Raw genomic sequence first — 72089 nt, forward strand, 5'->3', positions numbered from 1 at the left:
GTTTTCACAGAATAGTGCACTATTTGCTTAACTTAAAAAAGTCTTCTTTTGTGATCAAATTCTCACTTCTGCTATCTGAGTATTCATTGGCTCTGAGAAAATTAATACACTAATATTCAAATATGATCAACTGAGGTTTAAGTAATAGGTGAATAAGAATTATTTACTTTATTGTCTGGGCATTAACCAAGTACTTTTGCTCCTGAGTTTGTATTAGCCTTAGCATATTTATTTGCTAAAGAAAGTCAATCACTCCAAAATAATATTTCATCACCTGAAGAGGAGAAATAGTAGTATCATTCTATATGATATCGATTTTGTTTTATTATCTTGCAAGGGTAAAAGATGAATGAACTGTGAGGAATGAACATGAAGGAAAGATGATTTAGAAGACCAAATTGAGGAATATCATAAACCTTTCAATTTTGACTGTGTTCGTTTTTGTCAACTTCATATCCTTCAGTACATCTGTGATCACTTTTCTCCTGTTAATCTCCTCCCTTTGTAAACATATTAGGAAAATGAAGCTCCACGACAAATCCCAGAAGGCTCAGCAATCATTGTTCTCCCTTCTCTTGTTAATTTTCATGTCTTCTCCATTTTTTATTCATTTCAGTTAGGAGTTCTAATAGGTTGCTGTAGAAACATGATCCTTTCCTTACAAGAATATTGGCTTCCTCTATTCTTTTAAGCCATGAATTTGCCTCAATTTGTGGAAACAAGAAGCTGAAAACAGATTTTCTATTAGATCCATGGCAGGTGAGATTTTGGGTGAAAGAACTAAAAATTTCAAGTCCATATCACTATTAGGGATATTGTTTGACTTCCAACAGAAGTGAAACTAAGAGAGGCATTATAGCTTCCTAGCATTATATGCTTCCTACCACTTGTTCCAGTGTGTATGTGTTTTTGTAATTTCTAAAGACATACCCAGAAATTATTTTATCTCAGCTCATTTATTTTAAGAATATATGAAAAGGTACATTGGATGTATGTTAGAACATAAGATTGACCAACAATGACACACTTTTAATATTTTTGTGCATACCAGAACTTGGGAGGTTAAGATTGAGACCAGCCGAGACCACATAGTGAGTTCAAAGCCAGCCTGAACTACATAGTGAGACCCTGTCTCAAAAAACAAGCAAACAAAAGATTGTACAAATATGTAGCTTTGCAAAATATGGTAAGAAACATTTGAGTTATGAATCCATGTGTCTTTCACTTACTTATTTTATACTATGGCTTACTGAAAAAACTGATGATTTATATTTATCCACTGTATAAATTGTCAGCTTATCCCAAGAAATCCTTGCTATTTTCCACTGTAATTTGTACCAAACATATGTACTCCATTGTGTGTTGGTTTCATTATTTGAAACTCCAGTGTTTTAGATTGTAAGAACTTTGAATTCTAGCTCAGTTTTTGAACTCTTTTGTTTGAGGTCAACTTATTGCACCATGAATTTTCATTTTCTGTTTAAGAGGGAAAAAACTAAATAGTTTTTGTAAAAAACATGCAGACAATAAAACCAAGGCTGAGAAACATCTGAGGAAATACTGTAATATATATATATATATATATATGGCATATATATACTATATTTTCTGCCATATATATAATAATATGTATTTATACATATATTTATATATAATACTGTATGGATTTAAGAATGTTAGATTTAATACAAATAAGTAGAAAGCTTTGCAAAAGATCATCTTTTCAATAGATACGAGGAAGAAAGGACTATGATCATGAACTGATTTTCAATGTTGTTATAAATTTCCATTTATAATGTAAAAGAACATTTTTTTCTATTTCTTTAGTAAAGAGAAATCTTTTTTAGGTTAACATTTGCCTTTAAATACTTCAGCTTTTTTGCCAACTCCCCTGGACCTGTATTTGCCAATCTTTCCCTTCATCTTGCCATTCTTAATATGCCCTGTATAATTAATATGAGAATATAGTACTGTGCTTTCTATCATCAAAAAGTACTCTATTTAAATATTGTATGAAATTATTGTATATAATTCAGTGTCCCTCTCTATGCAAAATAAAAAGCATCTGTGAAATTCATACAATTATAGGAAATTTCTCATTCATCTGGTATTATTTTATGAATGAGGAAATTAGAGAAAATGTGTTGAAATAATCATTGCTTGTAAGTTTATTATAAGAAGGAAATATACAGTCTTGGTCAACGACCAAGTTTCACATGACTATTCTACATGACTATATTAAACCAGAATATTATGAAATTTGACAGTATTATGTAATCCTTTAGATAGGTCATTTCCACATATAATTCATCTATGTTTCTTAATCATTCACTTCCCCCTAGTAAAATACAGTATTAGGAAAGCAGAGATAATCTGTGTTATGTTTATTTTCCAGGACACAAAATCCAGCCTACAGGATAGGTGGTTGAAGTTATGTTTTTGAAGAAATTAATCAATGGTACATAAAATATATTAGGACCGGTAAATCAATAAAATTATCCATCTTGACATTTTCAGGTTGCATGGGTTTCTTGTTTCATATTTTGTTTAGAGGCTTATCAAAATAGAAGCATTTCTAATAGGAAAAAAGACTGGCTCTTCCTCAATTCTAGGGAAAATAGCTCCAATCCCATCCCAAAGACCCCCATTCTGTTATGGTTTCAGTCTAAATGTCCCCACAAAACCTCATGAGGTCATAGGTGGCTGAATCTAGAGTGTGTGATGCTGGGATTAAGGGTGTGTGTATACTAAATCAGTACACTGATTGATTTGGCACTGCCCTAATCCTGGTAGCTCTCTTGCTGCTTTTGCTACCATGTGGGTGCCATGAACTGTTTCTCCTCTGCTGTGCCCCTCTGCCATGTACCACTCTGCCTTGGAGCCAACTGATTATGAACTGAAATCTCTACAAACTGTCAGCTAAATAAACCCTTTCCCCTTTAACTTTGGGTGTCAGGTATTTTATCTCAGGGAGGAGAGAAAAGTAACTAAGACACACACCCTGGTTGTTTGCATTTGTTGGTGTTTTCATTCCAGATTATATCTTTGTCTCTGCCTCTACAGTGAGGGTAAGTTTGTGACTCTATTCTTATGAGTTTTGTCCTTAAAATTTCCTCATAAGGGCATAATTTACCTTCTTACTATGTTGCTCTCCTACATGAAGGGCATTCATGAAACTTTGAAGTTGTATTTCTTTGCTCAGTTTTGTTTCTGAGAAACTTTCTTGGTCATCTCTAAAGTTTCTGATACATGTTTGTGTCCTGTCTTTGGTAGATAGTGCTGTATTTATGTTTTTGTTCCCTTATTTACCCATTAGCTGTTGATAGAGAAAAATTTATTAATATATGCTTCTAATTGTAGTGTATATGTGATTTCTGAAAATTTATAACATATGTCCTTTCAAAACTTGCATATATAATATCAAGCAAGCATAAAATTTGCTAAAAAGTTGGTCCATAGCTTCATTCATGAAAATCTTGCATGTTCTTAGGCAGCACAGTGGAGTATCCTCTTACTACTGCATGCCTTACAGAATAGTCTGTAGTTGATGATAAGGGAAATGCTGTTTGTCGTGTGTTAACATGAAAATAAGGATAGTTTGATTGATTGATTGATGTTATTTTTTCTCTTTTTGCCTTTTATGCATATTTTATTTCAGCAGTAACACTGGAAATTCAGGCAATTCTTTTACACATAATGAGTAGTGTTGTATGGAGCACATTTACCATCATATTTTTCATGGAAATCATTATTGGGTATTTAGGAAATGGATTCATAGCACTGGTGAACTTCATGGACTGGATCAAGAGAAGAAACATCTCTGCAATAGATCAAATACTCAGTGCTTTGGCGATCTCCAGAATTGGTGTGCTCTGCACAGGACTCCTAACTGTACTAATACTTGCAGTTGACTCTGATTTCTTCATGACTGTAAGCAGGTTAAGAGTGATGAACATTGCCTGGATAGTGAACAATCATTTTAACCTTTGGCTATCTACAAGCCTCAGCATCTTTTATTTTTTTAAGATAGCCAATTTTTCTAACTCTCTCTTTCTTTACCTAGAGTGGAGAGTTAAAAAAGTGGTTTCAGGGACTCTGCTAGTGTCTCTGTTCTTCTTGTTTTTAAATGTTGCACTGGCGAGCAAATACATTGATGTCTGGAATGATGCATCTAAAAAAAATATATCTTACGGTTTCAGAATGAGGAACTCTGTACAAATTTTCAAACCTCTTGCGTTCGTGAATTGTTTGTTCACATTTATACCCTTTACTGTGTCCCTGACAAATTTTCTCCTGCTCATCTTCTCCCTGTGGAAACACCTGAAGAAAATGCAGCACACTTTGAAAGGATCCATGGATTTCAGCAGGTCAGCTCACGTAAAAGCTCTGCGAATTGGGTTTGCCTCTCTCCTGCTGTACACTCTTTTCTTTCTGTCTCTTATTATAGAAATTGCAAGCTTAGAATTCCTGAGTGAACATCTTGTCCTTTTGTATGACCAGGCTAGTGGAATTTCTTTCCCTTCTGGGCACTCTTTCGTCCTCATTCTGGGAAACAGTAAGCTGAGACAGGCCTCTGTTTCAGTATTGAGGAGGCTGAGGTGCAGGGCCAAAGATGTGGAGTCCTCAGGTCCATAGATCATTAAGAATATCAGCTTTTGTGTTCCAGCAGAAAATCAGTTGCCCCAAATTATTGTATTTTCTAAATTTGTGCCTTCCAAATATTCTCCTTTTTATGGAAGTTTAGGGAATTAAAAGAAAGTAATTTTGGAATGAACATTATTCACACATATTATATTACAGTCTTTGGACTGCATATTTACTTCTGTGTAATAATATACTTAACAGACAAAAGTATCAATACAGATTCTTTACAAGTAGGAAATATTTATAGGACCAAGTAAAATGAATTTTTGGTCATATATTAGTGTTATGGAGATTTTAGAACGTGAGACCTATGATATACAAGATATATACAGATGTATGTATATATGTAAGATTTAATATTGTCATTGAAAACAGAAGCTTATAATCTTATACACATAAAACAAGTTTTCAGTGCAGAAGATGTGCCTAAAACATCAGATAAAAATGAAATATAAAATACAAATTATTGAAAATCAAACACATGAATTGCATGTATTAAAGTATGACCCAATTTATGAATTTTGAAATATCAGATTCATGAAGCTGCTTTATTCTAATTTTGTATCAATATTATTAATTAAAAATTAAGAATCACTGGAAAATCTTATTATTGGAAATATATAATTCACATTTGGATCGCTTCTCAGCCTTTTGGCTAAGATCAAGTGTAATTCACATTTGGAAGTGTATTGTACTCCCCTGCATATTGTTAAGGTATGGACCACAGTCTATTTTAATTCTAATACACAAGAATCACAGATTATGACTATGACTGCCTTTTAATAGAATACCACAGAGGGAAACTGTTTTTGTAATACTTCCTGCTATCATGACTCGACTTTACAAGACTAGATAACAGGCACAAATTGAGAGTGACCCTGAGTGGTCAACATATGATCGGCATGAAGTTCCATTATGTTATATGTTATTCACATTGATTGTACAGCAGACATGAAAGGCAAATTTAAAAATAAATGAATTTATAAAATAAGTGTAAAATATAAATAAGGTCAAGAAGTGAGATCAGAGAAGGAAACATGGTCATATTAAGTACCACTAAATCTTCCTTATAATGTAATCCTGTATATTTTTAGAATGAAGAATTTCTAAACTTATTTTCACAAATAAATCATTTCAAAACACTGGGTTTATGTTTGGAATAGATTTTGTTGTTCTAATGTAGTTCATTAATTCATTAAATTTGTTTAATATCTTTTCTATTTTTTTTAAGACATTTTAATGAGAAACAATCTCAACAAAAGAATGAGACTAAAAAGAGGAGGTGACAATGTTTAGGTGCAGGTGATATGTGTATCTCATGTGACGAATGCCATGGTCACATCTATACCCACGCCTTTGGCCCTGACAACTTTTGTCCTGCTCATCTTCTTCCTGTGGAAACAGCTGAAGGTGATGCAGCACAGTGTCAGTGGGATCCATGATGCAAGTGAAACCCTTGCAAGCAGGTATCACCTCTCCCCTACTATGTTCTTATTTTCTCTTGTGGCACAAGTTGCAAAATTTAAGTTCCAGGAAAACTATGATCGTTTTGTTTGTTCAGGCTGCTAGCATGGCTTTTGCTTCTGCCCACACACGAGTCCTGATTCTGGGAACCAGTAAACTGGGGTAGGCCAGTTTGTGTGCTAAGGTGGCTGAGATGCAGGTCCAAAGATGTGTGATCTTTGACTCTATAGACCGCTTGGGGGAACATCTTGCATATTCTACAGGAAAATCAGTTCACAAAAAGATCGTTGTATTTATAAATTCATACTTTCCAGGTATTCCTTTTATGTAGCATTGTGAATTTTAGAAAAGTATTTTTGGATTAAGCACTACCCAAATATATTGTATCTTTGGCTGTATTTATGCAATATTATATATCAATATACTTATATGAAAATAAATATTGTATATAAATATATGTATACACTAAATCTATCATTCTACATACAAAGTTCAAATTTAAAAAGTTTTCTTTTTTTGAAAAAGTTTAATTCCTCAGAATTGTGATCTTGCTTTCTTCCAATGTCTTATCTCTCCTATTGGTTTCAATTGTAGGAATTCTTGGAACTTTTTTTGTGTGTGTGCTGGGGATCGAACTCTGGTCCTTGTGCTTGCGAGGCAGGCGGCAGAACCACTGAGCTAAATCCCCAGCCCACTTGGAGCATTTTTATCATGGTTAAGAATGTATAATTCACATTTGGAAATATATTATATTCTCCGATATAATATTTAGCGTGATATCACAGTCAATTTTAATTTTAATGCCTAAGAATAGAAAATCATAGTATTTTAACTTAAATGTCAGTGGAAATTTGTTTTTTTGTGTGTGTCATCATATATCCTTATTTAATCAGGATGGAAAACACCCAGGTTGTCATAGAAACAGAAATTTACATTACTTATGAATGGCCAACACATAATTAAGATGAACTTTTGTCATGTTTTTATGTTGTTAATAGTGATTGAATGGCAGAAATGTAAGGCAAAGAAAAATTTAACAAAATTTATAAAATGGGCAGAAAAAATTAGAATAAATAAAGTTGAAGAGGGGTAATGAAAAACCTGGCTCTTTGCCTTGTGTTCAGTGTTATTATATCTTCCAAATGGTAGAATCAGGTAGATTTTTACAAGTGAGGAATCCATAATTCAGGTTTATTTTCACAAAGAAATCTGTTTAAACTGTTGGGTTTGTGTTTTGTATAGATTTTGTTATTTTCCTAGCATAGTTCAATCATTCATTATATTTGTTGAAAAAATAACATTGTGAACATGTTTTCTCTCTGTATTTTGGAAACATGTTAATGAGAAATAGATGCTATAAAATAGAGGGCATCTATAATAGGTAGCCACTAAAAAGACAATGTTGTAATATTTATATGGTAATATATAATCTTTGTTTTTCATAGCTTTTAAGTGCTCACAGATAGATATGCAATGGTTTTTTTATTTGAAAAAACTGAGGTTCTGAGATGTTAAAAATCATATCCAGCAGTGCATGAAGATGCCAACAGGGCTCTAAAGCAATAATATCCACATGTGGAAGCTCTCCCCAAATTCAGATGAAACATGAACAAGGACAGGTTACTCCCAGCCACATCTAAAAACTGATTTAAAAACATACAAAAGAATATGAAAATTTGTTGCTTAGATTAAATGTTCTCAGTTTTTGTTTTTTGATGATACCCCATACCTGCTTAATGTGCACATGAAAAGTAACAAGTGTTGTATTTCTTTGTTTGCTGAATTAGAAGCCAGCTGCCTTTCTAAACTATCACATCTGATCTGTGTTTTAAGCTCATTGTCTAGTCTGTTGCAGACAGAAAGTCATATCATCTGTACATAAATATTTGTAATGATTATTTCAGAATTATTGGGAATTTTCTTTTTTGGTTTTAGCTATGAAACAAAATGGTCTGAAGATTCAAAATGCTAATTAATTGTGGTGATAACTTGCATCTTTGTAAGTGAAGTGTTTGCTACTATTTTGCCAAAAAGTATAATACTGTCTGTATTTTGCGATAAATACTTTTTATAATCATTTTCTGAGACAATCTTTCTATTGTTATCTTTTCCAGTAAAACTTGTATTAAAAAGTACCAAATATGTTTGCTTATTTGTGGCAACGATTGCATTTTTCCATCTTTTCTTACTAATTCAAATAATGATACATGCTAATAGTGCTACATAAAACAATGGTAGGCTGTCTCGGCCTATGCATTTAATGAAATATCATAATTCTTAAAAATTGTTATATTTTAGGAAATTTGAAACCATCAGAGGCAAAGGCAAGTTCAAAATGTATTCACACTACAATGACAAATAATATCCAAATGAGAAATAACTAAGTAGAGTCATATGAGTTTTTTCTAAAATCATACACTAGAAGAAATCTAGCTCATATTGTCAAAGTCCTGAGGAATGTAACTATAACTCTAAAGTATTGGCTAAAATATGTCCTCCATATTCAATTACTTAATATTATGTCACATAAAGAACTGTGGCTATTTCCTACACACTTCTAACTGTAAATATTACTAATGATTTTACTTCAGAAAACCTGTTATGGATTGAATCGTCTGGCCTGAAAATCCAAATGTTTAAGAAACCCCCAATGTGGCTGTATTTGATGATAGGGGCTTGAAGTACATGATTAAGAGACTATAAGGGTAAGTCCCTAATCTAATAGGACTGATGTACTCATGGGAAGGGCTTTTGTGCACAGTGAAAGGCAGCGTGAGCTCACAGAGGACTGGTCCTGTGAGAAGGTGGCCTTCCTACAAGCCAGCAAGAGGGGCCTCACAGGAAACCAGCCCTACCAGTATTGGGGACTGAGGGATCCCCTGACCCCTGCCTGAGGGTATGGCGAGGATAAGAATAAGACTAGACAATGATGGTGCATAAATAGCGGGCCAGGATTATCCAAACTCTTATCTAGTTAAAACCCCAAGGCCCTGGACCAGTCACTATTTATTGATTACACACCATTGTAGGGAGTGTAAAGGTGGATGCAGGACCAGTGGTACCAAGGCAACGATGTGAACCAGGCTTGTAAAAGGGAGAAACCATGCATTCCTGCCAAAGACAGGTTGAAATTAATGAGTAGCCATTAATTTTCTTTAGCCAACATTTGTTCTGAGAGAATGGCTGCTTTAGAGTCATAAAGTCCCCAGCTGTGGTGTTATTTTGCTTTCAGAGACAGATGTCACAGTATCATCAATCACAGAGACCTCAACTGTGACTGATAGCCTAGGGACCTCTGTTTCTGCATGCCATCGGAAAGCTCATCTTAGCAAGTCACGTAGGCCTAGGACAGACTCACAATTCAATTAATAGCCAAGTTACAAACCATTTAATTATTTTATTGCTTTCTCAATGAGGTTTCAAGCTGGTCCCCAGCATACCAGTCCCTTCATTGTGGACTTGAACTCTCTGGGAAGAGGGGAAGAAAATTTGTTATTAAATCTATTGAAGTTGTGTTATTTTTAAGTGGCAGCCCATGCACAGTAACATGAAGACTGAATTTCAGAGAGAAATAGTGATGTTGAGCAAGTGAAATGTTAAATATGTTGAAAAAATAAGTTGTATTGAGTGTGTACAAGATGTAAAATATTTATAATTTAGTTAGCAGTTCTTAACAGTCACTCAATATAAACTACTATTCCAATTTAGTCAGTTTTATTCTACATACAATTGACTTTTGTAAAGCTTGTTAATAAAACAAAAGTATGTACATAGCACATATTGAAAGGCTTGGCAAGTACGAGGTGATTTTAAAATATGCCAAGGTTTTTGGATTAAAATGTGACAGTGATGTAAATCAGGCATGATTAGAAAGATAAGTGGTATATATTAACATGAATATGTTGAGCAATAAAAACTGTACACAAACTCTTAAAAGAGGCCATAAGGGATTTAACCTGAAGATTTCTGCCTGTCCCTTAGTCTTTGAGATAAATCCACATTGATGCTTTGTGTAACTGAGTACTATTTCATGTTTCATGCACTACAGACTGTTTTTCACTCACCTTTGGAAGGGTATCTTTGGTTGTTTTCTCTGTTTGGAAATTATGAATAGAGTTGCTGTAAACAAAAAGTACTATGAACTTTGCTATATATTAAGATTATCATACATTTCTTTTGTTCTCAAACCAATTAAAATACATGATACATCATAGTGTTAGGTAAAACAATGGCAAGTTTTTTAGGCTACACATACTACATTTATTTAAACATACTACACTTACTGACATGTGTGTATGTAAATAAAAATAGAACTATCAGAGAAATTTAAAATCAGAAAGCATCTATAATGTAATGAAAAGGTATTCTGAAAAGGGGAAAAAGTATCAATTTTAATCACCTGAGAAATCTCAAAAATTTCATACTATAAGACAACTGATTCACGTTTTTGAATGGCCAAGATATATAACATTACCCTGACTTATTGACAAAAAAATATGCTTCAGGAATTGAATTAAGATCACTTTCAAATAAAATACACTAGCGCCACTTGCTATATACTTTCCCTCCTTGAGCAGCAAGCTAATGAATGGATCTAGTTAGGAAACACTGTTATGGACTGAGATGGTGGCATGCTCTCCCCACCAAGTTGAGTCCTTAACCCATAATCTGACTGATTTGATGGAAGTGACTTTAGGAGTTTATTAAGATCACATGAGTTCTAAAGAACTAGGGCTAGAGGTCCCATTTGACCCAGCTATTCCCTTACTGGATATCTTCCCCAAAGAATTACAAGAATCATACCACAGCGATATATGTGCATCCATGTTCATAGCAGCACAGTTTGTAATAGCTAAGGTTTGGAAACAGTCCAAGTGCCCATCAACTGGAAACTGGATAAAGAAGATGTGGGTTTTTTATAAAAGGGAGTACTACTCAGCCACAAAGAATGACAAACTGGAGACATTTATAGCTAAATGGATGCATACTGAGGCCATACTCTTAAGTGAAATAAATAGGACACACATGTGTAAATACTGAATAGCATCTCTAGTGTGAGACAGTGAAAGTATAAATAAGGATGAAAATGATTAAAATGAATAATTGACAATTTGAAATAGGAAAAGGTCCAAAGGTGGAGGGGTGGTGGGAGGGGAAAAGGAAAAGGAAGCAAGGAAAGGAAAAAGTATGAGAAAGAAAAAAAAAAACAGAAACAAAGTCTATGTAAATAGGGAAGGGTGGTGGAGGTGAAAGGCACATAGGTAATGGGGAAAAATATAAGAACTAAGATACATCTTGTACAGGTACAAACACCCAATGATAAATGTAAATGTATTGTATACCTGAAATGTACCAATTAATATATAAATAATAATAAAAAAAAGATCACACAAGTTCATGAGAGCACCGTAAGCCAAGGACACTGATGTCCTTTGAGAAGAAGAGAACAGAGGAAGACCTGTGCTTTCCCAGAGAGCAGCTGCTGTGAGAAGGTGGTCCACCCACAGCCACCAAGGAAGGCTTCACCGATCTTCAGGCTTGCTGTTTAATATAGAAGAGTGGCATTTGCTTTATAAAATTCAGTAGTCACCTTAATTTCTAAAATCTTATTTTAACCTGACATTTAAAAATACATTTTTAAATAAACTTTTTAAAAATTGTAAACCACAAAGAAGTGAACAAATAACAGTCATGCATTCAATGACCAACTTAGCCTAAGGTGTATAAATGTGAGCTGACATCAGGGAGTACAGTGATGACATTTATTTGAGAGGCAAGTCCAATGTGGAAATGGGGCGAACAGGTGGAAATGAGACAGCAGGAGATGGCGAAACATGGTGATACTGTGTGTGACGTTGATGGTGACCACGTCACAGTGAGCTAGCTGAGGGACAGCATGGTGGTCAGCACATGTGAGCACTTGGCCCCAGGATGGTCTCAGGAGGGCCCAAAGGGAGCCAAGTCTAGCATTATTTCATGGGAGCAATAGCATTGTTGCATAGAATGAGCTGAAAGAGTTGAAATTTATCTTCCCAGCTCTCTTTTTTCTTCTCTTTCCCATTTACCCAAGTTAGAGCCAACATCTTTACTTTTATGCCTTTCATTCTCCAGCCCCTGGTGGCAAATTAGAAAAGATTTCTTGCTCACAGCTGGGAGATCTACTCAACCCCAAAATGGAGCAATAGTGCTGACCAAGAAAATAGGAGATAGTTAAGGATCTGAGAACACATACAAATTTTGTCCAATATCACCCACCCTGTGCTCCACCCAGATGTACTTGGGTTTCACGTTATAGTATTTTATGATATTTAAATAATTTGCCATTTCCTGGTAGTAGGTATCAATTAGTAAAATAACAATGATGTACTGAATTAGCAAGATATTTTCCAAAAGTATCAATTATACTGTGAAAATATGGGCTAGTGGTATTGCTCAGTGGTACAGCAAAGGCTTAGCACATGGGAAGCTCCAGGTTCAATCTCCTTCACCACTAAAATAAATCAGTAAATAAAACAAATAAACTGGGAGCAGAAGCAATGATAGTCCTGATATCAAATAGTGAAGCACAATTTATTTATTTATTTATTTATTTATTTATTGTTAAAGTCTTTTATTGGTACATTGTAGGTATACAACACAATTACATTTCTCATTGGAAATTGTACCTTTACATAATGCATCTTGGCTCTTATTGTTTCCCCATTCCTAGCCCTCCCTTCATGCCCTCCACCCTTCCCTATTTACAAAGACTTTATTTCCATTTTTTCCATTTCTCAGCATTTTTCCTTTCCCTTCTTTCCTTTCCTCTGCCCCTCCCACTACCCCTACCCCTTTGGACCTTTTCTTCCTATTTTACATTATTGATTATTCATTCTAATCATTGGTACATTTTAGGTATACAATATAATGACATTCTTCATTGGAAATTTGCACCTTTACATAATCTCTCTTGGTTCTTATTTTTCACCCTTGCCCAGCCCTCCCTTCAGCCCCCTCCAGTCCTCCCTATTTACAAAGATTTCATTCCTATTTTTCCATTTTCTCATATTAATCCCATTCGCTTCTATCCTTTCCCCATCCCTTCCACTTCCTTCCCCATTGCCCCTTTTTTTCCTATTAGTGAAGTAGAGTATTATCCTTAAAACCCAAAGTTAATTGTTTTGATTTTTCCTCATAATGAACATAGAAGTAAAAACATTCAGTAACTCCACAGTCACAGCATGGTGGTGTTTTACTTGTTAAACCTCCTGGACAGCATCTATCAGTACAATGCAAAAATGCAAATGGACTGAGGTCCTGAGTCCCGCAGAAGACACCAAATCACCCCGCTGCAGACAGGGACGTCTGCCCATGCCCTACCAAGGTCCTGAGTAGTACAGAACATGCCGAATCAGCCCGCTGCAGACAGGCAGTCACCTGGTTCCACACTACAAAGACACAGAGGACACCAGACCACCAGACCAAGGTACTGAGTCCCGCTGTTCCTGGCCCAGAGGTAGGAGCTTCTGAGCCATCGTCCCACTGATCCTGGCCCAGAGGAAGGGGCGTCCCGGTCACCATCCTTCCCACTGCTCCCAGCCCAGAGGAAAGGGCTTTTGGGCCACCTTCTGTCCAGCTGCTCCTGCTTCCTGGCCACCATCCCTCCCGCTGCTCCCAGCCCACAGGAAAGGGATTTTGGGTCACCATCCCTACCACTGCTCATGGCCCCTGGCCCACCTCACCCAGCTCAAAGGAGGTAATTCATGCTGGCACTAACAGCCCCCTGCGCCAGTCAAAATGAGAAAACAAGTAAATAAGTCTCAAAACCAGACTTCCAGACCACCTACATCAACCCCAAAGGGAAATGAGATGGAACACTCTGATACTCAAACACCTGGACCCACTGAACTGGCAACAAAAGGGGATCTGGAAAAAATGAAATCAGAAATAATTTCTCAGATAACAGGAGAAATTGTGCCCCTAGTGCAAGACATGATTAATAAGTCTAGAGAGGAGCTCAGGAACATGATGGAATCCCAACATAAGAAACAAATGGAATCCATAAAACAGATGCAAATAGATTTCCAGGACATGAAAAACTCCACTGAAAGTCTACACAGCAGAATGAGCCAATGTGAGGACAGAATTTCAGATATAGAAGATAAGATTGCAATTAGTGACCAGGAAAAGAAAAATTGCTTCAAAATTATAAGGGAACATGAGAAATCAATCCAGCAGCTGCTAGATGATGCAAAGAAGAATAACATAAGACTGATTGGGCTCAATGAAGAAACAAGAGAGAGTGGAGATGACATAAAAAATCTCTTCACAGAAATAATGGCAGAAAACTTCCCTAGCACGGGAAAAGAGCTTGACATACAGATAAGTGAGGCATATAGGACTCCAAATAGCCTTGATCAAAAAAAAATCTACACATAGGCATATAATTGTTAAGATTCCAGATACACAACAGAAGAACAAAGTTCTCCAAGCAGTCAGAGAAAAGAAACAAATCACATACAAAGGAAAGCCCATCAGAATCACAGCAGACTTCTCAACACAAACCATCAAGGCAAGAAGAGCTTGGAGTGACATATTCCAAGCCTTAAAAGAAAACAGCCTCCAACCCAGATTGATGTACCGTGCAAAACTATCTTTCAAAATGGATGGAGAAATAAGATACTTTCATGACAAAGACCACCTTAGGAACTTCGTGAATACCAAGCCAGCACTCCAAAGAGTTTTACACAATATCCTAGGAACAGATATTGAGGATCACAAAGCCAGGAAGCAAAGCAGAATGAACCCATCTGGCATGACAAGAAATTAAATGTAAAGGGGGAGAACCCAATAAAAAGAAAAAGTCATGGCAATGACAAGTCAACACGTTTCAGTTATAACCATCAACGTTAATGGTCTCAATTCACCAATCAAAAGAAATAGACTGGCAGAATGGGTCAAGAAGCAAAATCTAACAATATGCTGCATACAAGAAACACACTTCATTCAAAAGGAAACTCATAGACTGAAAGTTAAAGGGTGGAAAACAATACTCCATGAGACAGGAACCCAAAAAAAAGCAGGAGTAGCAATCCTCTTGGCAGATCAAGTAGAATTCAAACCAACACTGATGAAGAGAGACGAAGAAGGACACTACATCCTTGTAAAGGGAAGAATCCAAGAGGAAGAGATGACAATCAGAAATATCTATGCACCAAACACTAGTGCACCCAACTATATAAAATAAATACTAACGGACATGAAAAGTCATATATGCACTAATACAATTGTAGTGGGGGACCTCAACACCCCATTGTCACAAATAGATAGATCAACTAGACTAAAAATAAGTAATGAAATACTAGAACTCAATCGAACTCCTGAACAAATGAACTTAACAGATGTTTCCAGAGTCTTCCACCCCACAAAATCAGAATACACACTCTTCTCAGCTGCACATGGGTCATTCTCCAAAATAGACCACATACTCACACATAGAACATGTTTAAGTGCAAAGGAATTGAAGTTATCCCCTATACATTATCAGACCATAGTGTGATGAAATTGGAGATCCATAGCAAAAGAAACTCAAAAAATTTCATAAACACGTGGAAATTGAACAACACACTTCTGAATAACCAATGGGTCACAGAGGAAATTAAAGAAGAAATCAGACAGTTCCTTCAATTAAATGACAATGAAATACAACATATCAGAATCTATGGGACACAATGAAAGCTGTCTTATGAGGGAAATTCATAGCAGTGAATATGCATATTAGGAAAACAGAGTAAGTCCAATTAAACAACCTGATGCTGAACCTCAAGCTTCTAGAAAAAGAAGAGCAGGACAACCCCAAAGCTCATACAAGGGAGGAAATTATAAAGATCAGAGGAGAAATCAATGCAATGGAGACTTAGAGAGCGATACAAAAAATCAATGAAGCCAAGAGTTGTTTCTTTGAAAGAATCAACAAAATTGACAAACCTTTAGCCAACCTTGTCAGAAAAAGGAAAGAAAAGGCCCAAATCCATGCAATTAGGAATGGAAAGGGTGAAATTACAACAGACCCAGCAGAAATTCAGAGGATCATCAATACCTACTTCCAGAACCTATACACCAAAAAGATGGAAAACACAGAAGAAATGTACAGATTCCTAGATACATATGAATTACCAAAGTTGAATGAAGAAGACCTAATAATTCTGAACAACCCAATATCAACCAATGAAATTGAAAATGTAATTAAGAACTTATCAACTAAGAAAAGCCCGGGCCCTGATGGCTTCACTGCTAAATTCTACAAGACATTTAGAGAGGAACTGCTGGCACTACTGTTTAAACTCTTCAGTGAAATGGAAAGGGAAGCAATACTCCTAAATTCTTTCCTGGAAGCAAGCATCATCTTGATCCCCAAAGCAGAGAAAGACCCAACTGAAAAAGAGAACTATAGGCCAATCTCATTAATGAACATAGATGCAAAAATCCTTAATAAGATAATGGCAAATAGAATGCAGAAGATCATCAAGAAGATCATACACCCTGATCAAGTGGGATTCATCCCAGGGGTACAGGGATGGTTCAATATATGAAAATCAATCAATGTAATACACTATATCAATAGAGCCAAGGATAAAAACCATATGATTACCTCCATAGACAGAAAAAGCATTTGACAAAATCCAACATGCATTTATGATAAAAACCCTACAAAAAGTTGGAATAGATGGTCTCTACCTCAAACTGGTAGAAGCCATCTATGAAAAACCAACAGCCAATATCATACTAAATGGTCAAAAACTGAAATCCTTCACACTAAAATCAGGAACAAAACAAGGATGTCCACTATCACCACTCTTGTTCAATATAGTTCTGGAAACATTAGCCACGGCAATTAGACAAGAGAAAGAAATAAAAGGAATAAAGATAGGTAATGAAGAAGTCAAATTGTCATTATTTGCAGATGACATGATACTCTATATAGAAGACCCCAAGAACTCCACCAAAAGTCATCTAGACTTAATAACCAAATTCAGTCAAGTAGCTGGTTACAAGGTCAACACACAAAAATCAATAGTGTTCCTCTACGCCAATGACAGACTCACTGAGAGAGAAATAGGGCAAATAATTCCTTTCACAATAGCATCCAAAAAACTGAACTACCTAGGAAACATCCTAACAAAAGAAATCAAAGACCTCTTCTCTGAAAACTATGGCACTCTGAAAAGAGAGATTGAAGATGATATCAGAAAATGGACAGACATCCCCTGCTCCTGGGTAGGAAGGATTAATATAGTGAAAATGACCATACTTCCCAAGCTGCTATATAGATTTAATGCAATTCCAATTGAGATCCCAGCAGCATACTTCATGGACCTCAAGAAAACAATCCAAAAATTCATTTGGAGCAAGAAGAGACCCAGAATAGCAAAAGCAATTCTACGTAACAGAGACATGGCAGGGGATATCACAATCCCCAACCTGCAACTATACTGCAAAGCTACTGTGATAAAAACAGCATGGTACTGGCAAAGAAACAGACCCAAGAACCAGTGGAAAAGATTAGAAGATGCAGAAACAATGCCAGACACACTCAGCCATCTCATCTTCGACAAAGGAGCCAAACACCCTCACTGGAGGAAAGATAGCCTCTTTAATAAATGGTGCTGGAAAAATTGGGCTTCAACTTGCCAAAGATTAAAACTAGACCTATATCTCTCACCAGGCACTAAACTAAAATTGAAATGGAATAAAGGTCTAAATATTAAAATAGAAATGTGGAACCAGTTGGAACAGGGGTTAAGTAGAACTCTTGAAGACATCAGTGTAGGAAAAGATTTTATGAACAAAACCTCAGTTGCCTGTGAACTAGCACAAACAATCAACAAGTGGGATGTCTTCTTATTAAAAAGCTTCTGCATAGCAAGAGAAATCACCAGCAGTGTGAAGAGACAACCCACAATGTGGGAAAAAATCTTCACCTGCTCTTCCTCAGACAAAGGTCTACTATCTCAAATCTATAAAGAACTTAAAAAGATCAGACCTCCCAAATTGAAAGACACAATCCAAAAATGGGCATCTGAAATGAACAGACATTTCTCAGACAAAGAAGTAGAAATAGCAAATAAATACATGAAAAAAATGTTCAACATCACTGGTCATTCGAGAGATGCAAATGAAAACAACACTGAGATTCCACTTCACTCCAGAAAGAATGGCTGCTACCATGAAATCAACCAATAACAAATGCTGGCAGGGCTGTGGGGAAAGAGGAACCCTGCTCCACTGCTGGTGGGAGTGTAGACTGGTGCAAGCACTGTGGAAATCAGTATGGAGATACCTCAAAGAACTAGGACTGGAAGTCCCATTTGACCCCGCTATTCCACTGCTGAGGATCTTCCCCAAAGAATTAAAAGAATCATATCACAGTGATATATGTGCGCCCATGTTCATAGCAGCACAGTTTGTCATAGCTAAAACTTGGAAACAGCCCAAATGCCCATCAACTGGAGACTGGATAAAGAAAATGTGGTTTTTTTATAAAATGGAGTACTACTCAGCCATAAAGAATGAGAAATTAGAGACATTTACAGCTATGTGTATGCACATTGAGGCAGTACTCTTAAGGGAAATAAATAGGACACACAAGTATAAATACCAAATAGTTTCTCTGGTGTGAGAAACTGAAAGTGTAAATAAGGACTAAATGTATAAGAGGTAATGTGAAATAGGAAGAAAAGGGGCAAAGGGGAAGGAAGTGGGAGGACTAGGGGAAAGGATAGAAGGGAATGGGATTAATATGAGAAAATGGAAAAATAGGAACAAAATCTTTGTAAATAGGGAGGACTGGAGGGGTTGAAGGGAGGGCTGGGCAAGGGTGAAAAACAAGAACCAAGAGACACTATGTAAAGGTGCAAATTTCCAGTGATGAATATCATCACATTGTATACCTAAAATGTACCAATGATTAGAATGAATAATCGATAATGCAAAATAGGAAGAAAAGGTCCAAAGGGGTAGGGGTAGTGGGAGGGTCAGGGGAAAGGAAAGAAGGGAAAGGAAAAATGCTGAGAAATGGAAAAAATGGAAATAAAGTCTTTGTAAATAGGGAAGGGTGGAGGGCATGAAGGGAGGGCTAGGAATGGAGAAAAAATAAGAACCAAGATGCATTATGTAAAGGTACAGTTGCCAATGCGAAATGTAATTGTGTTGTATACCTACAATGTACCAATAAAAGAATTTAATACAAAAAATGCAAATTTACTGTAATCTGCATTATTTCTGTACTGTAGCTCATTTTGGTAGGATCCAGATACTAATTTAGTAGAGATATATGAAAGAACACTGTCCTAAGCAACTTCAATATTCTTTGTTGTGACTATAACCTATTGTGTTCCCTCCAGGATGTGGTTATTTGTGTTTATTTTGCCCTGAGAAGGGACTGTCATAGTCTTCTCATTGGTTGTATTTATAATAATGTATCTTGCTCTACAAATTAGGTAGCAATGCATGCTATTGCTTTCAAATTGGTCCGTTTCCATTACCTATGCAGGATTAAGTAAATAACCTACAGACCCAATAGACCTGATTTGGGATGGACATGAGTCACATCTCTAGGGAGCACCTGACACTCAGTAATTCCCTCTCCTTGCTGTAGACCAGAGCATCTCTTTAGATCCCCAATATTAGAGTCAGATAGCTCATTCCTCAAAGTCCTACAGAACGTACACATGTGTCTCTCTTGGGGGAATTATCTGCTAAATAGCTATTAATCTTTTGAAACAACTACAAGAATACATTCTGAATATTTCTGTACTGCATCTCAAGGATCCTTTATCGTGAAGAAGTAGAATTCCCTCTGTCACTAGACTCTGGTCCTCTCAGTTTGCTCAGTACCTCAGACTGGATGATAGGCTATAACTATTCACTTAACAGCATGGGTCAGGAACCAACTTTCCAGCTTTGATTTGCTTGCGATTTATAATATTGATCGTCAGGCACAGAGATGCTTCAGCTACTGTCTGAGACACAGATTTTATGAAGCTGCTGCTCTCATCACTTCTGTGAGTCTCACCTTTGCAAGATCATTAGTGCTTTTAAACTGACAATAACCTATCAGCAACAGGGAGAAAACTTCTGTGCTTTTCAGCACACCCTTCGGTCCTGGTTTCACACCTTGCTCAGTGGGCACCACTTTCCTCTTCCACCTGAGCAAGAAAATATCAGAGAGGCCAGTGGATCAGACTTCAAGCCATTACAAGAAATTCTGACCTTGCTGGTGATCCCATAGTCTCCTTACTGAAAACAGAACTTAAACATTCCACAGAGATGAAGAAAGCTGATTCTTCTCATGTCTCCCTATGTATCTGTGTACTTACTTTTATATGTATGCATGCATGCATCTATCTATGCATCCATTGTCCATCTGACCATCTGTCTGTCCACACATCTATCTACCCATCACTTCTCTCAAATTAGAAAATCTACTTTTTCCCCCTTCAAATATAAAGATTACATTTAGAAGTAGCACTACTGAAAATGAGGGAGAAAAGGGGCCTCCAATAATATTTCAGGTTGAATATCTACCAAATCAGTGGGTAGTGGGGGTTGAAGAAGAGCCCCAGAGGGGACAATGTAGCCCTCACCAAGAATCCAACTTCTGTCCAGCTCCCGTTCCACACAACCCCACCCCAGGTTTGTTTGCATTCCTGTCCTCTTCCCTGAGATCATCTTTTCCGCCCACAGGGAGTCAAACCAGGGGAACGTCCTGCCTTTACACAGATGGTATGCTTCTCTTTTCTTTTTAGTAATTGTCCTTAAATTTTGATCATGCTGTCCAATTTTCTTTTTTAATATATCTCCCTACTAATTGTAGAGCATTTATAAGAATGTTCAGGATATATTGTACTCGTTTTCTTTCTTCAGTATTGGTTTTGGGGACCAAGAGAGTGTCAGATATTCACACTGAAAAACCCCATCTATCTTTCTGACATCACTGGAGTTTAAGATACATGTTTTTCTGATGTCTTTGCTATCATTTCCTGTATTATTTTCTTTGGTTCCTTGCCTGCTCTGCAGTTATTAAGAAGGGGTGGTCGTGTCATGGTGCTTATGCTACATCTTACTTCAGTGCCTGCAGTGAGGGGGTCACAGAACAGATGTTCATGGGAGGAGAAGGGAAGAGTGTAAAATGTGAAGGTCTTTGATGCTGGTGAAGGATGAGCCTCACTGGGAAGAGAGAATCTGAGAACGAGGAGTGTTCTTGCTGTGTGGTTGAATTCATTTTTCTTAGTGGCTGCTTCATGGGAACTCAGATTCATTTTCACCACTTTCTACAGGCACTGAAAAAATATTTCCAGAGTTTACTGAATATTCACAGTTGATACTTTTTAATGTTGTCTGGGAAGCATTTATAAAACTGCATCTTAACAAATATCATGAAACTAAACATGAACTAGATACATAAGTCATTTCAAAACCTGAATTATAGGCGTGGAAAGAGAATGGAAATAGAGTCTAGTAAATACATATGTATATGTAAAAGTAAAATCATAAAAAAATGTTAATCTTATCACCCAGAACTTTAGGAGTACTGACCTCAAAGAGATTGTAAGACAACTCTGATACTGTATAGGGGTCTCATCGATAATTTTGTGATTTGTGTAAGTTCTCAGAGCTTAGCAAGGTACTTATATTTTTTGTCTGCTACATGTATTATAGTTTTTGCAACATTACTTGCTCAGAACTCATGTTGCCAGACTGAAATACGTTGATAAAACAAAAATAACAAAACAGTGCAAATAAATATTTCTTTGTTTGCATGTTAGCACAGGAAACCACAATGTACCTTCCTCAACAAAAAACTCCAGGATATTATATGTATGTTACACAGAGTCTGGATGAAGCTAAGAAAGGGGAAGATTTTCATGAAGAAAGCTATGAGCCAAATCATTACAAAATCTTGATATTTCCTTGCTCGGCATTGTACTCACAACAATATTTTCAAAGGCAGAATATTTTTGAACTTTCAATAATCACATATATATTTAAATGAATGCATTGACAGAGCATCAGCAGTAACATTGAAAATTAGTGCATTTTCTTACAGACAATGAGTATTGCTGTGAAGACCACACTTAAAATAATTGTAAACATGGAGATCATCATTGGATATATAGGAAATGGTTTTATAGCACTGGTGAACTTCATGCTCTGGGTCAAGAGAAGAAAGATCTCTTTGTTTGATCAAGTTCTCACTGCTTTGGCAACCTGCAGAATTCTTTTGCTCTGTTCTTTGGTCATGCCTTTGTTGATACCTGTACAATTCTCAGAGATTTTGCTAGCCATAAAAACTGTAAGAATATCTAACATTATCTGGATAATAACCAATCATTTTAACCTTTGGATATCTACAATCCTCAGCATCTTTTATTTTCTCAAAATAGCTAATTTTTCTCACTCCATTTTTCTTTATCTAAAATGGAGACTTAAAAAGGTACTGTCATGTACACTTTTGATGTCTCTATTCTTTTTGTTTTTAAATATTGTACTGTTAAACATATGCATTGATGTCTGGTATGATGGATCTATAATAAATATATCTTACATTTCAAATCGAAGAAACTTTACACAGCTTTACAAATCTCTTATGTTCACCAACTCTATGTTCATGTTCATACCCTTTACTGTGTCCCTGACATCTTTTCTCCTGCTCATATTCTCCCTGGGGAAGCATCTGAAGAGGATGCAGCACAATGCCAGAGGGTCCAGAGATGTCAGCACCATGGCCCACATAAAGGCCTTGCAAACTGGAGTCACCTTTCTACTGCTGTATATTATTTTTTTATTTTCTGTTTCTGTACAAGTTTTGAGCCTTGAATTGGTTGATGATAATCTGATCACTTTATGGGATAGGGTTATTGCAATTGCTTTTCCTTCAGGCCATTCATGTGTCCTGATTCTGGGAAACAATAAATTGAAACAGGCCTCTGCTTTGGTATGGAGGTGGCTGAGGTGCAAGTTCAAAGATACAGAAACAAAGGATCCCTAACATATTTGGGAATATCTTGCATATTTTAGAGGTCCTCGGGTCTTGTAAAATTCTTGTGTTATAAATTTATGCTTTCCCAATAATTTTATTGTATGAAACTCTGTGAATTTTACAAATATGTATGTTTGCAATCAACACTAATCAACCATATTGCAAACTTTGCAGTATATTTATAAATATATACATATATGTATATATATAAAACCTTATACACAGAAAAGTATCAATATAGACTACTTAAATGTAAGAAACTTTTATCAATTTTGTGTCAGTCATTAACCTTTTAGAGATTATAAAATGTGAAAGCTACAATATGTAAGATAAATGTATGCATGAGACAGTTTTAAAATAAAACTTTACAGTTTTATCCAAATTAATACAAATTTTCAACACAGAAATTGTGCCAAACATTTTAGATTAGAAATAAAGAATGAAATAATACTGCTGAAAATTAGATATTTTAAATTCATGATTCTTAGTTTAAATCTCAATATAACAATTTTTTTCTTTACAATTTCTTCAGAATCATGAGACTGTTTTGTTTCAATTATACTATTAATGCTACTAGTTTAAACTCAAGAATTCTTGAGAAACATTTATCAATTTAGGTATATATCATTTACATTTGGAAATACATCATATTTTTCAAAATAGTATTTATGCATGTACCTTAATCCATTTAAATCTTAACACACAAAAATACCAAATCATGATTACTGATAGACATATAGTTGAATATCACCCTGGGAAATTGCTGTGTTCTTAGACACTTTTTTCATTATTGATTCATATTTTAGTAGAGTGGAAAATAGCCATATTGTCAGAGGAACAAAAACTTTATGTAACATGAGTGGCAACAATATAATTTACATGAACTTTCATTACCTGTTTATGATAGCAATGTAATTTAATTAAAAAGTGAAAAAATTTAAATACATTTGACAACTGGAGCGGCAGAAAAGGAAACATGTTCACGATTCTTGTGTCCAATACTGTAAATACTGCAGGAAGATATTATCCGAAATATTTTTAGAATTAACAATTCTTTGTTCAATGATTACTTTTGCAGAAAAAAAATTTTCTTCAAACTGCAAAATTTGTGATTGGAATACTTTTCTTGTTTAAACGTCATTCATTTGTTCATGTACTCCTTGAAAAAAAAAGACATGTTGAGCATCTTTTGCATGTAATTTTGGGAAAAGTTTTGAAGTGAATATATTCTATGAAATCATACAAGGGCATCTGTAACAGAAGGTCACTAATAGAGTAGGATGTGGTCAATTTGTGGTCTTCATAACTTTCTAATATTCACGTTTTTGTAATATTTTTCACACGGAGAAGAAGCTGAGGTGTTGAGATGTTTGTGTAAAGACGTTGTACGTGAAGATGTTGTGCGTGTTGAGCGGGAAGCTGGCAGCAGGGTGCGTGGGTAAGACTCTCTCTCCAGCAGAGGAGTCTTCCCCCCAGTTTCAAATGAAACATCAACAGGCACAGGCTGCTCACAGCCAAATCAGAAGCCGATGAGGCGCAATCCGTGAAAGAACGAGAAGTTTTGGTGCTCACGCTGAATGTTCTTCATTTTTTATGTTTGCTGCCTGCTTGATATGTACTCAACGTGGTAAACGAATTGTTCTTCATTTGCTAAATTGAAAGTTGAATTTATGAACTATGACATGTTTTGATCTCATTTCTTCCCTTTTGGAAATAGAGAATTACATTATCTACATATAATTGTTTTATAATGATTAGTTTATTTCTTGATTTTAAATGTTTATAATTCTTTTTGTGCTGGTTTATCTAATAAAGTGGTTCAAAAATACACAGTGCTGAATGATTGTGGTAACACTGCATATTTATCTGTATTTAGAGAATTTGCTAATGTTTTACCAAGAGTATCATTGACTTTAGCCTTGAGATAAATAACTTTTTTACATCATCTTAGAGAAAAATCTTCTCTACTTGCTTTTCTCTGCCTTCAAGAAGTATTTTACTTAAGCTGATGTTAAATTACCATATTTTGTGCATTTCTGCAACTTTTAACAAAAGTATAAATTCATATATCGACCACCAGCCTAAAGACAAGAGCAGATCAGTCACCAAACAAATCCCAGTATTTTCCTTTTTTTGAGACAAAACCTAACCCCAACACCAATTCCTGCAAATATTCATCTGTTCTTTCTCCCTACTAATTTGCCTTTTCCAGAAAGTTACATGTCAAGGATTACATAGGAAGTAGATATTTATTCCCCTTCATGTTGCTGAGATTCACCCATAGTGTTGCTTTTCAGGGCTGAATAATATTTCATGGATGGATGGACCACAGTTTGCTTTCCATTCACCAAAAAAAGGATATTTATGTGGTTTGCAATGTTTGGTAATTATGAATAAAATCACAACAAACAAACATTTGAAAAGTGTTAAATCTGTTATTTGCAATTTAAACCACATAAGAAGTCTTATAATATCATAATTCAACTGATTCATATTTTAAAGTATGGAGCAAAGTAAATGTAATCCTGAATTCTTGGCTAAAATTGTGTTCTAGGGATTGAAATAATAATTTAAAAATAAAAGGCTAATGCTATTTCCTATTCATGCCTCCTAGTGGAAAGTGTTACTAATTGAGTGTGCATTAGGAAAACTGGACTGTTTGTTTTCCAAACTCCAAATGTTGAAGCTCTAACCCCTAGTGTGACCTTATTTGGAGATGGGGCCTTCATGAATGTCATCAAGGTTGAGGTAAAATGAGGATGAAGGAGGAATCTTAATCTGATAAAACTGTTTTGATAATCGGTTCTCCTGTTTATGAGAAGCAGAATTTGTACAGAGAGGGGGACATGCAAGTGCACAGGAGCCTGGTCCTATGAGAAGGTGGCTACTTACACACAAGCAAGAGAGGCCTCACCTGAATTCAGTCCTGCAGACAAATGCTCTTGCCCTTACAATCCCAGAACTCTGGGGAACTAAATTTTAGTTGTTTTAGCACTCCGTGTATAGGATTTTGTTTTGGAAGCTGGGCACAGTAATACAGAGTCATGGTGGGGCCGGGGGAGGAAGCGGACAGTGTGAGGGGGAAAGAGAGAAATAACATGGAGCAAATGATAGGGTCAATACTATGAGAGAATCAGCAGTGGAAATGCAGAGGAAACAAGTTGATATTTTGTTATTTAAAACAAACCATTTAAGATTCTGCATAAAATGATCTACACCCTCTAAATAGTTCAACATATTTGCCATAAATTATTCTTTAGTAAAGCAGGTCAAGCAAGCAGAATATATAGAACACGTATTGGAGAGTTTGACTAGCAGAAAGGATTTTGAAACATATTGGGGCCTTCATTTGGAATTAAACAGGACAGTGATGATTTCAGAAATGGTTTGAAAGGTAAGTGTTTTACATAAAAGATATAAAACATGGAAAGTAAACTGCTAAATACAGACCTGTGAAAAAAGGAATAATAGCAATTTCATCAGTCCAAACCAAGTAGACCAGGAGAGAGAAGAAAAAGCACAATTTAGAATCATGAGTGGAGCATTCAAGTGAGTCCAAAGTTCTCACAAATCCATAAATGAATCATGTCAGTCATTAGCTGGCAGAAACCTTCAAATTTTAGATTAGCATATACTTTTTGTATGTTCATATATGTGACATTACCTATACAGTGGTATCTCAGTTCATGAATGCTTTTGTTTGAAAACAATTTGTTGGCACACAGAAACGTTTGAAAAAATTCTGTCTTTGCTTGCAAACTCTTCATCGGGTGATGAACACAACCACAGCCATCTGTCCCACATGAACACAAACGTGGCCATCTTTTTCAGAATCGTAGAATGAATTAAGTTCATGAGCTGAGGTACCATTGCATTCGATGTAACACAGTCCATTTATAAATGTCTCAGATTTAAAATTTATATTTGTATACTGTATAAAATGGTCAAACCTAAATGAAAGAAGTTGAAAAATGTATGAACAAAGATGTAGGGTTGAAAACTGTCAAGGGACAGCTAGGTAATTTCCAATATTCATTCTCTTCTTGATGGGTGACAGAGCCTTAATGTCTTCATGTCTACCTTGGCATCCAAACTATTGAACTTTGGATATTTCTGTTAGATAAGGTACACATAAAGTTCCACATGATGAAGTCACTAAGATTTTATTCATTTATTTAGCTTTGCAATTTGAAGCCGACCTAACTTACAAATTAAACATAAGCTGGTGAAACACTATTAATATCAGATGATGTACTTGTATCAAAGTGAAATGCGTCAATATATAAGTAGAGATATTTAAAATATTAAAGCGAAGAACAATAAACAAAGCACCGTAATTAGAGCCATGAAGGTTTGAAGATATAGTAGCAAAATAAATGTATCAAATTTTTTAAGATGGACAAAATATTGAACTCATATATTGTACAATCTAAAATGTTTTACAAGTTGATAGATCACTCAAAATTAACAAATATAATTAATAAATATGAAAGACAATGTGAGTGACACATCTAAAAACTTTAATCTAATTGGTAAGTACAGACTATTTTGCCAGCAGAGAATTTACAATCATTGAGACATTAACATTTACATAAATGGACCACTAAAGAACCAAAAAATTCTCAATAACAGTAAAAAATTGCTATTACACATAATATATTCCATTATCATACTTAAATACTATTTGAATGAAATAGTGTTAGTAATAGGTTTTAAAATTAAATTATACTATTTCAATCAGAGATGAAATCAAAGAAATATGACACCATATTAGAGCCACTCCTCAGTTAGAAATGAATCATGAAAAGTCTTCCTAATATGATGTTGAAAAATTTCAACCCAGCATGCAAAATTCATATTTATAAATGTATTTAATAAAAAAAGTTTAAGAAAAGAATAGATAGAATAGTTAAGGAGACAAATCCGTGACAAATTAATCTTACAAAAAGTAGAAAAATAAAAAGAAAAAATATTTACTTATTTTATAGTAAAGAGACAACTGCAATCAGTGTCATACATATCATCACATTTAATCCTGAAAGCAACAATGCCACTTTCAGTACATGAGGAAACATGGTAAAAGAAAATAAGAAGAAAGCCTAAATCCTCAGAGGAGAAAATGGAAAACATTAAAATGTTAGCACAAGCAATATGATTCCCAAGCCTGCATTCATAATCACTTTATAACCTGCATATATAATCATACTCTGATCTGTGGGGATTGGTTCCATTCTTTCCCTAGATACCAACATTTGTGGATGCCTAATTGGCTTGTCATTGTGTTTGCAAATAGATGGTACATATGCTCCTGCCATTTTTAAATTATCTCTCAAAATATGTAATACCTAATATAATATAAAATAAATGATACAGCAGTAATTGTTTGATTGTATTGTTTTGGGAACTGTGATAAGAAAAGAGTGTAACTTCTAGGCAGGAAAAAAATAGTTACTTTTGAGGAGTTTTGATTTTCAGTTTCTTCAGTCTGCAGATACAGAACCTGTGGAAAAAGAGGAAATTTGTAATAAAAAGGAAGGAATAAGTACATAGAAACTAAATTGTAGGAAAGGGTAGAATCAAAAATCCTATACATTAATCAATAAACAGAAAAAGGAAGTGTAAATAGTACTGAAAACGCTATAATTATCTTTAGTAAGACAAAAAACGAAAAGATATAAGTAGTCATTCAATGAAAAGTGTAAAGCTGGATAGACTGGACACCCAAATTTTGGATAGATCTGCAGCATGGCCAGTTGGTCAAAACCAGATTCCTGAGGTTCATGGTGGGAGACACGGCCACAGGCAGCAACTTTCCCCAGAGCTCATTACAGTTTTACACAGAGCACTTCTGTTAAGACGTCTGTCTGCGAACAGCTTTACACATAGCCGGGATGTGAACTTAAGGCTAGATCTAGGAAGTGGATATTCAGCAATTTCTAATGGCTTAGCTTGATGCATTATAGCTGCTATCATCAGTGAGGTCTTGTTCTTAGTCTCAGATTGGTTGGGGATGGGTACTGGTGGGTACCTCATCTTAGCCTTAGAAATAATGGTTCTTCTGATTTATGCTTTTCCTTTATTCTGTAGTGTATCTTTACTACCTTCTAATCAATTCCTCATTATTTGAACTCCTCTTAAAGCCCGTAATTCTTCTTGGTAAATATTTTCTGGTCTAATTGCTGTGTGGTTTGTCTCCAGACTGAACTCTGACCATTGTTAGATACTGAAATATCATATGATCACAGTTTTCTAAAGAAACGTATGTGGCAGGAAATGATAATAGTCCAAAAGAAAGTGCACACTAAATAAATATATGAACATTATGTTTATGGTGAAGTGTGGAATATCTTATGCTAGTGCTAGCATTAAGAAGCCATTTGGATTAGAATTATGAAATAAGAGAGAAAAAACTTACAAAACTGAACAAATGGGAAAAAACAGATTTATTTTTCTTGGAGATAGTGTTTTTACTTGTGAACTATCCAATGTAATCCACAAATGAACAAGCAGAATGATGACCAAAGAGCAGTATGTGTAGCAAAATAGCCCCATATATTATTAACGTATAACCATTCACCATCAGTGACTATTTAAAATAGGACATTTGGAAGTAGACTTTTTCATAGTAGCAACAAAAACTAGGCAGATCTTGGAAATAAATTTCATCCATCATATTTTATTGAGACACTCATTAAAAAGTCTTAAAGGACATAAAATAAATTGAATAAATGTACATACAGATCTTGTTCTTGAGTAGATAAGATATATTTCCTAAGGTCGCAAACATTTCCAAATCCTTATGTCTAATGCAATTCTAATGAAAATCACAATGGAAATCAGGAAAATCTGTAAAATTTTTGAATCTTTTCATTAAACAATGGACAATTAAATATTAAGTATAGGAAAGATACAAGCCTTTGTAAAAGACCTAAACAGCAGAGACATGTTGGATAAGGATTGTGATTTGAGGAGCCTGAGGGTGAAAAAACAAGATTTAAATCTCAGTAAGTTCTCCGAGGGTCATACTTCATTTTGGAAGTTACAAGATAATAGTTCCCATTTTCTAGAGCCTTATAAATTTTTCAGAAACCAATAGACATGTGTAAGTGGTGGCAGTGTTAGTATGTGTGTCTAGGTTTTTGACTTGTAAAAAATAAAGTTGTATCAAGTATTAGGTAGACTAGAATTACGGACTAATTTCTATAAACTTTTCTATATAGATTTGATGTTTTTGCTAAAATAAACCCTCAGGGTAAGGAACCAGACAAGTCATTTCCAAGTAACTGAGTTCAATCTATTAATTTTAACTTTTCCTGTATGGGTCAGAGCTAAAGATTTCAGATTTTAGCAGCTGACAGCTAAATCTGGTGATCCAAATGAGGTATAGATTACAGAAGGCAAAACTATGGAAAGAAAATATGACTTCCTTTGCATAGCAGCAAATGAAAATACAGCTTTCAATCGAACACCTGCCAGGAAAGTGTGGAGCTTGTGGGAAGCTCATGAATAAATATTTTGTAGTTTGAGGGAATAACAATGTTGTCCATTATAATCTCTTTGTATTCAATCACTATCATACTATGGTGCTTTTTCTACTTGTCATTGATAATAGAATTTAGAAGAAAATAAAATAGGAACATTAGCGCAATACAGAAAATATGCTAGTAGCTTAAGTAAGCAGATGAGTAAAACAATCAGAGATATTAGGGTGGCCATTTTTTTCCAGACATGTGACTGTACTGCTAAGCGTCATTTTTATTCTTGTAATGGGATCATTTTTCTTGGAAATTTTTCGCAAGTTTTCATAGCACTAATTAAATGCACTGAAAGAGACAAGAGAAAAGTTGCCTTGCCTGATGGAAGTGTGTCTGTTCATTAGGTCCTCAGAGTTGGTTTGCTTTGAGAAAATTAATGCAATGATACTTGATTGTGCTTCTTCCAGGTTCACATCATGGACAAGGAAGAATTATTGTACCTAATGCCTAGGAGGTAATCAATCATTTTCCCAGTTGACCTTCTACTACACTGGGCATATTTTATTTGTTCAAAGTAGCCGGTTTCTCCAAGTTTATTTTCCTTCACTCAGAGAGGAGAGATCAGAGTGTCATTGCAGTGATGTTGTTGGGGATTTTTTTGTTATTCTCATCATGTAGTAAAGCAGATGTGAGGCCATGCAGATTTAAAAATATGAAGGAAACTGGACTTGAAAGATCAAATGAAGGGAAGCTGGAAGGTTTCCTTATATGGCTATTGATTCTAGAACATTTCATACCTTTTATTATATCCCAGATATGTTTGGTCTTTTTAATCTCTTCCCTATGTAAACCTCTCAGGAAGATTCTGTTCCTCAGCAAAGGATAACAAGGTCTCAACATCAAGGGAAATCTGAGGGCCACAAAAATTGTGGTTTACTTTCTTTTGTTGTTTGCCTTGCAGTTTATTAGGTAATCACATCAGAGCAGAGTTATAATAGGACACTAAAAGCACCGTGTCTCTTACTTTGCCAGGTTACTGGCCTGATCTAGCTTTAAATCATTCATGTGTTTGATCTGGAGAAACAAGCACCTGAAATAGAACTTTCTGGTGCTTTTGAAGTGCTAGCTGAACAAACAGAAAACTTCAAGTCCATAGATCCATAACACAGATTCACTGTGACTTCAATAATTCTTCATGCTAAATGTTTTCTGATCAAATTGCTGTGTGATTTCACTCCTGATTGAACTTTGAAAGTTAACAGATATTTAAATATCATTTAGTAACATTTATCATTGAAGTAATGTATGTGGAAGAAAATAGTAGTAATCCAATAAAAGGTGTATGGTAAAAAAAAAATACAGAAACAGTATGCTGAATGGTGAAATGTAGAATATTTTATGCTAATGCTAAGACTAAGAAGAGCTTTGTAATACAGTTATGAATGAGGAGACATTTAAAAACTTATGAAACTTTGAATAAAAATAACAAAACAGTGTTTTTGGAGATAGTGTTTTTGCCTATGAATAATCCAATATAATCCACAAAGGAATAATTACTACAATTGTCAAATAAGTATGTTTACAAAAATAGCCAAATATAACATTAAGATATAACTACTCATACTAAGGACTATTTTAAAATGTGATATTTAAAAATAGACTTTTCATAGTGGTGCCAAAAATAAGTGAGGCCTGAAGAAAAGTCTTATACCGCAAAGTAAGAGATAGATCATAGGAAGTAGAGAGACCTTTTTCAAATGGAAAGAGGAAAAGGAGATAAAGAACAGGGGAAGGGGAAGAGGGAAAGGGAATTAAGGGAGGGGATTAGGAAAAAGAGTTGAAAGGAAAAATGAAAACAGAGCTTTGCAAACGGGAGTGAAACGAAGCGCTGGAAGGAGCAGGGACGCAGAGGAGGGCTAAGGAGTGGAAAAAGGATTAAGAGGATTACGTGCGTGTATCAGCGCCACATGGCGCTACCACACTGTTGGTCCCATCGCCCTTTGCCTCTTTCCTGAGCTCATTCTTGCTGCTTGGAAGAAATCAAGTCAGGGACCTGCCAGCCTCTGCACTGATGATACATTTACACTTCATTGTTAGGAGAATTTTCTTAAAGCTTCCTCATGCTGGCCCAATACACTAACTTAAGATGTCTCTTTCTTAAATGTGGAGCACTTGTGAGTTTTTCAAGTCGTGCTGGTTTCATTTTTTTGCTCAGTGTTGTTACAGGGGACTGAGGCAGGACTCAGCCCTACACAATGGAGGAATCTCATGTAAAACACTGAGGTTTGTGATACATATTCTTTTGCTGTCTTTCAGAGCTGCTGCTGCATTTCTTGCAGTGGTTCCTTGACTGTCTTTTAGAGGATGAAGAATGATTTGTCTTGCTGACTATACCACATCTCGTTCAGGCTATGCACCATTCTGTACTTTGTCCGTGGTGATGTTCAGAGAGTGGGTGTCAGAGGGTAGTGGATAAAATATGTGCCTTGGGTGGTGATTCATGAACGTACACTAGTTTTCTAAGGAGAAACAAAACATGAGGAGGATTCTTGCTGTGTCTATGGACTCATCTATCTCAGTGACTGCTTCAGGCCACTATGAAGAGATTTCTACCTATTCTCAAATGCACAAAAAAATTAGTTCAAGTTTTTAAGTATCTAAATGTAATAGTATACAATTTTAACTGGGGAGCACTTTTAAACAATTATTACACTATAATCGTAACTACATGGATAAGAAATGCTGAGTTAGTGAAAAATCTGAATTATTGGATTGAAATGAGAAGGGGGATCTGGATTTTTTAAAATGTGCTAGTAATTGTGTGGATTGTTGTTGTTTTTTTCTGTGAGTGTGCACGTGTACATTTGTAAAAAAGGAAAATGACAAGCAACTCCTATCCTCTACACCAAGAATTCTAGGATTAATGTTTGGTTATAAATGAAATCTTACCTGGACATGCTCAAAAACCCAGCACCTTGGGAGGCTGAGGTAGGAAAACCACAAGATGGAGTACAGGGTGGACAATTCAGCAACTTAGCAAGACCCTGACACAAAAGTTTTTAAAAAGAGAGGAACGAGAATGTAGCTCAGGGTAAAGGCTCTGACTTCAATCCTAGTAACTAACACACACGTGCGCGCGCACACACACACACACACACACACAAAACGACTCTTAAACTTTGTATGAAGGTTTATGGAAAACACACATAATTTCTTAAATACACAGAAGTTTGAAGTGTTTAAAAAAACTTCAGTGGTTAGGACATTGCATATATCACTGTAGATTCTTCTTGTTCTAATGTATGTGGAAGAATTTTTGCAGTTAACTTTCCAGAATACAAGTAACCAAAGTACAGTATGCAGATAAGGCAAAAACAGTAAAATAACGTAAATTATATGCTTCACATAGTTATTTCTATAATCCATGGAAAATACTTCAGTGAAACTTTTCCTTCTCTCCCCTTGCTACACTTTGCTGTCGTTTCTTTTCAAGTCAAACTTCTGAAAAAGAGCTTCCTGGTTTTTTGTCCTGGTATCTATTGGGCTTTACTCATGGAAGTAGGAAAACACTCCTCTTTGGCCTGTCTTTTGAATGTTTCCTCTTCTGAGAACACAATAAGAATATGCAATTCAAAATCAGAACTCCATTATCCATCCTCCAGCAATTTTTATCATGTGGCAAACTTTAGGGCAACACTGACCTCTCGGTTGACCTCTGTGCATATTCTGGGTGTTTGCAAGTTGTGAACCCTTTTGCTGTAGATAGAGAGATAGGAAGACTATCTCATTTGTTCCTAAAATGAGAAGGCATAAATGATTTTTTTCACGCTTGTGTCAAGAGTGCACATGGAAACCCCTATATCACATAACTGAATATGTAAAAGTCATACATGTATAAGGCTAAGAAACTGGCTGTAGGAAACCTATTCTATCTCAACTAATATACCAATGAAATCATGGAATAAAGAACATCTGTATAATTATTTTAAGTTACAAGTTGTATTTACAAATCACCAAAAATGAAAGAATTAAATTCCTTTGTGAATCTGAGTGTTGTGCAGATCACCTAGCAAAGTTTCTATGAATAATAAAACATGGGTTTTAATATTCATAAACCATATCTTTATGAAATAAAATTGCTTTGGTCTGTATTCAGTAAAATAACAACTTATTATATTGTAATCTACTAGAAATAGGATTCAGTGGTTTGAATGTGACTTAGGTCTTCTTTATGAGTCAGCATTTTCAGATTTTTACCGATTCACTTTGTTAACCCAGGGATGTTTGAAAGAGCCACACAGGATGAAGAAACGTGACGCATCACAATGAATACTTCCTTCTTTACTTAGCTGTCAGCCTTGAAACAAGACACCATGTAATTCTGTTTCTTTGGTAGCATTTCCTGAGTTTTACAATTTTTGTTCTACATATTTATGCTTGGAAAAGAAATGCCAGTGCAACAGTGGGTAAAATCTGAAGGCATCTGGTGCCCAGGGGCAGAGTGGGGAGCTTTGCACAGTGGTGAAGAAGCAGGGGGAGGAATTCTGGTTCTGTGTGGACGAGTTTCTCTTCATTCCAATGTGGAGCAGAGGGAGCCTCAGTCCCCAACAAAGCAGGGCTCCCTTCACATGAGTCAGGCCTGCCTTTGCATGTTTTATAAATCCTACATGGCAACGCTGTTAGACAAAACAGCTTCGTTTAGCTAAATATTTCATGAATCCTATTTTTTAAATTGTCGTATCACAGAACTCAATCAGAATCTGTTAGAAACAAAATTTCTACAGCTGAGACAAGGTGAAATTACAAAACAGTGGAAGAGAATCTACTCTTATTTGCATGTTAACAAATGTGAATTTAGTTAGGCTTCATAATCATATTTGAGTCACTTCAACCAGTAGAGTGATTAAAATCACTTAGGGTTTGGCAGAGAAGTTGGAAAAGGTAAAAATTTCACCAGAATAACTACATTTATATTAATTGGCCAACCTTGGAGATTTTTGACTTGACATTAGATCAATGGTTAAAGAGGGCACAGCAGGAAGAAAAGGAGGAAGAGCTTGGCTGTACATTAAAGATGTTCATGAAATTGTAGATCAGCGAGTACCCATCAGTGATACTTGACTTCGAATTCTCAGTTTGGACATGGAAAGTGGCCAGCAAAACTTCTTCATCCTCATAATGGTTGTGCAGTTCATAATTGGAAATTTGAGTAATGGATTTATAGTACTGTTAAATTTTATTGACTGGGTCAATAAAAGAAAGCTCTCCTCAGTTGATCAAATTCTCGTCATGTTGGCCATTTCTAGAATTGGACTCATCTGGGAAATATTAGTAAGTTGGTTTCAACTTATGGATTCTTTACTTTCAGTAGTAGATGTAAAACTAATAATTACTATTTTTATCTGGATATTGTCCCATCATTTCACTGTCTGGCTTGCTACAGTCCTCAGTATCTTTTATTTGCTCAAAATAGCCAGTTTCTCCAGGCCTATTTTTCTCTTTCTGAAGTGGAGAGTAAAAAAAGTGACTCTGATGATACTGCTAGGAAGCTTGGTCTTCTTGTTTTTAAATCTGATACAGATAAAAGCACATATTGAAGACTGGAACAATTGGTATGAAGGAATCACAACTTGGAATTCCACAGTGAGTGATTCTGCAACATTATCACAGCTGATCATATTCAACATAACTATGTTCTCCCTCACACCATTTATTCTGGCCTTGATCTCTTTTCTGCTGCTTATCTTCTCCTTGTGGAAACATCTCCAGAAGATGCAGCTCAATTCCAAAGGACACAGAGATCCTAGAACCAAAGCTCACACAAATGCCTTGAAAACAATGATCTCTTTCCTCCTATTCTACACTAGTTACTTTCTGTCCCTTTTCATGTCATGGATTTCTCAGATATATAAGATTGAACTGGTCCATATACTTGCCCTGAATATTGGACTCCTCTATCCTTCAAGCCACTCACTTATCCTGATTCTGGGAAACTCCAAGTTAAGGCAGGCCTCTCTTTTGGTGCTGAGGCAGCTGAAGTGTGGGACAAAGGATGAGAAGCTCACAATTCCATAAGCCATTGGAACCATGTACTATTGGATGTTCTAGATAAAATAGCAGGTACCTACTTCAAAGATATTTATTCCTTCACATCATTCCTTCCATTGTGAATGTCACTGTGAGTTTTTCAATTGAACATCTATCATAATATCTTACCTAAGAACATTACAATATTATGAAGTGCATTCCTACATTATTGACAGTTTGAAACTTCTTAGAAAGTATCATTGGTGGATTCCCTTACCATTGAAAAATATCTCTCATAGAAAACTTAGACTTTAATTATGAGCCTCCAACATTTTGCTGCTAATAGCTCTTCAATTTAAAATCTCTCATTGGAGATGGGAAGTTGAGGAAATCATTTTATTATCCTGTTAATTGGAGAATTAAGGACAATCAGAATAATTATTTTGAACAGAAATAGGTAAATCTTGGATTTCTGATTTTTGCTAGTACCTACAGGATAGGCACATTGAGAGTATAATAAGTTCAATATGGATAATTTCTACATGAAACAATGATGTTAACTTTTGGTAATTATGTATACATTCATAGATATTTTGTTCTATGCTGTTTTTAGTAAATATTATTGACATATACAAAAAGATTCTCTCTTACAAAGAAGAAACAAACTGATGACATAAAAACTTTTTAATGAACAAAGAGAAAGTAGTATGTAAATGAAATGAATTAGCACATATACTAAAGTATTTTTGAGACAGCAGAAAAGGTAATTTAGAGAAGATAACAATACATAATGTATTACTGTTATTCTCTTATTTTATTGCAAAATGTTTTAGTTTGCATAAAATAAAAATACATTATAAATAAAAATATTATCGAGATGTAATTTGTAAGTACATATTATAAAATGCAGAATTTTTACTGTATATTTCCATTAGAGTTTTGATGTTGTGTATCATTATGTGATCACAAAAGCCATGATTTTGCAGTCCTTTCTTCCTTCCACCATTCTTTGCATGCAGGCAACTACTCACCTATTTCTGTTAACCATGAATATTACTTTGATTTCTAGCATTTTATATGTATATGAAATATATATATATGTATAGGTGTAGATTGTGAACTGTTAGATGCAAGGCTTCTTAAAGTCAGCATTGTTTTTGAATTTTCTTTCTTTTATTTTCTGGAGTAGTAGTTTCTTTCTGAATGGTATTCCTGAGTAGTATTCCTGAATACTATTGGATATACAACACTTTTATAAAATCTTTTTACCTATTTATGAACATTTGAATATTTCCAAATTATTGACCATTATGAATAAAACTGATTATCACTATTCATATATGTTTCTCTTTCCACTTTTATGATTTTATTGCTATTGGCTAAATAAAATGTCAAATAATATAAGTACATGGTTAGCTTAACTAAAAGTTAACAAAGAATTCTCCAAAAGGTTGTATCACTTTGTATTCCAATCAGGAATGTATGAGTTTCAGATGCTCCATGTCCTCTTCAACTGTTGGTACTTTTATAATTTTTTTAAGCCATTGTAGTCAGTGGATAATGGCATCTCCTTGTGGTTTAATTCACATTTTTCTGTCAAATATCAGTGACATTAAGCACTTTTTCATGTTGTTTGGCTTTTATGTAACTTTTTATGAATGTGTCCATAATTTACTTTGGTTCACTGTATTTTCTTTTATTATTCAATTATAATTGTACTTTATAATTTAAATATTTTTCCTTTATCAAACATGTTTTATAAATGTTTTCACCCAGCCAATGACTTGCTATCTCATTTTTTTTGCAATGTCTTCCAAAGACAAGATTACCTTTTACAGTTTATTTTAGAAGTATTATAATAAGTTGCAGATATTATGTTTAAGAACACAACTCATTTCAAACAAAGTTCTATTTGAAATATGAAAGGAGGTCAGGACCGTTTTTAAAGTTCAAATATCCATTTATTTTTCAGCACTACAATTTCTCTACTCTACTTCCTGGATTCCATGAACTAGGCAGCTTTGGTCTACCACATCCTTCCTCTGTGATGACCTACCTTGGAACTGGCCAACCATGGACTGAATCCTCTGAAGCAATCAATGAGTCAAATAAACTTCTTCTTTTTTTTTTTTTTTTTGGTACCGGGGATCAAACTGAGGACCTTGTGCTTGCAAGGCAGGTGCAGTGCCACTGAGCTGCATCCCCAGACCCTAAACTTCTTTTCTTTAAGTTGTGGTTGTCAGATATTTTATCTAAGCAATGGGAAAACTGACTAATATGGACTCAAGTGTTCCAGAGGAGCTCTGGCAAGGGTAAGGAGGCCATTGACTAGACCGTACACAAATCAATTCCAGACAAATTCTATTTGGTTACCTGAAAAATATATTTTCTTCACACTTCTGTGTCAAAGGAGTCCTCAACTTTAGTTATACAATTTTTGTATTTATACTTTTGTTCCTTTTACTCTAATGTAATTTAAAATGACATTTTAGGACTAAGAGACCTAGCAGATCTTTAGAAAATGTTTAATTTCTATGGAAACTGACACTTCAGCTTTTAAACTTATCATGTCTTTAGGGCCACTATTGGACAATAGTAGAGCTACATACTGCTATGGTTTATATCTAGATATCTCCTCAAAGTCTCCTGCACTTGTAGATGGGGCTCTGGGCAGGTGATTGGACTGTGAGGCCAAAATATTCATCAGTGGGTTTGCCCACTGATGAGTTTGTAACTAAATGTGATGTTGGGAGATGAAAGCTGGTTGGAGGAGATGAGGCACCAGGAGCTTGGCCTGGAAAGATGCATACCATTCTCTCTCCCTTCATCTCTCTACTTCCTGACTGGCATGCCATGAGCAAGTTCCCCTGTCATGCCCCTCTGCTGTGCCCCTCTGCCTTGGAATCAGCCATTCAGGGACTGAAACATGCACAAATGTGAGATGAAAACAAACCTTTCCTTCTTGGAGTTGTTGTTGTCAAGTATTGTGGCCCAGAGATGAGAAAGTCACTAAGACACATGGAAACATTTTTTGGAAGCAAAACTTTAATTTTATACAGTGTATGCTATGGAGAGGTAAGAAAGTTTAAAGACTACTTTTTTTTTGGTTTTCATTTAAAATTTTAACGAAGCCAGATTCAGTCAGCTGAAGAGTCTTGATATTATGGACTTGTCTAACAATTTTTTGCAAATTAGAATACAATCTATTTGTGATCAAGATCATAAGATACATTAATTTATGAAGTTAGATTTTATTTTTGAATTGTTGTATCTAGGTAATTATACACTCAGCAGCTTTTTTCAACTTTGCTTTACATTGTTTTGTTCTTGGCTGAAGCAATGCCAAGAATGACCTATAGAGAATTACCGCAACCTATGGAGAATTACTTTAACTACCAGGATAAACTTCACAAGTATGATATTTCCCAACAAAATGTATAAATTTTATTTTCACTGAAGTGTGTGAATTTCATAAATGTTCTTTCTTATGCCACTTTTTAAAAATTTTTGAATTATATTCTTTAAAATGGAACTTAGCTGAATAAAAAAAATTGGTGAAAACTTTCAAAATTAGAGTTACTGAATTTTCCACAATGGTGAAGAGGAAAAAGTATAAGACAAAATCTAAATAAATATAAGAGAATTACAAAGGATTCTGGAAGAAGAATCTATAAAAGTTAAATATATGTGTAGTTCAGGTGCCTTGAATGGGTTTACTTATGACTTATTTTTTAAATAGAGACTCAATATCAAAGGGACATTTCATGAAAGAAAATAGAAACTAACTAGAATTCTTTTAAAATGACATTGATCTAAAAATAAAAAGGACTTAAGAATTTAATATTTATGACACTGGTCCAGAAAATTAAGATTTATGTTTCATCAAAATACATTCTTAGACTTCATGTTGTCTTTTATCAAATTCTTGATTATATAAGAAAAGTGTGTTTTCTCAATATTAAAATATCTCAGTGCTCATCTTAAAGTATATGACCTTTTTACTGGCTTTATAATATGTTGAGTCTTGATATTGTTTCACACTGAGCAATATTTATTGAAGTATTTTCAACATTTTCATAATTTTGTCAACTTCCCAAAATAAAATTTTTAATTGAGCTTATTTTTGTCTTCCAACTAACATGGGAAGTGTCCATGGAGCTCTTAAAACATGACAAAAGCATTTTTTCTTTCTTAAAATAAGAGATATTAATCTAATAAAGATCATCTGATGTGTCCAATTTGCATGGGAAGTAAGAGAAAATGTTTCACCGCCTTTGAATTATACAGACATGTGTGATTAATATGTTTCTCAGAAATAATATGAAATTCCTAACATGTCTTTGAATAATATTATCATTCATAATTCTATCTATTATATATATTTATTGAGAGTCTACAGATGCAAGGAAAAAATAGACTAAAATATTGTCTCCAAAACTCCGAATTTTTTCTTCTTAAAATCCACCATCCTATGTCTTATACCAAATTCACTAAGATTTGGATAAAGAATGGTGGTGGATCTCTTGAGGGGAAAATTGAGCAAAGATAAAGGAGAAGGAGAGAGTGAGTTTGAGGGTGAAGCATCCATAGTGAGGGAAACCAGGATTAGTTACCTTTGCAACTTCCTTACCTCTGTTCTACATGTCAAGTCTGTGCAGAAATATCTATTGCAAGACAAGTGAAGCAGCATTTTGGGGGCTGAAATAGAGACTTCAGTCTGCCCTGAGGGAGACAAGGGCAGCATCTTTAAAGCCTGGGGTAGGGGGCCGAGCTTGTGCCAGGGAATAGAATGAAAGTTCAGTGGCTTTAAACCTAGAAGTTAGGCTGCTGGGGGTGCAGGGATTAAAGCTAACACTACAGGTCTTGTTTACTTAAAATTATGACAACAACATTCAAAGGAATAAAAATAATTCTTAAAATTGCATTTGTCTTATAGAAATGTTTCTATGGTGATGGAGTTCCAGACGGGGTCCTAGGTTCATGTGTCAGATAAACAGAGAATTTGACATGGTATGGAATGGTAAGGAAAAAGTAGTAAAATTTAATGGTTTAATTAGGTGATGGTATTCCCAGAGTGAGCAGGCTAGCAGTGATGTAAAGGAATATGGCAAGAGGGCTAAATGCATTGGGTTTAAGAGTTGAAAATGTGCTGTATCTAAGGCACCTCCCATCTGGTCTTCCAGAGCATAATCGACAACATGATTGACAGGGTGTTCAATCCAGTCAGCTGTGACTCCTGCGCATGTCCTTTCCCATAATTCATTCTGTTATAATTGAATGAATGGAAAGCAGTTTATACGTATGAACTGTTAATGGCTTTCAAGTGAAGAAAGGTTACTATAGGTCATAGCAGAGGACCTGGCACACATATGTCCTGGTTTGGGACTTTGGAACTTTCCAAGGGTCTTTGTTTTTCTTACCTCTGCCTCTGGGTGATAGGACTTAAGACAAAGGTGCAAGGGTGGGCTTTGAGTGGTCCCATACTATCTGTATTTGAATATAGGCAAGTGTGGGAGAAACGGAAGCCTCCCACCTGGGAGCTGGCTTGTGGGCCGGTGAGGAGGGAAGCTCAATGGAAGCATCTGCAAGAAGGGCTCTTGATCTTCTTAGTTTGTGTCCATGGCCCCCAAATACCATACTCCTCCACATCTAGAAAGAGAAGCATCAATAAGGAATTGCATGCTGGGTATTTATTGATATAAAGGAGCTACACTTATGAGTGCATTACTTCAGTGGCATAACTTTCTGAAGAACATCATCTTCTCATTCACTATCTGAGACAAAAAACACAACACAACACAAAACAAAACAAGGCAGGTTGGGGCCGGGGATTTAGCTCATTGGTGTCGTCGCCTGCCTCGCAAGCACAAGGTCCTGAGTTCGATCCCCAGTACCAAAAAAACCCCCAAAAATCCAGAAACAAAACAAGGCAGGTTACAAAGTAGATGAAACATGGCAAGAGGTTTCTTTTTTTTTTATTATATTCTTTTATTGGTACATTGTAGGTATACAACACAATTACATTTCTCATTGGGAATTGTACCTTTACATAATGCATCTTGGTTCTTATTTTTTCCCCATTCCTAGCCCTCCTTTCACACCCTCCACCCTTCCCTATTTACAAAGACTTTATTTCCATTTTTTCCATTTCTCATCATTTTTCCTTTCCCTTCTTTCCTTTCCCCTGACCCTCCCACTACCCCTACCCCTTTGGACCTTTTCTTCCTATTTTGCATTATCGATTATTCATTCTAATCATTGGTACATTTTAGGTATACAATGTGATGATATTCATCACTGGAAATTTGCACCTTTACATAGTGTCTCTTGGTTCTTGTTTTTCACCCTTGCCCAGCCCTCCCTTCAACCCCTCCAGTCCTCCCTATTTACAAAGATTTTGTTCTTATTTTTCCATTTTCTCATATTAATCCCATTCCCTTCTATCCTTTCCCCTAGTCCTCCCACTTCCTTCCCCTTTGCCCCTTTTCTTCCTATTTCACATTACCTCTTATACATTTAGTCCTTATTTACACTTTCAGTTTCTCACACCAGAGAAACTATTTGGTATTTATACTTGTGTGTCCTATTTATTTCCCTTAAGAGTACTGCCTCAATGTGCATACACATAGCTGTAAATGTCTCTAATTTCTCATTCTTTATGGCTGAGTAGTACTCCATTTTATAAAAAAACCACATTTTCTTTATCCAGTCTCCAGTTGATGGGCATTTGGGCTGTTTCCAAGTTTTAGCTATGACAAACTGTGCTGCTATGAACATGGGCGCACATATATCACTGTGATATGATTCTTTTAATTCTTTGGGGAAGATCCTCAGCAGTGGAATAGCGGGGTCAAATGGGACTTCCAGTCCTAGTTCTTTGAGGTATCTCCATACTGATTTCCACAGTGCTTGCACCAGTCTACACTCCCACCAGCAGTGGAGCAGGGTTCCTCTTTCCCCACAGCCCTGCCAGCATTTGTTATTGGTTGATTTCATGGTAGCAGCCATTCTTTCTGGAGTGAAGTGGAATCTCAGCGTTGTTTTCATTTGCATCTCTCGAATGACCAGTGATGTTGAACATTTTTTTCATGTATTTATTTGCTATTTCTACTTCTTTGTCTGAGAAATGTCTGTTCATTTCAGATGCCCATTTTTGGATTGTGTCTTTCAATTTGGGAGGTCTGATCTTTTTAAGTTCTTTATAGATTTGAGATAGTAGACCTTTGTCTGAGGAAGAGCAGGTGAAGATTTTTTCCCACATTGTGGGTTGTCTCTTCACACTGCTGGTGATTTCTCTTGCTGTGCAGAAGCTTTTTAATAAGAAGACATCCCACTTGTTGATTGTTTGTGCTAGTTCACAGGCAACTGAGGTTTTGTTCATAAAATCTTTTCCTACACTGATGTCTTCAAGAGTTCTACTTAACCCCTGTTCCAACTGGTTCCACATTTCTATTTTAATATTTAGACCTTTATTCCATTTCAATTTTAGTTTAGTGCCTGGTGAGAGATATAGGTCTAGTTTTAATCTTTGGCAAGTTGAAGCCCAATTTTTCCAGCACCATTTATTAAAGAGGCTATCTTTCCTCCAGTGAGGGAGTGTGGCTCCTTTGTCGAAGATGAGATGGCTGAGTGTGTCTGGCATTGTTTCTGCATCTTCTAATCTGTTCCACTGGTCCTCGGGTCTGTTTCTTTGCCAGTTCCATGCTGTTTTTATCACAGTAGCTTTGCAGTATAGTTGCAGGTTGGGGATTGTGATACCCTCTGCCATGTCTCTGTTACGTAGAATTGCTTTTGCTATTCTGGGTCTCTTCTTGCTCCAAATGAATTTTTGGATTGTTTTCTTGAGGTCCATGAAGTATGCTGCTGGGATCTCAATTGGAATTGCATTAAATCTATATAGCAGTTTGGGAAGTATGGTCATTTTCACTATATTAATCCTTCCTACCCAGGAGCAGGGGATGTCTGTCCATTTTCTGATATCATCTTCAATCTCTCTTTTCAGAGTGCCATAGTTTTCAGAGAAGAGGTCTTTGATTTCTTTTGTTAGGATGTTTCCTAGGTAGTTCAGTTTTTTGGATGCTATTGTGAAAGGAATTATTTGCCCTATTTCTCTCTCAGTGAGTCTGTCATTGGCGTAGAGGAACACTATTGATTTTTGTGTGTTGACCTTGTAACCAGCTACTTGACTGAATTTGGTTATTAAGTCTAGACGACTTTTGGTGGAGTTCTTGGGGTCTTCTATATAGAGTATCATGTCATCTGCAAATAATGACAATTTGACTTCTTCATTACCTATCTTTATTCCTTTTATTTCTTTCTCTTGTCTAATTGCCATGGCTAATGTTTCCAGAACTATATTGAACAAGAGTGGTGATAGTGGACATCCTTGTCTTGTTCCTGATTTTAGTGTGAAGGATTTCAGTTTTTGACCATTTAGTATGATATTGGCTGTTGGTTTTTCATAGATGGCTTCTATCAGTTTGAGGTAGAGACCATCTATTCCAACTTTTTGTAGGGTTTTTATCATAAATGCATGTTGGATTTTGTCAAATGCTTTTTCTGTATCTATGGAGATAATCATATGGTTTTTGTCCTTGGCTCTATTGATATAGTGTATTACATTGATTGATTTTTGTATATTGAACCATCCCTGTACCCCTGGGATGAATCCCACTTGATCAGGGTGTATGATCTTCTTGATGATCTTCTGCATTCTATTTGCCATTATCTTATTAAGGATTTTTGCATCTATGTTCATTATTGAGATTGGCCTATAGTTCTCTTTTTCAGTTGGGTCTTTCTCTGCTTTGGGGATCAAGGTGATGCTTGTTTCCGGGAATGAATTTGGGAGTATTGCTTCCCTTTCAATTTCATTGAAGAGTTTAAACAGTAGTGGCAGCAGTTCCTCTCTAAATGTCTTATAGAATTCAGCAGTGAAGCCATCAGGGCCTGGGCTTTTCTTAGTTGATAAGTTCTTAATTACATTTTCAATTTCATTGGTTGATATTGGGTTGTTCAGAATTTTTAGGTCTTCTTCGTTCAACTTTGTTAATTCATATGTATCTAGGAATCTGTCCATTTCTTCTGTGTTTTCCATCTTTTTGGTGTATAGGTTCTGGAAGTAGGTATTGATGATCCTCTGGATTTCTGCTGGGTCTGTTGTAATTTCACCCTTTTCATTCTTAATTGCATGGATTTGGGCCTTTTCTTTCCTTTTTCTGACAAGGCTGGCTAAGGTTTTGTCAATTTTGTTGATTCTTTTGAAGAACCAAGTCTTGGCTTCATTGATTTTTTGTATCATTCTCTTAGTCTCCATTGCATTGATTTCTCCTCTGATCTTTATAATTTCCTCCCTTGTATGAGCTTTGGGGTTGTCTTGCTCTTCTTTTTCTAGAAGCTTGAGGTTCAGCATGAGGTTGTTTAATTGGGCTCATTCTGTTTTCCTAATATGCGTATTCACTGCTATAAATTTCCCTCATAAGACTGCTTTCATTGTGTCCCATAGATTCCGATATGTTGTATTGTCATTGTCATTTAATTGAAGGAACTGTCTGATTTCTTCTTTAATTTTCTCTGTGACCCATTGGTTATTCAAAAGTGTGTTGTTCAATTTCCACATGTTTATGACATTTTTTGTTTCTTTTGCTATGGATCTCCAATTTCATCGCACTATGGTCTGATACTATACAAGGGATAACTTCAATTCCTTTGCACTTACTTAAACATGTTCTATGTGTGAGTATGTGGTCCATTTTTTAGAATGACCCATGTGCAGCTGAGAAGAATGTGTATTCTGATTTTGTGGGGTAGAAGACTCTGGAAACATCTTTTAAGTTCATTTGTTCAAGAGTTCGATTGAGTTCTAGTATTTCATTACTTATTTTTAGTCTAGTTTATCTATCTATTTGTGACAGTGGGGTGTTGAGGTCCCCCACTACAGTTGTATTAGTGCATATATGACTTTTCATGTCCATTAGTATTTGTTTTATATAGTTGGGTGCACTAGTGTTTGGTGCATAGATATTTCTGATTGTCATCTCTTCCTCTTGGATTCTTCCCTTTACAAGGATGTAGTGTCCTTCTTTGTCTGTCTTAATCAGTGTTGGTTTGAAATCTACTTGATCTGCAAAGAGGATAGCTACTCCTGCTTTTTTTCGGGTTCCTGTCTCATGGAGTATTGTTTTCCACCCTTTAACTTTCTGTCTATGAGTTTCCTTTTGAATTAAGTGTGTTTCTTGTGTGCAGCATATTGTTGGAATTTGCTTCTTGACCCATTCTGCCAGTCTATTTCTTTTGATTGGCGAATTGAGACCATTAACATTGATGGTTATAACTGAAATGTGTTGACTTGTCATTGCCATGACTTTTTCTTTTTGTTGGGTTCTCCCCCTTTATATTTAATTTCTTGTCATGCCAGATGGGTTCATTCTCCTTTGCTTCCTGAGGTTGTGATCCTCAATGTCTGTTCCTAGGCTATTGTGTTAAATTCTTTGGAGTGCTGGTTTGGTCTTCATGAAGTTCCTGAGGTGCTCTTTGTCATGAAAGTATCTTATTTCTCCATCCATTTTGAAAGATAGTTTTGCAGGGTACATCAATCTGGGTTGGAGGCTCTTTTCTTTTAGGGCTTGGAATATGTCACTCCAAGCTCTTCTTGCATGGCAAGAGGTTTCCAACCCTGTGCTTGTGTCACTGAAATGAGGTAATGATAGTTCACTTCTTCCCTCCACCTTCTCCTTCCCCTACCTTCCTTTCCTTATTAATTTCTTTTTGTTCACTTTTGTTAGGCACTTAGCTTATAAATATGCTGTAAATTGTAAGAGAAAACAGTATTATTCTCCATATAATTATTAAGTAATCACTGCAACACATAATAATGAAAATTGAAACCAACCTAAACATCAATACAAGTTTTGATTGGAAAATTTATTGCATAGTTACACAATCTGACAGAATAAAACTGAAAAAATGAAGACAAAGAGGAACAGCAGCAAGAAGAAATAAATGAAAGAAAGAAAAAAAAATGAGAAAGAAAGAAAGAAACAACTGGGAAACTAGCATATATCTATGAACTAATCCAGAAGTTTTGGAGGATATATGTTATTTAAAATGAGTGGAGCAGGGTATGGTGGCACACTTCTATAATCCCAGCACTTGGGAGGTTGAGGCAGGAGTATCTCTGCAAGTTCATGGCCTGCCTGAGCCACACAGTGAGTTCAAAGCCAGCCTGAACTACATAGTGAGACCTTGTCTCAAAAATCTAAAAACAGAGCTGGGGATTTAGCTCAGTGGTTCTGCCTCCTTCCTCGCAAGTGCAAGGTCCCAAGTTCATTCCCCAGTACCAAAAAAAAAATCTAAAAACAATAAAAAATAAAATAAGCAACATATAGATCTACATATAAATGATTGTATCACACTTATGATAAAAGTGATGACATGCTTATATACAAATCAATGTTTCCAAGACCATGTCTGAAAGAACTGATGACCCACTATTCATGAAGGATGTAGGAAGGTAGGATGAGCCCTAATTTCCAGGTCTATCTTTATCCATTTCTGTTCAGGTGAATCAATTATTACTTCAAGCATGGATTAATTTGAAATGAAGCACTTAAAATCTAGATTATAATTAACACCATCAACAATAGTACCATTTAGCAGGAATACTGGAGCTGAGAGCTGTGATTGAGACAGTACTGAGCAAGGAGTGATTAGACAGAAACATGAGATGGGGAATTGTTGAGTCTGAGCAAGGAGGAGGAGAACAAAAGGGAGAAAACACTGCTCTCATTTCATAAACCAGCACAACTCAACACAGATGATAGCTGGGAAAAGAAAGTTTGGGGTCAATTGTCCTCAAAATCAGAATTACTTTGGAAAGTTTCTTAAAAATAAAATGTCTTTCAGGCCAGGGATTTAGCTCAGTGGTTTGGCCACCTGCTGCGCAAGTGCAAGGACCCAACTTCGATCCCCGGTACCAAATAAAATAAAATAAAATAAAATGTCTTTCTACACTGTCCTAGACAATCTGAACACATACATTTAGAAATGGGGTCCATGACCTGTACCTTCAAGATGTCTTAGGGCACTGAATTTTGAGCAACATAGGACTTGGGCACTTGGCTGAAGCATGAACTTGAACCTCATGTCACTAAAGACTAGATTACTAGGGTGAAGATCTTGGGGAGGTCTTTATGCTGTATTTTCTCAGGAAGGCAATGGTGTTCCTACTTGACCTTCCCGGACAAGTAGGATGAGGATGCTGCTGATTACCTTCTGGTTGGGGTGGTCCCTGTTGGTTTTCAGGATGTGCAGGGCAATTTTGTTCCTGCTGACCTCCTGACTGGAATGACCCCTGCTGGTTTCCAAGGTGAGGAGTGTGGGGATGCTGCTGCTGGCCTCCTTGTGGCAGTGGTTCCTCCTGTGAACCACTGTCTTTGTCCTCATCACTATTAGAGTAGCTTGACGAGGAACCACCATGAGGTGGTGTCTGAGGCTCCTGGTCAGAACTCCAGCTTGGGTCTCGAAGCTCTATCTGAGTACAGCACAACAAAAGATGAGCTTGGTGATAGAAGAGTCTCCTTTCTTTTACATCTCTGACTGTGTAACATTATCACTTCATCCTGGAATCTGCCTCTCAGCCACAAGATTTCTTCCTACCAGTTGACTCCTCATGAGGATCTCCTAACACATACACTGATGATATGGAATGGCTCATACATTGACTATTGGAACAATATTTGCTCTTAAATATGGCAAAAAATGAGGTTCTGGATAACACAGAATTTTGTGAGGGGTGGCCACAGACAAAGAAGAAAGGAAATAAGATTATAGACGTCAATTATGTTGCCAGTTGCATTTCAGGACTCAGTAATAACTGTTGCCTATAAGTCCATGTCTGGACACCTAAGCCCTAGGTTGAAACTAGAGGTAGTTTCTTAGGGCCCTAAGCACATAGAGAAATACTGAGAGAAATTATAAAAGAGTAGTCAGAGTAGTCACCCACACAGGGTTCACTAAATTCATATGAAAATTTTTATCAACTATAGGAAAACAAATGAAAGAAGAAACAGACAAAAGGAAAAAGGAAACAAAGAGAAAAGGACACTGACATATATTTCTGTGTATTTCACCCTGTGGGGAAAAAAAATTCTACAGAGAAACACTGGGAAGGAAGAGGTGGTTCTCTGATGGTCAGGACAATGTAGGACTCAGAGCTGGGAGAGGGCACTCATGTGCCACCTCTCAGGAGTCATTTTGGGACAGGCCAACTACTGCCACTATCATCAAGCATCAATGCCAGGGCTCCTGGCCTCATGGTCCCCAGAATCAGGATCAAGCAAGGTTTGTCTATGTGATATTAATTCTTGAAATGAATATCAAGGAAACTGATATTCCTGAAATTAAAATGATAATATTTTAGAGAATTAAAAAAAATTCCTGAGGAAAAAAGGTAAGAGAAAACTGACTGAGGATGATTTGGTCTTTACCTGATGCTAGTAAGGGAAAGTCTTCATAGATGACCTCTATGAAATGAAATGCAGGCTATAGTGAAAAATTGAGTTACCTGTTTTCACAGATCACAGATCATCCCCAGGGAATGTGACTTCCAGCTGCAATGTGCACATCCCCTCAATGAACTCATCAGCCAGCCACTCTCTGCAAGGCTGTTCCATGTGGAGGAAGTACAAGGAAATGGAGGGTTTGCTGCTAGGCTAAATGTGAGCCATGAGCTCAAAATTTGGAAAATAAAAATAAAAATAAAAACTTTTATCCTACCTAAAATCCCTCAAACCTTACTGTTCATTTCCACCTTGAATAAGCATGCTGGATTTTTCAATGTTACATTTTAGTATTCATTTACCCTTCTGCCTCCTTAAATATTTTGCTTATGATTATGTGTGTTTTCAAGAGAAAAGGCCAAGAGTAAACATTTGGGTACACTGTTCCAATAGCACTTATAGCTCATGGAAATAGAAAAATTAGGAAAATGGGGGCATATTTCTATCTCACTCTTAGGAACATACAAATTGATTATCTGATTCTCTCTAACATAATTCTACTGTGTATCTATCTATCTTCTTCATTTGTACTACATTATCTAAACAGCAGGCTACCACTATCCACTGTTTACTTTGACTGCAATAATATCTTTATACCTGTGATTCCTTGTATTATCAGTCTGCCCATCTTGCTTTGCATCCATTGCAACATAGAGAAGTCTTCCCACAAATGCAATTTTTACCTTGTCATTCCTTTCTTTGAAGTTTCATATGAGGTTGCTATTGGATATAAATTTCAAGGCCTTCATGTGGAAGGAGGAGGATATAACCACTTTAACCCTTTCTGTAAGAATTCTGTAACCCCATCACCTTGTTTATCTTCTTCCCTCAAGTGCCTTTCCTCTTTTCAGTGTGTTCTCTGAAGACCGAAGCACACACAACACCTCCTCCTATCTTTTCTGTACCTTCGTATGAGCTCTGAGCTGAGCTCAGGGCGAGCAGGGATGCTGTCAGCAGAACTACCAGCATCTTGCAGGAGGCCCTGGAGCTGCTCCTGAGTCTGTGCTGGGGAAACGGGGAAGCTCCCTTTCAAGGAGGAGCAGCACAATGGCACCTTTGAGCTCTGTGCTGGGTGGACACTCCAGGATGCTTGGCATCCTGGTCTTCTTTTGGACTTTGCCCAGCAGGAAGGGGTGGAGTAGAGGTTGTCAGTGCCTCAGATTTAAAAAGTTCAAAATGTGACTTGGGTAAGAGTGCTGAGGAGCACCGTGCAAATAGTAACCACAGATGCACAGATATTCAAATTAAAGTTCCAACATTATTTGAATTTCATACTGTTGAGAAGAGTATGTGTTCTGAATGGGGGAACAGTGGTTTGGGTACACATGCTTATGTGTCTCAGTAGTGACTCTATAGCCAAAAATGAAAGTGTTCAGTATCACTGCCCATTACCATACCCCCAACTCTACCAATTATCATTTGCATATCCCTACGTGGAGGATTTTAGCTGGATGAAGCAGTGTTAATTTCTGCTCAACACTGAAACGGATTAGGATATCACACTGGAACCCACAGTAACAAAATGTTGACCTATGAAGACAGAAGGATTTTCCAATATTTCTAGATCTGACTAATCAGAGAAGCCTTGGTATTGTAGAAGACAAGTAACCTTGTATTAAGAATATTCTGTTTCTAAGAATATCCTTGGAAACTACTGAAGAAAAAGTGGTCCTGGATAACTCATGGGATTTCCAGAGCAGAGCAGCCTGAACACACACTTCATAGATGAACCTAGGTGGATGGTGTCCCTATTTCTTCTTCTACATGCCTCCCCCTTTCCAAAATATAACATAATCTTATATAAGACTGTGTTTGTCTTATTTCTAGGGGACACATTTATAAAATTCCATTGATAATTAAATGGCCATAATTATGAACTACAATAAAGTGGTCTATATTTGAATCTTATTTTTCTAAGGGATACTTTTATAAAATGCCACATAAAACTGAACAGCCACAAGTATGAACAGAATGAGACAGTCTGATACTCCCCCTGCAAAGTCCCAATTGCCCTACATTTATGGTCAGTTTTACAATCACATTGTAAGCTGTTTTCTCACATTGGTCTTCAACACACAGAATTTTCTCTGCAGCCTGCTGATATTCATTCCTCTCCACTCTCCTTCTGAGTATGGCTTGATATTTTATGATCTAAACCAATCCTCCCTGTATTTATCTACCATTTCATATCTGGTTTCTTTCCTTGCATTTAGGGAGAATTCCATTTTTTAATCTCTGAATTATGGTTTGTTTTATTTCTCATTAACGCTCTCTGAATATTGATTTAAAAATTTGATAACAAAATATTGTGTTTCCATAGGGTCTCTTTTAATTAACTTCATTTCTTGCTCTCTGTTCAAATGTTTATTCCATTCTATCTTGAAGATACCTATCTGCCCTTTCATAAAAGATTTGCATTGCCTCATATAACTGGCCACATCTTATCACTTCAGGCTTGGTATCAGTCTTGTGTGATGGTTCATTTTAGTGCAGGGTTGTTGGCAATTTGAGAATACTTTTATGGCAAGGAGGATCTATAACTGGAAATGCTAAAGATAGGAACCTTGTCTGGTGTGCACAACTGGGTCCTCGGCTGCATATGCAAGAGTCTCTCCTGGCCCTTTCTTCAGGGGTCCAAATAATACTGCAATAAGGATCCTACACTATGGTGTTTGCTACAGATAGCATGAGACTTGCAGTGTGACAAGTTCAATAGTTTTTCCCCCAGGATAAAAAACGATGTATTCTGAAGGTGAGTGCAAATACAGTTGGCAGTTGTTCCTTGGTTATGTGACAAGCAAGACAGTTTTAGCTGAGTTTGTGAGTTTTATAGATGACAGAGAGCAGGTGCTTGCATCTATTAGTTTCTTCAATTTATTGTCATGATTGTGTCAGGTTTCTGAAGACATTGTGTGAGAAGGGAACCTGGATATGAGTGATTCTGACCAGGGAACAAGTGGTTGACCTTCAGGTAGAAAGGGAAGGTCAGAGAGGTTTAGAGGGGAGTTCCAGGCAAACTTGCTCTCATTGTGTGAGTGGCAGCAGAAGTTGAAATACTGGAAAAGTCAGATTTCTCTTTGATTTGATGAATGTCATAATGAAGCACAAGATTCTGACAAATGTCCCTCAGCTGAAGCCCTTTCCTTGGATTTCTCCAATATCAAGAATGAATGGAGATGCCGCAGATTCGCCATAACCTCTCCCGGTCCTTTCTTAAAAAAATAAAAATAAAAAGCGAAGCCTTAGGGGGCTGCCCCGCCTTCTCGGCTGGCTGGGCAGGGGGCCCGGAAGCGCCGGAAGCTTTTTTTCCTCCTGGTGTGGGTGTTGCCTTGGAGACGCGGGCTGGCAGAAAACAGCCATTTTCATGTGTAAATGGCCAAACCAGTAAGAACTGCTCTCCCACGTCTCTGAGAAGCACAGGGATGGAGGAGTTAATGTGGATGACATCATCATACCCCTGAGGCCTCTGAGTACTCCTGAACCCCCAACCCCAGCAGGACCAGAGATGAGTTTTCGGTCATGAAAAGGAAGAGAGGCAGACCTAAGGGGTCCACAAAAAAGCCAAGTGCAGAAGAGGACCTGGCAGAAAACACTGTTAGTCCAAACGAGGATGGCCAACTGGTCCCGGAGGAAGGGAGTGGCCTGACCCCCAGCAGCCTGGAGTGCAGCAAGTGCTGTCAGAAGTTCTCCAACACACGCCAGCTGCGGAAGCACATCTGCATCATCGTGCTGAATTTGGATGAGGAGGAAGGAGAAGCAGGTAATGAGCCAGACCTTGAAGTACAAAAGAAGTATAAGGAAGATGATCGAGAAAAGGCTCCCAAAAAACCTCGGTCCCAGAAAACAGAGAAAGTCCAGAAGGTCTCCTCAGGAAAGGAGGCACGGCAGCTCTCTGGAGTAAAGAAACCCATCACCAGCGTGGTTTTAACTGCTCAGGAAGCCATTCCAGGTGCTACCAAGATTATTCCAGTGGAGGCTGGGCCCCCGGAAACAGGAGCAGCAAATCCTGAGCCCACTGCAGCTGACCTGGTGCCGAGGAGAGGGTACCAGGAGTATGCCATCCAACAGACCCCTTATGAGCAGCCAATGAAGTCAAGTAGGCTAGGTCCTACCCAACTGAAAATCTTCACTTGTGAATACTGCAACAAGGTCTTCAAGTTCAAGCACTCACTGCAGGCCCACCTGCGGATCCACACCAATGAGAAGCCATACAATTGCTCCCAGTGCAGCTACACCAGCGCCATCAAGGCCAACCTCAGTGTGCACCTACGCAAGCACACTGGTGAGAAGTTCGCCTGTAACTACTGCTCTTAGACCTGCCTCAGCAAAGGCCACCTCAAGGTGCACATTGAGCGGGTGCACAAGAAGATCAAGCACCACTGCCGGTTTTGCAAGAAAAAGTACTCTGACATCAAGAACCTCATCAAGCACATCCGGGACACGCATGACCCACAGGACAAGAAGGTCAAGGAGGCCCTAGACCAACTCCGCCTAATGATGAGGGAGGGCAAGCAGCAGCTGCTCTATGACTGCCACATCTGCAAGGGCAAGTTTAAGAATGAGCTGGACCGGGACCGCCACATGCTGGTTCATGGCGACAAGTGGCCCTATGCTTGTGAACTCTGTGGCCTCGGGGCCACTAAGTACCAGGCCCTGGAGTTGCATGTCAGGAAGCACCCCTTTGTGTATGTCTGTGCCATTTGCCTCAAGAAGTTTGTCAGCTCCATCAAGCTGCACTCCCACATCAGAGAGGTGCACGGGGCAGCCCAGGAGGCCCTGGTCTTCACCAGTTCCATCAACCAGAGCTTCTGCCTCCTGGAGCCAGGAGGGGACATCCAGCAAGAAGCCCTGGGGGACCAGCTGCATCTAGTGGAAGAGGAGTTTGTGTGCCAGAGGGTAGATGTGCTAAAAGAGGAGACTGGTCCCGAGGGTGCTCAGTGTGAGGAGGAGCAGAAGGAGCTAGAAGTCCCTGTGGAAATACCTGGCCCAGAAACGCCCTTGGCCAGCCCTCAGGCTGAAAGTGATGCCCTGCCACCCTGTGAGCTGGAAACCACTGTGGTCTCAGCAGATCTGCATTCTCTTGCAGTGGTTTCCGATGATTTTTTATTGAAAAATGATACCTCCTCTACTGAGGCTCATGCTGCTGCCGAGAAGACCTTGGACACCCAGCATGGAGGCTCAGCCTAGACTCAAGGTGAAGAAATCATTCTACTCCTGTCCAAGACCAAAAGTACTGGGCCCAGCCCAGAGGCCCAGAGTGCCAAGAGCCCTCTAGGTGAGGGCCAGGAAATGACTGCCCTCCCAGCCAGTGAGCCTGATCCCAGCACATGTCTCAGGCCGAACCTAACCGAGGCCTCGGACCTCCTTCCTCCAGTGGCCAGTGAGGGGGATGCTGATGTGCTCCAGTCTGACTCTTGTAAACCTGCCTCTAAGCACCAGCCTGGCAGCACTGCTTTCATGAAGGTCCTGGACAGTTTGCAGAAGAAGCAAATGAACACTGGCCTTTGCCAGAGGATCCGCAAGGTTTACAGAGGCCTGGAGTGTCAATACTGTGGCAAACTTTTTTGGTACCAAGTGCATTTTGACATGCATGTCTGCACCCACACCCGAGAACATCTGTATTATTGCTCCCAGTGTCATTATTCTTCCATCACCAAAAACTGCCTTAAACGCTATGTAATTCAGAAACACAGTAATATCTTGCTGAAGTGTCCCACTGACGGCTGTAACTACTCGACTCCAGATAAATATAAGCTACAGGCACATCTTAAAGTTCATACAGAGCTGGACAAAAGGAGCTATTCTTGTCCTGTGTGTGAAAAGTCTTTTTCAGAAGATCGATTGATAAAGTCACATATCAAGACCAACCATCCTGAGGTCTCCATGAGCACCATTTCTGGGGTGCTTGGGAGGTGGGTGCAGCTGAAAGGGCTAATTGGAAAGAGAGCCATGGAGTGCCCGTACTGTGATTTCTATTTCATGAAGAATGGCTCAGACCTTCAGCGGCACATCTGGGCTCATGAGGGTGTGAAGCCCTTCAAGTGTTTGTGTGAGTATGCAACTCGTAGCAAGAGTAACCTCAAGGCACATATGAATCTTCACAGCACTGAGAAGATGCGCCTGTGTGACATGTGTGGCAAGAAATTCAAATCAAAGGGGACGTTGAAGAGTCACAAGCTCCTTCACACAGCTGACGGAAAGCAGTTCAAGTGCATGGTGTGTGACTACACAGTGGCCCAGAAGCCACAGTTGCTGTGGCACATGGAACAGCAGGCCTCCTTCAAGCCTTTCCGCTGCGCTCACTGCCATTACTCCTGCAACATCTCAGGCTCCCTGAAGAGGCACTACAACCGGAAACAACCCAGTGAGGAGTATGCCAATGTGGGCAGTGTGGAGCTGGCAGCTGAAGCGCTCATCCAGCAAGGTGGTTTGAAGTGTCCTGTCTGCAGCTTTGTTTATGGCACCAAATGGGAGTTCAACAGACACTTGAAGAACAAACATGCCTTGAAGGTGGTGGAAATTGATGGAGACCCCAAGTGGGAGCCAGCAGCAGAAATGCCTGAGGAGCCCTCCACTCAGTATCTGCACATCACAGAGGCTGAAGAAGACGTTCAGGGGACGCAGGCAGCTGTGGCCACTCTCCAGGACCTGAGATACACCTCTGAGAGCAGCGACCGCCTTGACCCCACGGCTGTGAACATACTACAGCAGATCATTGAGCTGGGCACTGAGACTCACGATACCACTGCTCTAGCCTCAGTAGTTGCCATGGTGCCTGGGATGGTGACTGTGGTAAAGCAGGTCACTGAAGAGGAGCCCAGCTCCAACCACATGGTCATGATCCAAGAGACCCTCCAGCAAGCCTCCATGGAGCTATCTGAGCAGCATCACCTGGTGGTGTCCTCTGATGACATGGAGGGCATCGAGACCGTGACTGTGTACATGCAGGGTGGGGAGGCCTCGGAGTTCATTGTTTACATGCAGGAGGCCATGCAGCCCCTGGAGGAGCAGGCAGGGGAGCAGCCAGCTCAGGAGCTCTAGAGGACCTCAGCCTCTCAAATGCACAGGACAGGTTCCTGGGCACCCAGGGCAGAGACCACCCAGCCACCTGGCCTGCATGGTAGCACTGTCCCCTGCACTCCCAGCCCAGAGGCCCAGGTGGGCTCTCTTCACCACTGTTTGGGTGTTCAAGGCAACGGCATCACCAGCAATACAGGACCTTGGTCCCCAGCACAGACTCAACCCCCTCACCCTGTATCATCTGCTTCGGAAGGACCTTTGCATCAGCCATTCTACCCCATGTCACCCCTTGCTTCCAGATCCAAACTGAAACTCTGTCCCATCAGCATCTTCCCTGAATCATATCCCCAGCCTTGGCCCCACCTATTGCCCATTCCTGTCTGGGCCCACTGTGCTGTCTGGTGAAAGAGAGACAGCCATCACACAGCAAGTGACCTTATGGCTTATAAGTGGCGCTTGGTAGGGTAGGTAGGATTGTCCCAGCTCTTTCCCCAGGGCACCATCCTCCTCAAGTACAGGGCTGCTTGGGATCAAGTGAGGTAACTACCTTTCCCCCATCACAAGGTCCCAGCTTGCCATTTTAGAATGCTTTGGTTTTTAAGAAAAATGCACTTTTACCCTTTGGGCCCTGTTCTGAGAGTGAGGTGGGTGGAATAAAAAAAAGTGTTTCCCGCCAAAAAAAAAAATAAAGAATGAATGAAAGAAATTAATGCATCATGAAAGAAAAATATCAGCTATGAACAAAATAGACACAGGAAAAGAGAGGTTAGTGAGGAGCTGTAGAGAGACTTTTAGTGAGGAAGCACATGATTGATAAATGAGACAGCAGGCAGCTTGGGAACCTTTAGGTGCGTTGAGACTTGTAGAGAGACCCTGGCCAATGGAATGTTTGAAGTGAATGTGAAAAAGGAAGGGAATTTCTGGACAACAGTTCAGGATTCCTGGAATGCACAGTTAGAATTTAGATCAGAATCTGCAGGACAACAGTTAGCAGAATTAAAAATAGTAAGTTATTTTCAGAAATATTTGCTTTGGCCATTGTATCCTCTCAGCCCCAATGAGATTACTTAAATTGGGTTGACATGTGCCATGTAACAAGCCATCCCATTCCAGCCTATCCCCTAACTAACACTCCTATATAATATATTGCAAGTGCTTTTTTTCTATGTCTTTGTTCTCATGTCCTTGAGTTATAAATAAATAACTACAAAGGTTTCAACATTCTGCTGTTTCCCTGAAGCTCTTTGCTTCCTAAGGAGCAACCCTTCTGGGTTCTGGGTGATTGAACTAAGTCTCATCTCTGAGTAATTTTTCATCATTTGTGCGTCCATGGTCACACACTGTGACAGAGACTCTCAAGTAGTTAGCATGTCTGGAATATATATTTAACACTGAGAATGATCTTCACATCCTAAAACCTGCTATCCCATATATTAGTTTTTATGGCTGCTTACCAAATACACTGTGTATAATTAAGAACAGAAATTTATTTTCATGCTGGTTTGGAGGCTACAGGTCCATGATTAAGGTAGCAACAGGTCATGTTCATTAAAGGCCTCTCTCCTTGCTTTCCAGGGGTTCTCTGTGTTCACACATGAAATTTCCTCATGCACACAGATTCCTGATGTCTTTTTATGCTTAAATGTTCTCTGCTAAAAAGTACTAGACAGATTGGAATATGGTGTATCCTGATACCCTCCTTTAAATACCATTTCGTAGGCCCTATCTCTAAATACAGGCATATTCCAAAGTACTGGGTACTAAAACTAAACACAGAGAGGAGGATACAATACAGCTCATTACACCTCTTAATCTTTTCTCAGTTAATGACAGTTGTTTCACTCAACTATTCAAAAGTATAGGATATATTTTTTTAATCCTTCATTACCCCAAATACTGCCCTTTAGCAAATCCAGGGGGGTCTACCTCCAAAATATTTCCCAAATATGACCACTTGCATAAGTTGAATCTAAGAACCCTGCTCAGACAATGATTCTCTCCCTTCTGGCCTATTAACATTCTACTGACCCAAACTACCCAAAGTGGAGTACATAGGAAGCATTTATTCAACATTTATTTTATGCCATTTAACCTTCATAGATATCTCGCTAGGTAGATCTGATTTATCACAATCATCTCACTTTTGCAGATGAGATGACTGAGGCGACTCTAAATGCTGTCAATGTCCAAGAGGCTTTAAAGCCCAGGCCCCACATTACTGCCACTGTGCCCCACTGGTTTCCTGCATTAATTTGGTTAGGTGAGAAGGAATGAGGACCAGAGAGAAAACCAAAGTACATCTTTCAGGATATAGCTTAGCCAAATCATTACTGAAGTGTTAACAGGTGAATTGAGAAAAAAAATGTCTTCTTGGTTAATTAGTTGTTTAAAATCAAAAGCCTGTTTTCAGACATCTGATATCCTATTTCTCCTCCTCTTCATTTAAGGCTATCCTACAGATTCATTCTTTCTCTTAAAAAAAAAATTTCTGTAAAGCTAACAAAGCTTAAGCTTTGGGATCTTTCATGTGCCTAGCCTCCTTCCAAGAAAATATGTGAGCTGAAAGAAAAAAATAGCTTTAAAAGACCCATGAATGACCAGTGGTCCTATCTCTGCCCTTCCTCTCTCAAGCCTCCTTTTAAAAATTTTTCTTTCTGTCATTTACCTATGGTACCATAATATTTTAGTGTTTTCTGGTCCATGAACAAACTTCTGTAGTCTGTGGGATTTCTGAGATTTTGCTCAATGGAGCATTCTTTTTACTTACAAAAGCATATTCTTGGATAATCTGATTCTTAATCTGTCAATAATAGCAAAATGTATTTCAGTGCTGTTCTAGGGGACTGTGTTAGGGGACTACATTGTAGTTGGAGAGATCTCAAAATTGTATTTTAGTGGAGATTGAGGACCTTATTAAAATGAACTCATGGCTTTAAATTCATGTTAGTCCAGTGCAGAATATATCTCCCTTGAAAATGTTTCTATATCACCATTTTTAGTGTACCAACTATGGTAGATGTAGAGAATGAATAACGTTGGCTATTCTTCTCTCCTTTAGAACTTGTAGGCTGTCAAGATTCTCATGAAAGACTGCAAGATAAAGAAGTAGCCTAATGGCCCAGATGTGCCACATGTTTTTGCCATTGTATTTAACCCCACTGTTACTACAACTACCTGTTCAGACCTGATTTCACATTGTGGCAATTACTAATAAACAGAAGTCTGGTATTTAATGGGAAGGCTAATTTCTATGGAAGCGTTTTCTTATAAGTTAGGAAACTTACTCCTTTATTGGTTGTAGAGTCACTGGATTTAATTCTGATGAGCCCAAGATGACAAAAACAAGCAAGGCAAAAGACCTTTGTGTTTGCACATTTTTTGTAGCTTTTTGAATGATTTTTATTCCCAGGAATTCCAAGACAGAATCAATTGTTCCCTTTTAGTACTCTTCTCACCAAGGTACCAAATTTGCTTAGAGAAATCCATTCTTGAGCAGAATGGAGAATACCTGGTACTAGCACAGGAAGATATGTCCGGTTTATGTGCTACTCTTAGGATTTGTGGAATGTGAGTGGGGACTAAACTTTTCACCAAATCCTTCTCATGGAGGGCATTTGGGCTCCATACCCACTGGTAGAATTTCCGCTCTTGGTCTGTACCTCGGCCATTAAGAGAAACATGAGTGCTACAACAGAGTTAGTGGAAGCCTACATTATGAACACTGCTTGAGTGTGTTAAACAGAATTCCAGATGCTTTGTAAGGGAAACTTTGCATAAGTTAATAAAACATTTCTTTATTTAATTTCAGAAGAGACCTCCACAGAAAGCAATGAGTCCATCTCAGTACATCTTTACAGGTTTCTTCTCTCTGGCCCTGATGTCCTACTGGATAACTTGGTTCTATTTATGATGATGGTTATATAATTGATAAAGGATTCTAAACAGAACATCGCCCAGTTTTAGATCAGCTATAAATTCTAGCAAAGTTTAAAGACAACCTGTTTCCTCTTTGAGGTTTATCTTCTAGGATCAAATGCCTGGAATTTCAGTAACTACATAGGCACTGGATAAAGAAAGCATCTCCTTTGCATTTTCCAATATTTCTTCCCTCTTTCTTTCCTTTTCATCTCTCTATGACAGGGGATCCCAACCCTGGAGCCATGGATTAGTACCATTTCATGGCCTGCCAGGAACTGGGCTGCACAGCAAGAGATGAGCAGTGAGCTAGAGTGGGAAGCTTTATATTTATTCACAGCTGCTCTCTGTCACCTGCATTCCCACTTGAGCCCTGCCTCCTCTCAGATCAGCGGCAGCATTAGATTTTAATCAGAGTGTAACCTCTACCGTGAAATGTGCATGCCATCTAGGCTATGTGCTCTGTATGTGAATCTAATGCCTTATGATCTGAGGTGATGATGCCAATGCTGGGAAGCAGCTGCACATATAGATTAACATGAGCAGAGAGGCCTGACTACATAGATACCATAATAAATTAACTGCTTGTAGCCTCAGATGAAAACCTATTGGTGAGTGTACAATCAATGAGATGTACTTGAATCATCCTCAAAACATCCCTCCTTTCCCAGGTCCATGGAAAAATTTTCTTCCATGAAACCAGTCCCAGGTTCCAAAATAGGTGGGGACCACCACTCTAGGATATGGATTTTAGTTTATTCCATAGAATCTGAGCTATAGGAGGGGCTGAAGAAAAGCCATCAAGTTTTCTTACACATAGTACCCACACTTCAGTTTAAAACTCTAAACCAAGGCACCCTGAAATGGGAGGTCTCGTTTTAAAATTTTTTTATAATAGCAGATGAATTTTAATTCTGGCACCTGAAGCTATCCAAGAAATCACTTTATGAAACTTCATGGGACTTTTGTACACATTCAGTAAAGTGGCTATTGTGTAATAGCACTTAGTGTCTCCTAATCAGGACCATACTTTTGAACTGTTTGAGTACAATCCACAGAATTAAAAACAAAGTCAGAAGCCATCTACCATTACTCTAAATTCCCAATTAAAAGTTTTACACTCAATACTTGATATACCAGTCCACATCTAGCAGGCCCACTAAAACTGATGTCAGAGTCTCAGCCTGGTGTGCTCTATGTAGAAGTTTGCTTGAGTATGAAGTGACTGGCCAAAGATGGATACAACCAGGACCAGACTAGCAAGTAAAATTTCTACCGCAGTTTCTGTAGTTTCCACATTTGTCTTTGTCATTTAAAAGTGAACATTGAGAATTAAATACTATTTATCTTTACATATACACAAGGTATGTTGTGAAAGCATATTTGCTTTTAGACATATAAAAATACCTATTAACTCGAAGACCCTGACCAGGTGCAAGTGAGTTTGCTTTACATGCAATATGCTAGGATGTTAATAATGCTGGAGATCAGAGGGAGAATAAGCACGATCATTTTGCAGAAGACATGAGAAAAATGTTTTCAGCTTCAAGAGAGAAAAAGCAATAAAACCTCTTTGGCATCTGTGCAAAACTGTTTGCTTGACCCTGGACTTGATAAAAATAATTTATGAAGCTCTACATTTTTAGCAAGAGAAAATGACTTCAGCTTGTGGCAATCTGATATAGTTAGCAAAGCCTCTCTCTACTACTTTTATGGATTTCCTTGAGCTACATATTCTGTGACCTGTATTTCAAATTTATTGGCAGATACATAAGCCACGTTAAGTAATATAAAATGCAGTGAATGCATCAAACAACTCTGCAGGGACCAACTGACAGCAGGCGAGAGGCTGCCTCTTCGAAGAAATCACTCTGAATCGGATACCTGTTTATGGACTTGTCTAACCAGCCTCTGCATTTCTGTTTTAAATAAAGACATTAGTTCAAAACAAAAGAGTTTCCAGCTGAACACGTTGCATCCTGGGTGTCAGGGACAGGAGAGTGGACGGCCAACTTTAAAATCCAATCAAACCCTCAGGATCTTTAGTATAAACATGTTTTGCTTCCAGTTTGGGGAGCAGCATGGCTCCTCAGTAGGAGAAAAGGGGCCCTCAGCATATTGCATTTGATTCCACGCAAGACAAAACAGTAGCATTTTGATGACGGAGATGCAGACTGACTGTCTTTTAGTAAATACTTACTACCCTAATAAAGAGAATAGTACTATGGAGCAAATGAGTATTGAACACTGCCATACACTAATCACTTGATACAGAGCTGGAAGAATTTTTTTTTTACAACCTCTGTCCCCATTTCTTATACCTTGAAAGGCAGGGGTACACTCAGGCAAAGCAAAGAGGACCAAGGTAGCAATCAGGAGATTATGTCTATCTAGGCCAGCTGTGTCACCTTGAGGAACTCATACCCTCTCTTTGGAGTTCACAATGTGAATGCTGACATCCCTTCCAGGGCAGGAATCCCTTGGTTCTTGAAACAATGAGAGTCAAATGATTGATGTAAAGAAATGAAATCACAGGGTTCTGGGGACACCTCAATCAACAGTGAATAAGTCCAGAAGATTCAGGCCCTGGCACAAGCCCAAACAGAAAAATGATGGACATGTGCTTTCATGGGGAACCTCCAATTCACCTTCTTGTGACTGTTACATTTTACTATTAACTATGCCCTTTTAAAGTCAGCCTTGGGAGGCTCAAATAAAGGTACATTCCCCAAGACACCTTCTGGGTGATTTCCACCTACAGTGGCCTCTCCATTCTCTGAAAATTGGCAGCTCTTTGCTCCACTGAACATGAACACTTAAGCACAGTGATTAAGGGAGCAGATTCTAAGAGTCAGGTGACCCAGTTTTAAGTCCTGATTCTGGTGTTATTAGCTATGGGACCTTGGTCAAGTCTCCTAATCTCTCTGAATCTCACTTTTCTTCTGTAAAGCCAGGATGACAATAATCACATTTGTTTTCTTGTGTTATCATGATGATGAAATAAAGTGCAAATTATAAAGCATTTAACACAAACTATGTCATGGAGTAAAACTCTCAATTTATATACTTAGGTACCATTATTATTATTATTATTATTATTATTATTACTCTGTTTCACACATACCCATTTTGGTTTTTTGTCACAAGTGCAATTCATTAAATGCAGTTATGGCAAAAAAAAATCTATTAACTATTTGATAAGAAAATAACATAAAAATATATAGCAAAAACACTAATCATCTCTGACCCTAGAAAGGTTAATTCCATACTTTATACCATGTCAAACAAGAAAGTTTAGTTTCTTTGAATCCCTTAACCAGAAATCCTTGAAAAGGAAGACAGACAGAAATTTTTCATCTTAAAAAAATTATTCATCTTTACTATTAGCACCACTGTGAAAAAGGGTTAAATTGAGAAGCTAAATACCTAATTCCAGAATGGATCCAAATATTTGGCCACAGAGAATATAACTCATCTTAAAGAGGAGTAAAAATAACACAGGCTCGATAAGCAGTTTTTAATCTCTAAATACAACAGCTACTTTGGTATTTTTTGGCCACTAGAAAACAAAAGCTGTAGCATCCAGAAAGGTGGGAGATGTCTCCCTTTTGCAGATTCCATTCAGTGTCTTGAAGGTTAGCTAGAGCTCAAATCACAAGATTTAAAGGTAGGCAAAAATTCAGTTTTTAAAAACTTTATGTTTCTGTTTAGAGCAACAGTGGGTAACAACTTTTTCACAACCTAAGAGTTCAGCTAGCCAAGCAGCTTGAGTCCTAAAATTGATTCACCCCTAAGAAAATGTAAGCCCATAAAAAAGAATGTGTCTGGGAATATAGACTATATTTTATTTATTTATTTATTTATTTATTTATTTATTTTATTGGTACATTTTAGGTGAACAATATAATGACATTCATCATTGGAAATCTGCACCTTTACATAATCTCTCTTGGTTCTTATTTTTCCCCCTTCCCCTGCCCTCCCTTCACCCCCTCCATCCCTCCCTATTTACAAAGACTTTGTTTCCATTTTTTCATTTTCTCATATTAATTCCATTCCCTTCTTTCCTTTCCCCTCGCCCTCCCACTTCCCCTTCCCTTTTGCCCCTTTTCTTCCCATTTCACATTATCTATTATACCTTTTAGTCCTTATTTACACTTTCAGTTTCTCACACTACTATTCGGTATTTACACATGTGTGTTCTGTTTATTTCACTTAAGAGTATCGCCTTGGGCTGAGGATTTAGCTCAGTCGATAGGCTGCGTACCTTGAAAGCAAATGGTCCTGAGTTTGATCCCCGGAACCAAAAAACAAAAAAAGAATATTGCCTAAATGTGCAACCATTTAGCTATAAATGTCTCTAGTTTCTCATTTTTTATGATGGAGTAGTACTCCATTTTATTAAAAAACCACATTTTCTTTATCCAGTCTCCAGGTGATGGGCATTTGGGCTGCTTCCAAGTTTTAGCTATTACAAATTGTGCTGCTATGAACATGGGTACACATATATCACTGTGATATGATTCTTTTAATTCTTTGGGGAAGATCCCCAGCAGTGGAATAGCGGGGTCAAATGGGACTTCCAGTCCTCGTTCTTTGAGGTATCTCCATACTGATTTCCACAGTGCTTGCACCAGTCTACACTCCCACCTCCAGTGGAGCAGTGTTCCTCTTTCCCCACAGCCCTGCCAGCATTTGTTATTGCTTGATTTCATGATAGCAGCCATTCTTTCTGGAGTGAAGTGAAATCTCAGCGTTTTTTTCATTTGCATCTCTCGAATGACCAGTGATGTTGAACATTTTTTCATGTATTTATTTGCTATTTCTACTTCTTTGTCTGAGAAATGTCTGTTCATTTCAGATGCCCATTTTTGGATTGGGTCTTTAAATTTGGGAGATCTGATCTTTTTAAGTTCTTTATAGATTTGAGATAGTAGACCTTTGTCTGAGGAAGATTTTTTCCCACATTGTGGGTTGTCTCTTCACACTGCTGGTGGTTTCTCTTGCTGTGTAGAAACCTTTTAATAAGAAGAGATCCCACTTGTTGTTTGTGCTAGTCCACTGGCAAGTGAAGTTTTGTTCATAAAATCTTTTGCTACACTGATGTCTACAAGAGTTCTACATAACCTCTGTTCAAGCCAATTCAGCCTTTCTATTTTAATATTTAGATCTTTCATCCATTTTGATTTTAGTTTAGTGCCTGGTGAGAGATATAGGTCTAGTTTTAATCTTTGGCAAGTTGAAACCCAATTTTTCCAGCACCATTTATTAAAGAGGCTATCTTTCCTCCAGTGAGGATGTTTGGCTCCTTTATCGAAGTTGAGATGGCTGAGTGTGTCTGGAGTTGTTTCTGCATCTTCTAATCTGTTCCACTGGTCCTCAAATCTGTTACTTTGTCAGTACCATGCTGTTTTATCACAGTAGCTTCATAGTACAGTTTCAAGTTGGATATTGTGGTACTCCTGCCATGTCTCTGTTGCCTAGAATTGCTTTTGCTATTCTGGGTCTCTTCTTGTTCCAAATGAATTTTTGGATTGTTCTCTTGAGGTCGGTGAAGTATGCTGCTGGGATTTCATTTGGGATGGTATTGAATCTATATAGCAGTTTTGGAAGTATGGCCATTTTTACTATATTAATCCTTTCTACCCAGGAGCAGGGGATGTCTGTCCATTTTCTGATATCCTCTTCAATCTCTCTTTTCAGAATGCTATAGTTTTCAGAGAAGAGGTCTTTGATTTCTTTCATTAGGTTGATTCCTAGGTATTTCAGTTTTTTGGATGCTGTTGTGAAAGGAATTGTTTGCCCTATTTCTCTCTCAGTGAGTCTGTTGTTCGTGTAGAGGAAAGCTATTGATTTTTGTATGTTGACCTTGTATCCGACTACTTTACTGAATGTGGTTATTAAGTCTAGAAGACTTTTGTTGGAGTTTGTGGGGTCTTTGATATAGAGTATCATGTCATCTGCTAATAATAACAATTTGACTTCTTCATTTCCTATCTTTATTCCTTTGATTTCTTTCTCTTGTCTAATTGCTGTGGCTAATGTTTCCAAAACTATATTGAATAGGAGTGATGATAGTGGACATCCTTGTCTTGTTCCTGATTTTAGTGTGAAGGATTTCAGTTTTTGACCATTTAGTATGATTATTGCCCTGTGGTTTTTCATAGATGGCTTTTATCAGATTGAGGTAGAGATCATCTATTCCAATTTTTTTTAGGTTTTTATCATGAATGTGTGTTGGATTTTGTCAAATGCTTTTTCTGCACCTATTGAGATGATAATATGGTTTTTATCTTTGGCTCTGTTGATATAGTGTATTACACTAATTGATTTGTGTATGTTGAAGCATCCTAGCATCCCTGGGATGAATCTCTCTTGCTTAGGGTGTATGATCTTCTTGATAATATCTACATTTTATTTGCCAGTATCTTATTAAGGATTTTTGCATCTATGTTCTCTTTTTTGGTTGGGTCTTTCTCTGCTTTGGGGATCAAAGTGATTCTGGCTTCCAGGAATGAAGTTGGGAGTATTGCTTCAGTTTCAATTTCATTGAAGAGTTTAAACATGAGTGGCAGTAGTTCCTCTACAAATGTCTTGTAGAATTCAGCTGTGAAGCCATCAGGGCCCGGGCTTTTCTTAGTTGGTAAGTTTTTAATTATGTTCTCAATTTCATTGATTGACATTGAGTTGTTTAGAATTTCTAGGTCTTCTTCGTTCAACTTTGGTAATTCATATGTATCTAGGAATCTGTCCATTTTTTCTGTGTTTTCCATTTTATTGGCATTTAGCTTCTCATTGTAGGCATTGATGATCCTCTGGATTTCTGCTGGGTCCGTTGTAATTTCACCCTTTTCATTCCCAATTGCATGGATTTGGGTCTTTTCTTTCCTTTTTCTGATAAAGTTAGCTAAAGCGTTTGTCAATTTTGTTTATTCTTTTGAAGAACCAACTCTTGGCTTCATCGATTTTTTGTATCATTCTCTTAGTCTTCATTGAATTGATTTCTCCTCTGATCTTTATAATTTCCTCCCTTGTATGAGCTTTGGGTTTGTCCTCCTCTTCTTTTTCTAGAAGCTTGAGATTCAGCATCAGGTTGTTTAATTGGGCTCACTCTGTTTTCCTAATATGTGTATTCGTCATAACACTGCTTTCATTGTGTCCCACAGATTCTGATATGTTGTATTGGCATTGTGATTTAATTGAAAGAACTGTCTGATTTCTTCTTTAATTTTCTCTGTGACCCATTGATTATTCAGAAGTGTGTTGTTCAATTTCCATGTGTTTATGTAATTTTTGTGGTTTCTTTTGCTATTGATCTCCGATTTCATCGCATTATGGTCTGATAATATACAGGGGATAACTTCAATTCCTTTGCACTTACTTAAACATGTTCTATGTGTGAGTATGTGGTCTATTTTGGAGAATGACCCATGTGCAGCTGAGAAGAATGTGTATTCTGATTTTGTGGGGTAGAAGACTCTGCAAACATCTGTTAAGTTCATTTGTTCAAGAGTTTAATTGAGTTCCAGTATTTCATTACTTATTTTCTGTCTAGTTGATCTATCTATTTGCGACAGTGAGGTATTGAGGTCCCCCACTACTATTGTATTCGTGCGTATATGACTTTTCATGTCTGTTAGTATTAGTTTTATATAGTTGGGTGCACTAGTGTTTGGTGGATAGATATTTATGATTGTCATCTCTTCCTTTTGGATTATTCCCTATACAAGGATGTAGTATCCTCCTTCATCTCTCTTAATCAGTGTTGGTTTGAAATCCACTTGGTCTGCAAAGAGGATAACTACTCCTGCTTTTTTTCGGGTTCCTGTCACATGAAGTATTGTTTTCCATCCTTTCACTTTCAATTTATGAGTTTCTTTTTGAATTAAGTGTGTTTCTTATATGCAGCATATTGCTGGATTTTGCTTCTTGACCCATTCTGCCAGTCTATTTCTTTTGATTGGTAAATTGAGACTATTAACGTTGATGGCTATAACTGATATGTATTGACTTATCATTGTCATGACTTTTTCTTTTTGTTGGGTTCTCCCCCTTTACATTTAATTTCTTGTCATACCCAATGGATTCATTCTGCTGTGCCTCCTGGGTTTGTAATCCTCATTGTCTGTACATAGGATATTATCTAAAAATTTTTAGAGTGCTTGTTTGGTATTCATGAAGTTCCTAAGGTGCTCTTTGTCATGAAAGTATCTTATTTCTCCATCCATTTTGAAAGATACTTTTTCAGGGTACATCAATCTGAGTTGGAGGTTGTTTTCCTTTAGGGCTTGAAAAACATCACTCCAAGCTCTTTTTGCCTTGAGGGTTTGTGTTGAGAAGTCTGCTGTGATTCTGATGGGCTTTCCTTTGTATGTGATTTGTTTCTTTTCTCTAACTGCTTATAGAACTTTTGATCAAGGCTATTTGGAGTCCTATATGGCTCACTTATCTGTATGTCAAGTTCTTTTCCCCTGCTTGGGAAGTTTTCTGCCATCACTTCTGTGAAGAGATTTTGATGTCATCTGCACTCTCTCCTCTTTCTTTGTTGTCTTCAATCAGTCTTATGTTATTCTTCTTTGCATTGTCTAGCAGCTGCTGGATTGATTTCTCATGTTCCCTTACAATTTTGAAGCAATTTTTCTTTTCCTGGTCACTAATTGCAATCTTTTCTTCTATATCTGAAATTCTCTCCTCACATTGGCTCTTTCTGTTGTGTAGACTTTCAATCGAGTTTTTAATCTCCTGGAAATCTGTTTGTATCTGTTTTATGGATTCCATTTGTTTCCTATGTTGGGATTCGATCATGTTCCTCAGCTTGATTATTTTTTTTATCTGTGTCCTCTCTAGATTTATTAATCATGTTTTGCACTATGGGCACAATCTCTGCTGTTATCTGAGAAATTATTTCTGATTTCATTTTTCCCAGATCCTCTTTTGTTGCCAATTCAGGGAGTTCAAGTGGTTGAGTATCAGAGTGTTCCATCTCATTTCCCATTGGGATTGCTGTACGTGATCTGGAAGCCTGGTTTTGAGACTTGTATAGGTGTCTTCTCATTTCAACAAGGGGGGTGGTGGTGGTGGTGGTGTGTTTTTGGTGCTCACGTGGCTCACCTCCTCCTGGCTGGGAGCAGTGGAAAGGTGGCCCAGAAGCCCCTTCCTCTGTAGAGCATATTTTAAAGGAATCATATAATCTTTGAAGTAGTCTTAATGTTTCCTTTAAATTGGCCTGGAAAGGTCCATTGTATTAGCTTCATGGAAAGGATTAATCAGTTTTTTAGTCTAAGACTTGAGTGGTTCCAATAGGATGTAAATTGAGAGGAGAGAAGCGGGAAGTAAGAGGTTTCCCTGTCAGTTGGCAGCTACAACTGAAGGGATTCTTAGAAAAAGACACAATGAATGCCTTTCTTGCTTTTTTTTCCGAGTTGATTCCAATACCAGAGGTAATAGAAGAACATGAGAGTAAAGAAAACCAGCCAAGGCAGGATAGACTCAAGACTGAGTCTCACCCTTAGATCCCTCACTAGCCAGTCTGCTCTGAAATCTGCTCCTGTTGTTTACAGAGCTGCTACTCCCAGATTGGAAAACCAGAATGTATTATTTTTTCATGTACTGTAGATGCTTACCTCTCATCCAAAGGTGCCCTCTTGGGTATTTACAAATACTTAATTATAATTTATATTATCATTTCTTTCATTATTGTCAATAATTTTATTTATGTTTAATCATATATTAATATTATCTTATAATTTCATACGTTTGCTTTATATTGCAACAGACATACTAACTGTATCCATCTGGCTGATGATCTTGGAGCTTTTTTTGGAGTAGGGCTTATATTATGAATATCCTGAAAAATCATGATTGGGCTTATTTTCTAGTTGGTTCTTATTTTCAAGGAAATAGGGTAGCAACCCCTTTAGTTGTTTTTTTTTTTGTTGTTGTTGTTGTTTTTACTGGGGATTCAACCCAAGGCTTTCTCACTGAGCTACATTCCCAAATGTATTCGTGTATGTGTGTGTGTGTGTGTGTAATTATTTTTAGACATGGTTTTGCTAAGTGAATATTCTATTTCTAGACATTACAAAATGTCTCCTACAGGGAAAAATTACCCTGTATAGAGAACAGTACTCTAAAGGAATTACGGCTTTGGCATGTGGGAATCCCCTGGTGTACATTTCAAATATTTTATTTTTACTCACCTATTTTTACTCATCCATTTATTTTAGGCCTGAAACAGGTCCTCTCCTTAAACTTTATCTTTTATTCTACTGATCACTATATTTATATGACTTTTTAATTTATCTTCTGTAATGTTGAAAATTTGTGTACTGAATTTATTGGTGAGAATTATGATGTTTTCTTGCAATATCTTCTTTATAGAGAAAATATTGTTCTCCAAATTTTGCTCCCTATTACCCCACTTAAGAACTTATTAATATTATCATTTAATTTTCTATTTTTACTTTTCTTTGACCTGTAATTTTTACATCCTTCCTAATTGTATTGTTGTGTGGTGCTGGAAATTGAACCCGAGGATATCATATATGTTAGATAAGCCAATGTTCTACCACTTGACTACACCCCCAGTCCCTGACTGTATTTTTTAAGAGCTGTCATTGTTATTAAATTAAATTCTGTAATCTGAATGTTGTTCCGGATTTGTTTTTCCTTTGAAACACTCACTTTTATTTATTACTTTGCAGTGTCTTTGATCACTTTATTTGCTGCTATCCAGATCCTATATTTGCTGCTATCATTCCTTGGAATCTTACTCATTTTCAAACATGTCCATGCGCTCCTATAGTTACACAATTGAGTTAAATTTAAGTTTTACTGCACAGGTTCAACTTCTAGACTCTAGTTCTGTTGGTTTCTACACTGCCTTATAGTAATGGTTGCCTAATGCTTTCTACTGAAAATACTTTCAAAATAGTGTGTGTATTTGGAAATATTTTTTACTAATGT

General features: G+C 37.3%; 3 protein-coding genes and 1 pseudogene across 3 annotated transcripts in view; 3 read left to right on the plus strand and 1 right to left on the minus strand.

The window, feature by feature from the left end:
* Positions 1–22198: 22198 nt before the first annotated feature.
* LOC101708990 (taste receptor type 2 member 140-like) lies at positions 22199–23137 on the plus strand. The gene has a single exon (XM_004845925.3). It carries the CDS (start codon positions 22199–22201, stop codon positions 23135–23137), a length of 939 nt encoding a protein of 312 aa, XP_004845982.3.
* A 12608-nt stretch (positions 23138–35745) lies between these two features.
* Positions 35746–36678, plus strand: LOC101709714 (taste receptor type 2 member 13-like). Its single transcript, XM_004845926.1, has one exon. It carries the CDS (start codon positions 35746–35748, stop codon positions 36676–36678), a length of 933 nt encoding a protein of 310 aa, XP_004845983.1.
* A 16946-nt stretch (positions 36679–53624) lies between these two features.
* Positions 53625–57230, plus strand: LOC101710058 (zinc finger protein ZFAT pseudogene; annotated as a pseudogene).
* Positions 57231–71892: 14662 nt separating this feature from the next.
* The window catches only part of LOC147827515 (taste receptor type 2 member 8-like), a 3964-nt gene continuing 3767 nt past the window's right edge, over positions 71893–72089 (minus strand). The window contains exon 2 of the mRNA XM_087214226.1: positions 71893–71922. Coding sequence (XP_087070352.1) covers positions 71893–71922 — 30 coding nt within the window. The remainder of the gene's footprint in view (positions 71923–72089) is intronic.

Source organism: Heterocephalus glaber, unplaced genomic scaffold (genome assembly GCF_053883595.1).
Source record: "Heterocephalus glaber isolate CG9 unplaced genomic scaffold, H.glaber_assembly_v1.0 deba00001444, whole genome shotgun sequence".
Classification (NCBI taxonomy): Eukaryota; Metazoa; Chordata; class Mammalia; order Rodentia; family Bathyergidae; genus Heterocephalus; species Heterocephalus glaber.

What these genes read in the sequence shown, in the direction of transcription:
- LOC101708990 (XM_004845925.3), top strand. Translation starts at nt 22,199, where the DNA reads ATGAGTATTGCTGTGAAGACCACACTTAAAATAATTGTAAACATGGAG.
- LOC101709714 (XM_004845926.1), top strand. Translation starts at nt 35,746, where the DNA reads ATGGAAAGTGGCCAGCAAAACTTCTTCATCCTCATAATGGTTGTGCAG.